At 29.2% G+C, this 72,089-nt stretch overlaps 4 protein-coding genes across 8 annotated transcripts; 3 read left to right on the plus strand and 1 right to left on the minus strand.

Annotated features, from left to right (window-relative positions):
* The first annotated feature begins 9,360 nt into the window (after positions 1-9,360).
* On the plus strand, positions 9,361-14,856 carry LOC110647554 (synaptotagmin-3). Of its 2 annotated transcripts, XM_021801447.2 has the most exons (12): positions 9,361-10,073; positions 11,442-11,540; positions 11,694-11,744; positions 11,824-11,947; positions 12,292-12,410; positions 12,516-12,617; positions 12,727-12,801; positions 12,923-12,999; positions 13,319-13,568; positions 13,766-14,119; positions 14,266-14,394; positions 14,497-14,856. In XM_021801447.2, the coding sequence occupies exons 1-12, from the start codon at positions 9,963-9,965 to the stop codon at positions 14,623-14,625; spliced, it is 1,620 nt and encodes a 539-aa protein (XP_021657139.2). In that variant the 5' UTR covers positions 9,361-9,962; the 3' UTR covers positions 14,626-14,856. The 2 variants fall into 2 exon arrangements, with proteins under 2 accessions (XP_021657139.2, XP_021657143.1); XM_021801451.2 differs by lacking the exons at positions 9,361-10,073; positions 11,442-11,540; positions 11,694-11,744; positions 11,824-11,947 and having other exon boundaries at positions 12,727-12,812.
* Positions 14,857-31,834: 16,978 nt separating this feature from the next.
* On the plus strand, positions 31,835-38,050 carry LOC110647552 (E3 ubiquitin-protein ligase WAV3). Of its 3 annotated transcripts, XM_058151615.1 has the most exons (4): positions 32,414-32,549; positions 34,764-34,983; positions 35,107-37,043; positions 37,611-38,050. In XM_058151615.1, exons 3-4 carry the CDS (start codon positions 35,134-35,136, stop codon positions 37,651-37,653), a joined length of 1,953 nt encoding a protein of 650 aa, XP_058007598.1. In that variant the 5' UTR covers positions 32,414-32,549; positions 34,764-34,983; positions 35,107-35,133; the 3' UTR covers positions 37,654-38,050. The 3 variants fall into 3 exon arrangements, with proteins under 3 accessions (XP_058007597.1, XP_021657134.2, XP_058007598.1); XM_058151614.1 differs by lacking the exon at positions 34,764-34,983 and having other exon boundaries at positions 31,835-32,549; XM_021801442.2 differs by lacking the exon at positions 34,764-34,983 and having other exon boundaries at positions 31,835-32,549; positions 37,638-38,050.
* Positions 38,051-39,784: 1,734 nt separating this feature from the next.
* LOC110647544 (BTB/POZ domain-containing protein At5g03250) lies at positions 39,785-44,607 on the minus strand. 2 transcript variants are annotated; one of them, XM_021801438.2, is made up of 4 exons: positions 44,155-44,607; positions 42,761-42,830; positions 40,732-41,949; positions 39,785-40,348 (listed from the first exon to the last, which is right to left on the minus strand). In XM_021801438.2, exons 1-4 carry the CDS (start codon positions 44,211-44,213, stop codon positions 39,812-39,814), a joined length of 1,884 nt encoding a protein of 627 aa, XP_021657130.2. In that variant the 5' UTR covers positions 44,214-44,607; the 3' UTR covers positions 39,785-39,811. The 2 variants fall into 2 exon arrangements, with proteins under 2 accessions (XP_021657130.2, XP_058007599.1); XM_058151616.1 differs by lacking the exon at positions 44,155-44,607 and having other exon boundaries at positions 40,732-41,932.
* Positions 44,608-45,957: 1,350 nt separating this feature from the next.
* On the plus strand, positions 45,958-54,865 carry LOC110647553 (dolichyl-diphosphooligosaccharide--protein glycosyltransferase subunit 1B). Its single transcript, XM_021801445.2, has 8 exons — positions 45,958-46,162; positions 46,752-46,796; positions 50,615-51,246; positions 52,188-52,335; positions 52,723-52,902; positions 53,021-53,089; positions 53,401-53,490; positions 54,508-54,865. Exons 1-8 carry the CDS (start codon positions 46,049-46,051, stop codon positions 54,652-54,654), a joined length of 1,425 nt encoding a protein of 474 aa, XP_021657137.2. The 5' UTR covers positions 45,958-46,048; the 3' UTR covers positions 54,655-54,865.
* Positions 54,866-72,089: the final 17,224 nt, after the last annotated feature.

Here is a 72,089-nt window from a genome sequence, read left to right on the forward strand (position 1 = left end):
CTACTAGTTATATATGGAGGTAGGTGTTGATCAAGATGGAATCTATTTCTCTAAGTAAATAGAGATAAAATCCTATGTTCATTTAATTGTTCTTGATGTTTCAAGTTCCTGGCCAGGACAGATAGATTTAATCAGAAAAGAGTTTCTGATGAGAAAATCTTTTTAATCAAGAACTGGAATTAAAAGAGAACATAATATTAATAGCAAATGGAGTTTGACATAAACCATGACTCCAGCTTTAGTTGGGATTTTGTAACAGAGAGATTCTAGTGCATAGTAACATATGATTATAGGTTCATTTAAGGTAAACCTTATTACTAATTGGGTGTCCATGGCATGCTATGCTAGGTGTTAACCATGGTCTATGAGGTGCATAAAATGATTTAGAGAAATCATTTATGGTAAGAAAGAGTTCTGATGATATTAAGAGTTGATATCATGTCTCATTGCCAATTAGTGATGAGCCTAGTAAGTCACACACATACACAAGTAGTCACCTAATTAAATATGATTTAATTAATTAATTAATTAAAGAGTTTAATTGATTAATTAAATAGGTTTGGTTTGCAATTAGATTGCAAAGTCCCTAGCATGACTTGAAACTAAATCTAGATTATTGGATGTATAGTATAAGTTAAATTTATATTTAAAGTGTTTAAATATGAATTTAATTAATGAGAAATTAATTAATAGAGATTAATTAATTAATTTATATTTGATATAAATTAATTAGAAGAAGAGAAATAATTATTTTGGATTAAGAACTCAAAATTAAGACACAGGGGTATTTTGGTTATTTCGCAGTGTGACACGTGGCACCATGAGATGGTGACGCATGGCATTACACATAAGCTTGCCAAATGTCTTTTAATCATGTAAGATGATTAAAATTAAGATTAAATATAGGTTTGATACTTGGCATAATGTGATTGGGTCACTTAAACCTAGAGCTAATTAAAGGGTGATATGTGGCAAGGGTTTAATGTGTTAACCTAGCTATATAAGTGTTGTTATGAGAAAATAAAATATAACCAGCAGCCACACTCCTTTGTCATGCCATTTTGAAGCACTCCCTCTCTTCCTCTTCATCTCTCATCAATTCAAAGAGATTAGCCATCAATCTCTTGAATTAAAAATACTAGAAATTGTTTCTAGTGTCCTGTTTACATCTCTAATCTCTTAAAAGGCAGAACTTGAATTTCTAATTAATAGAAAAAGCTTTAGAAGCTGTTCAAGGGCTGCCATAGGTGTTCTTAGTGTGGACAAGCTAGAGGGACAACATTTGGTATCTTGAAGACAAATCTCAAAGGCGCAAATACGCTGCAGTGCATCAAGAGGTTGGTGTAATCATTCTTGATTTAATCTAGGGTTCTAAAATTAATCTGATTAATTTTAAAATCTTAAATGGAAAATACAGATCCAAAAACATATTAAAAGAGTTTTAATATATTGTTTATCATTGAAATCAAATAGTTAAAAATAAATCTTGCATGATACATGTGACCCTAGGTGAAAATTTTTGAATTCAATGGTATAAACTTGTGTTTTTCACGCTTCCATTCCTTCAGTTCAGGCCATTCCTGGACCGTTTTGTCATTGTATTCATAGATGATATTTTGGTATACTCTCGAACCGAGGAAGAACATGTGTGGCATTTGAGAATGGTGTTGCAGACTTTGAGGGAGTACCAGCTGTATGCTAAATTTTCAAAATGTGAATTTTGGCTAGAAAGCATCTCATTCTTGGGACACGTGGTTTCTAGTGAAGGAATTCAAGTAGATCCCAAAAAAATTGAAGCTGTAACTTATTAGCTTAGGCCTATAACAGTCACTGAGGTGCAAAGTTTTCTGGGCCTAGCTGGTTACTATAAGCGTTTTGTGCAAGATTTTTCCAGGATAGCAGCTCCCCTAACTAAGTTAACTCAGAAGAATATTCCATTCATTTGGACAGATGACTGTGAGGAGAGTTTCCAGAAGCTTAAGGAGTGTCTAACCACCACTCCAGTGTTGACACTACCGATGAGTGGTAAAGGATATACCATGTATTGTGACGCCTCCAGAGTTGGCTTAGGGTGTGTTTTGATGCAGAATGGAAAAGTAGTGGCTTATGCTTCCAGGCAGCTAAAGAGGCATGAGCAGAACTACCCCACCCATGACTTGGAAATGGCGGCTGTAGTCTTTGAACTAAAAATCTGGAGACACTACCTGTATAGTGAAGTGTGCGAGATATACACCGACCATAAGAGTTTGAAGTACATCTTCCAACAGAGGGATTTAAACTTGAGACAGAGGAGATGGATGGAGCTTCTGAAGGACTATGATTGCACCATCCAGTACCACCCTGGGAAGGCCAATGTAGTAGCAGATGCTTTGAGCAGAAAATCTTCTGGCAGTTTGGCGCATATTTTAGCAGAGAAAAGACCGTTGATTCAGGAAGTATAGGAGTTGATAGATCAAGGTTTAATCCTAGATCTTTCAGATGAGGGGGTATTGTTGGCTCGAAAACTTGTGTTGGCTCATCTTCATTAAGGTTTAACTCTGCCAGACTTGTGAGACAGAGTTAGAGTTTCCCAGCACAGATACCAACAATTGATGAAGATCATAGAAAGAGTACATCAAGGTGAAGGTGGTGAGTTTGGATTTGCCAATGATGGTGCCCTTTTGCAAGGTTCTAGGATATGTGTGCCCGATGTGGACAATCTCAGAAATGAAATCATGCGAGAGGCACACTATACACTGTACAATGTCCACCTAGGCTCCACTAAGATATACCATGATGTGAAAGATAATTATTGGTGGAATGGCATGAAGAGAGATATAGCAGACTTTGTGTCCAAGTGCTTGACTTGTCAGAAGGTGAAGTGTGAATACTAGAGACCGTCAGGGAAGCTACAAGAGCTCCCTATCCCAGAATGGAAGTGGGAAATGATTACTATGGATTTTGTGACTGGGTTGCCTTGTACCACGCGAGGATATGATTCGATATAGGTAATTGTAGACCGCATAACTAAATCAGCTCATTTCTTACTTGTAAAGACTACATATTCTGTTGCACAGTACACCCAGCTCTACATTCGAGAAATAGTCAGATTACATAGAGTTCCTGCTTCCATAATATCTGACAGAGGACCCCAGTTCACTTCTCAGTTTTGGAGGAAGTTACAGGAGGCACTTGGCACACAGTTGAACTTTAGTACTACTTTTCACCCTCAGACAGATGGACAATCCGAAAGGACAATCCAAACACTGGAAGACATGCTTCGCATGAGTGTTTTGGATTTTGGAGGTCAATGGGATGATCAGCTAGCTTTGGTAGAGTTTGCCTACAACAACAGTTACCATTCCAGCATAGGGATGACACCCTATGAGTCACTATATGGAAGAAAGTGTTGGTCTCCTCTGTGTTGGACGGAGATGGGAGAAGCGAAGGTGCATGATGTAGACCTAGTGCAGTACACTTCAGAGATAGTTCCTTTAATTAGGGAACGATTGAAAACTTTCGAAGAGGCGTAAGAGTTATGCAGACCCCAGACGGAGGGATGTAGAGTTTGCAGTAGGCGACTATGTATTCCTGAAGGTTTCTCCAATGAAGGGAGTCATGAGATTTGAAAAAAAGGGCAAGTTGGCACCTCGGTATATTGGACCTTTTGAGATTACTGATAGAGTTGGAGCAGTTGCCTACCGGTTGGAGTTACCACCCAACCTTTCTGACGTTCATCCTGTGTTTCACATCTCCATGCTCAGGAAATACATTCCTAATCCTTCTCATATGCTACAGCCGGATGTAATAGAGCTAGAAAAAAACCTGACGTTTGAGGAGCAACCTGTAGCCATAGTGGACTACCAAGTGAGGCAGCTAAGATCAAAATAAATCCCTATAGTTAAGGTTTTGTGAAGGAGCCAATCAGTGGAAGAGTGCACTTGGGAGTCAGAACGGGACATGCATAGCAAGTACCCTTATTTGTTCAATGTGTAATCCTGTACTTTATTCTGACTTGTGTAAAATTCAAGGATGAATTTTCTGTAAGGGGGGAAGAATGTAACACCCCTAATTTTTTTAAAATTTATTATTTTTGGGTAATTATTGATATTTTATTTTATTTGAATTTTAGGAAATTATTTGAAATTTTTCGGATTTTAGAAATCGAGTTCGATTTTTTCGAAAATAAAAACTTTGATGATTTTTAAGAATTAATTTAAAGACCACGTGGCAAAACTAAAAATATATTTGGAGTCTATGAATTTTTCTGAGTTTTCTAGAATTTTTTCGAAATTTTTGGGCCTCGTTTTCGATCCGAAGGCAGAGTAAAAATTCAAAATTTTGTATCCTGAATCGAACCGAACGAATAGAATCGGACCGGATCGGACCGATCGAATCGGACCGGCTCCTTCTTCCTTTTCTTCTCCTCGCGCGTGTCCCGACCTCTCTCTCTCTCTCTCTCTCTCTCTCTCCCGTTTTCTCTTTCCTCCCTCCTCCCCTGGCCACGCCACCGCCTCTCCAGCCACCCCAGCTCGCACCTATGCACGCGCGACGCTTCGTCTTCCCGGTCAAAATCCGGTCGATCCGGCCACCGATTGGGTCGGGTCTTATATCAAACAACATCTACTCGTCGAGAGCTTTTCATAGACACCAAGAACACCGAAATCCATTGAGCGGTTTGTCCAATTTTTGTTCGGAAAGTTTTAGCCTATTTTGCCTTTTGGGCTAGATTTCTCGCAAACCGTAAACCCCGCAAGAAAACCGAGAGTACCAGAGCGCTCCACTCGTCGAGAGCTTTGCGGAGATATAAATTTCAAATTTTTCCGACATCGTTTTTCGGTGGGTCCCACAGAACTTCGTAGTATTTTTCCGAGCATTAAATGAGCTTAGAAAATTTCATAAAATTTATGTACTAACCCCCGTGTTGTGGGCTTCGTGTAGGTATCTTCAATTCGCGAAAATTCGACAGTTGTCCAGGTTTGTGAACTTCTGGCCAAACAGACTGGCTACCAAAAAAGTCTCCGAATTGGATCGAGATTTTGGCTACCCCACCATTTTCAAACATCCCGAGCGCGTACCCGAAGTCGGAATCGGCATAGGTAAACCTGAACCTTACTTTTTCATAATTTTCTAGTGCTTAAATGGGATTAAAAATCCATAAAATATTCGTGGTAGCTCAGAAAATTATGATTCATTTTGCAATAGCCTAATAATATTGCTAAGGACCGCGGGGCAAAGTTTTAGAATTTTTAGAGCTTATTTGGGCAGTTTTTGTAAAAATGATCAATTATAAGGACTAAACTATAAATTTACATATTGTGATTGATGACTGTTTGGATGGGCCCAGGAGGGGCTGTGTGATATGATTGAGTTGTGGGTGTATGGTTGGTGAATATAGAAGTGCATTTTGAGCCCTTTTGTAGGTTGGGTAGGTCCTAGGTATAGGGGAGACTCTGCAGGATTTTCGAAACGACTTAGGATGTATTTGATCTTTTCTTAGTTTGTATTGAGTCAAATTTATAAAATGATTGTAATAAAATTTTCAGGTGAGCCGGGACAGCCTTCTTCCTCCGCCCAGCCACCACAGTGACCGCTGTCAAGTCTGTGAGTAAAATATTAATTTTAATTGTAATTTCACTATTATTATATGTTCAAGCATGCCCATGTATCACGTATATGTATATATCTATGTAGTTTAACTCTAGGCACGTTTTATCTTGCATTCACAACTGTTAAAGTGCCATGTATGTTGTTGTGGTAATTTGGAGCAGTGTGCGTGCATCGACGTGCGTGTGATGTGGTGTTGGCTATGGACAGGACGGGTAGACACGGCTTGAGATCTTCGCTGAGATCCCGATTTGGTTTATTAAGCGAAAGTAAGACTTGAGTTCTTCGCTGGCACAGGTTGGATTTAAGAGAGCTGTATAGGGGATCAGCTCCCATATATTATGATTGATATTACTGGGCGTGTGAGTGCTCCAAATTACCTTTTTGCTGTTATGATGTGAAAATATTGCTGATGTTGCATTTCACTCTACAGGGTGCATTAGTTTTAGATAGTTATAGAGATTATGGTTAAAATTGATATTTTACTCTCTGAGTTGAACGCTCACTCCTGTTCAATATTTTTCCAGGCCACAGGAGGATATTTTTGAGGTTAACCTGCTTTTCTCCCTCGCAGGTCATTTATTAATGTTTGTATAAACCTGTTATCTCTAGAATTTCCACATGTGTTAGAAATAATTATTTGATTTGGGTCTGTAGTATAAATTGTTATTTTAGACCTGTAAACTTATTATTTTATGTATGTTGAAGGACTAGATGAGAGAGTTGAGCTCCCATTTATTTTATGACATTTGAGTATGTGGAGGGTGAGCTGAGCTCCCTAATTGATTATATATTGTGTTTACAGGTCCGGTGAGTCAAAAACTCCCCGTTGAAAGGTCCATTTTATGGCCAGACTCTGTCCTGTTGAATTCTTGAAATTGGGCCCAAATGGGCCTTAGAGTTGGGTTAAGGAATAGTTAGACTTACTACGGGCCTCGGGGGTTTTAGGCTGGCCCAGCCCATAGGTGGGGTCGTGACACTCAATTACAATCAATTATTAAAAATAAAAAAATTCAATTGTCCTACTATATGATATAGGGTAAATTACTATAAGATCCTTGTAGTTTATCAAAAAAGAACTATTTAGTCCCTATACATTTAAAACCCAATTAAAACATCTTGAAATATTTTGAAAAATCAAACTTTTTAGTCATTCTATTATATTTCTATTAAAGAGAACATTAGTCAACTTATTTTAATATTGGCGCATAGACTAAATAATATTGATAGTTAAAATTAAATAGTATTAATATTTTAAGTATTAAATAGTACTATTTTAAGTACTAAATAGTATTAATAGTTAAAATTAAAGGGACTAAGCATTATAAATATTTAAGATTAAAATAAATTGATTAATCGTATTCTTTGATAGAATGACTAAAGAGCTTGTTTTATAAAAAATAAAAGACATTTTAATTGAGTTTTTAAAAAATAAAGATTAAATAATTAATTTTAACAATATGTAAGAACTTTATTATAATTTATTTATAATATAATGATAAAATATTTAATTTAACTCATTTATTAAAATAATTTGATTTAACTTATTTTTAATTTTTTTTATTAAATTTAATTAAAAGATTCAATTTAAGTTTATTGGTTAAATAAATGAGCACAATTAAGTTTTAAAATTGAAAGTAGATTTTTATTGTGGGTAGGGACAAGAAGAAAGATGAAATCAGAAAAAGCCAAAGGTTGCTTCTGCACCAGATATACCTAGGATATTGCTAACACCGAGGCCAGCTTTTAGGTTGAGCAGATCGCAGTTGACACTTGGCCACATGGGTTTGCAGTTGGCCAACCTCTTTTTATCTTTTTTTTTTTCACTTGCCTTTTAAACAATTTATTAATTGAACAACATAGAATGCGTATATAGAGTATGTCCTATCATTAAATTATTTGTATGCATGAGTATATCTTGGAAAAAAAAAATTTTCATGTTTGTGTGTCATAAAAGTTGGAGGATTAAAAATATTTAAAAAAAATTATTTTACATAATATTAAAAAATTAATTAAAAAAATTATTTTATTATTTTAATATTTTTATAATTAATATTTATTAAATTTATTTTTAAATATTTTTTAATTAATATATTTTAAAAAATATTTTTCTTTAACAGTAGTTTTAATAGTAATTTTAAATAGGCCCTCTCTCAAAAATCTGATAATATTCTATATTTTTATTTTAATATATTAGGTATGTCAAAAAATTTTTTTTTATTTTGTAACTCTTAAATATAAATAAATTTAATTAAGTTTGTGTGAATATGCATAAATAAAATTCACTTTTCTCTTTAATTTTTCTTTTCCCTTCTCACTTTTATTCTTTTATTTCTCTATGTAGTCATCTTCACCTTTATTGATATATATTTTGTTATATTTTTATAAGAATTTGGCTATTGATTTTGAATTATTATTGATATTTTTGTTGAATAAATATAATTTTTAAAAAATTATAACAATATTGAGATATTGAAACAATTAAGAAATTGTGTAAAAAGAATCCTACATCATAGAAATTTATTTTATTTTATAAAATTATATCATAAATTTAGTATATTAATAATTATTTTATTGATTGAATGACTTTAAAAAAAAATCACTAATATTGTTACATCCATTTAAAAGAAAGAAAAGAGAAAAATGATAAAAAAATAATTAAAATGATATTAATATTTTTATTTTATCAATATGAGTGTAACAAAAAGAACTAAAAATTTATTAATTTAAAAAATAAAATTAATTATAATGATTAAATCATAAGTAACAAAGAGTGACACTAAAATTTTTAAATAAAATTTAAATATTAATTTATGTATTTAGATATTAAAAAATAAATTTAATAACTAAACTCCAACTAGGTTTGCTTGGCATTTACTTCTTTTCAAAAGCAAAGCAATGGACTGAAAAAGCCTATTAACGCCAATCTTAAGAAAAACAATGTGTCTTCACATTGTAATTCAATATAAAATATGAATTAATTAAAAAATGATTTAAATAATAATTTTTTTATAAATTAATGTTTTATGGAGTACTTGCTTACTTATAAAAGTTTCAAATCAAATCACATAAAAAATGTCGTTTATTATATGAAAAATAATTTATATATAAATAATTTAAAAAAATATATTTTTTATTATTTAATTATAATATGAAATTAATATTATACATTTAAATATTTTCTATTAAAATTCAGAAAATAATTTATCCATCAAAAGAAAAAGTTATTTCTTTTAAAATTATTTAATTTTCACGATGAAGAAAATATTTTCTTATAATTCTAATTTTAAGAAATTTAATTTATTATATTTAGTTCAGTTTCTAAGACAAAATTAATGAAAACAAATTAATCTGATTAATTTATTTTCCAATTAATTATTATTAAATCTAAAATTGTTAAAGTTAAAATAACAATAAAAAATCAAGATAAAGCCTAAATCTATAAATCAAATTAAATCAAATTAAATTATAAATTTAATTTTTTATTTAATTAATTTAATTTTATATGCTACGCTATAAATTTTAATTTATTTAAATTTAAAATTTTTCAAACTAAATCCAACCAAACCCACCGATATTCAATTTATGTTTTGAAGAAAACTTCTAGAATATATTTTTCCAATAAAAACCCTATCTTGCCCTTTAAGATTTCTTTCTTAATTTTCTTACAATAATAACTCTCAGACCTATTCTAAAAAGAAAAATAATCTAAGTCAAAGTTAGACAATAAAGAAGTATTATAAATTATCATTATCAGAGAGATATGGTTTGAGTTGGATTTAGCTGTGAATTATTTAAATTTAATTTAGAAAATATTTTATTTAATTAGTTTGAATTATAAATCAAGCCAAATTTGAGTATTATGATATAAATATTTAATTTTCATATAATTCAACAAATAATTTATGAATTTAAACTTAAACTATTAAAATTTTTAATCGAGAGAGGAAAGAATCTTGCAGGTGAATTATATATATACTAATTTGTTAATATTAAATTCTTAATTATCTAAAAAAAATTCAAATTCTTATGCATGTGCCACGTAGCTTGGAAAATTGAACAAATTGAAGTTTATTATTTTTCATAGATTGTGGCTTTAGAAAAGTATTTCTATTAGTTTCCTTTTGATTTTGGTTTTCAAATAAATGGAGCCTGTCTGATTAAGGACTACTTACGTGGTTTCTGTTTTGGCGGTTTCTTGGGGTGGTCTTCTTCTCCTTCTCTGCTCTTTGTTGTCTATTCGATACGTTTCCCAGTAAAAAGATTTGATTTTCTTGCCTTTTCTTCTATTTTTTAACCTCCATTGAAAACTTTTCCATTTGTAAAGATTTTCCCTTTTAAATACATGCTATGCTTTTGATTTTCTTGGCTCGGAAATGGGATTCTTGAGCACTTTCTTGGGAGTTATTGGTTTTGGATTTGGACTTCCTATTGGACTTCTAGTTGGGTTCTTCCTCTTTGTTTATTCTCAGCCTGAGGATGTTAAGGTAATCAATATCTCAACTTAAACTTTTTCTTTGATTATTCTTCTCATTGTTTTCTCATTGTTGCATCATCTTTCTGTCTTCTGATTTTCTCTTCTGTACTTTCTCCGGAATCCAGTTATCTGGTTTTCTTTGATGATTTGATATTGCCAAAAAGAGTAGAGATTGGGTTTTACTGGATTTGTTAATCTGATTGGAGGATTAACTGAAATGCTTTGTAATTAATTAATGGTCTTCATTAAAATTTTCCCTTCCCTTTCTGAATTTAATTGCAATGCACTGTTGCGGTTGGCGGTATATTTTATTATTATTATTGTTGTTGTTGTTGTTGTTGATTATTTTGTGGTTACTGATTATGATGTTTGGTTTGTAATATTTGGTGGTTCAACTTGTTGATTCAATGTTTAAGGTGAAGGTGACTGTTTACTTACATTGTGAGTCTGCTTTAATGAACTTAATCATTAAGATTAGCTTTTGTTTTCGTATTTGATTTATGTTGGTCTTTCCTTGCCCCCTTTTCGTGTTTTCTGTGATTTTTCAGACCATCTTAGAGCTTTAGCATGTTTTTAGTGTTTTTTTTTTCCTTCTCAAAAAGATCAAGGAGCAATAAAATTATCTTTTTGATTTTTAACAAGGGGGAGCCCCTCAATCCTCCTAAAATCTTCTTTTAATATATATACATATATATATATGAAAAGTTTTATTTTATTTTAGTTATTGGCCCTTCAAAATAATTTGTATTGTTTATGTGATGTAAAATATTAGAATTCTTTATTTCTGATCATGTATTTAATAAATTTTTATAATATTGGTATTATGGGATTTTTTGAATATGTAATATTAACCCCTCAAAATATATAAACAACGAGTTTAATTAATTATTTTTTGAATTAATTTTATATATAACATGAGTCACTATTGAATAGATGGCTTTCATTTTTATGGTGCAGAAAGAGTTATTTGATTTAGTGACCATTTGATGGAGAATTTTATCTCTTTGAATGGGGAAATATAGTGTCGTTGTCACAGATAATGTGTTAGAAGTGTCATTTTTAGAGTTTCAGAAAGTGTTCCTCTTCATGATAGAAATGGAACAATTGAACACTATGAAAATCAAGCTTCACTAATTCTAAAATTCTCTGCATGATAATACGGATTAGTTCATTGGCAAGTGATGCCAAAGGCACTCTTTGATGATGTTTTTGTTTCTTCATTTGAAGGAAACCCAACACTTCTATTATTTACTTTAATTGTGTGCATATTTAAAAATAAGCAGGTTGAAGTTACAATGAGGACTGTCTGTTGAAATTATCTATATTTTCTGCTTGGCTTTTTGGATTTTGATTTTTGAATGTGGACTATATAATATAGGATCCGGCGGTTAGACCACTTCATGAATTGGACTCAAGCACCTTGCAAGATATTCTGCCTGATATTCCTTTCTGGGTGAAATGCCCCGATTATGAACGAGTAAGCATAATATATTTGGATTGTATATTGTCACTATTAAAATATCTTTAGGTTAGTTATTTTTGTTACTATCAGTTTTCTTTTGTGCTTACTGTTGTCGCTTTACTGTATAAAATTATTCATTCTGATGATTATGTTTTTCTGAATTTGCAGGTGGACTGGTTAAACAAGTTTCTCTTGGATATGTGGCCTTACCTTGATAAGGTAATTTGATCCCTGGAATAGTGTTGATCTTGCTGATGCATTTTTAAATATTGTATTCATTAATCATGATCATGTACAGGCAATTTGTGCTACAATAAAAAGCACCGCAAAACCAATATTTGCAGAGTACATTGGGAAGTATAAGATAGAGGAAATTGAATTTGAGAATTTAACTCTTGGAACTCTTCCTCCTACCATTCATGGTAAGTGCTTTGTGGTTTGGTAATGTTGATCACTGAATAATTTGAATAAGTGAAAGGCTTTATGTTTTATTATTTCTTGGGTTTGCAGTTATTCGAAAAAAAAATCCCTTTCTTTTTCAATTGAAAGTTTTCTTATGTGCCAGTTGAAGCAGTCATTCTAGTTCATTGACACATGTATAACCACCATTAACCGAAGAACCCAAGTGTTGCATATAAATTTTTGTTATCAAGTATATTGCCTTCAATTTCCAAAATCATAGCAGGCATTGATCCTTATACTGTTTCTATAGTGTTCTTCCTTTTAGTTATTTTATATAATGTGGCCTCATGTGGAAATTTTTCAGGTGTCAAAGTCTATGAGACTAATGAGAGGGATTTAGTCATGGAACCAGCAATTAGGTGGGCTGGCAATCCCAATATAATTTTGGTGCTGAAGTTAATGTCTTTACAAGTCAAAGTACAGGTCAGAAGAGTCTAAAAGGCAAAATCTTTCGATGAAAGAATAGTCTTGTTAGTTCCTACTAAGAAGAAGAATATCCTCCAAAAGATTGACAATGCTTTTCTGCAGCTAGTTGATTTGCAAATATTTGTGGCACCACGGGTAGCATTGAAACCTCTAGTGCCTACATTTCCATGCTTTGCAAACATTGTAGTGTCGTTGATGGAGAGGGTGAGCAGTATCTTGTTTTCTATTGTCAATTAAAGGTTTTCTTTTGATCGTTTAATTAAAAGCAAATGGCTAAAAGTTTCGTGTATGGTGACTTTTCACTTATTTACAGCCACATGTAGATTTTGGACTAAAAATTCTTGGAGGGGATGTAATGTCCATACCTGGCCTTTACCGATTTGTTCAGGTGCTGCACTGGTAATACTTATATATGGTTAGGATCCGGCTATGTTTTCATTTTCTGAAAATCTATATACTAATTATCTTCCATTAAGTTTTAAATTATTAACTATTCTTGACACTTGCAGGAGATGATCAAAAAACAAGTAGCAAGCCTTTATCTGTGGCCTCAATCTCTTGAAATACCTGTCCTTGATGCATCAATGTAAGCATATATTAGATGATGAATAATGATAGGATTTATCATTTTTCTTTTACTCACACCTCTCATCAAATGAGAAACCATTTTATGCACTTGGGATTAGTAACAAGATTTATTTTTTGTATCTCATGGCAAATGAAATGAGTCCATTTGTCAAGGTACTGTTGGCGGAAATGGATATCATGATGCTACAAAGCCATTTTCAAGAAAATTCTCACCACAACACTTCTATAATCCAAGTTTTCAATGAACATTAGTTCATTTATATAGAAAGATTATGATGCAATTTCATTGTTTGATATTGTTTTATTTTTCCTTTTAGAGCGGCTCAAAAGAAGCCTGTGGGGATACTGCATGTGAAGGTCGTGCGGGCAATGAAACTCTTAAAGGCTGATTTCTTGGGAACATCTGATCCATATGTCAAACTCAGCCTAACAGGAGAGAAGCTGCCAGCAAAGAAAACCACAATCAAGAAGAATAATTTAAATCCTGAGTGGAATGAGAACTTCAAGCTTATTGTCAAGGATCCTCAATCTCAAGTTCTTGAACTGCAAGTGTTTGATTGGGATAAGGTTTCGCTTAGAAGTCTTAATTTTAATTGCTTTTTTTTTTTCACATTTTTCAGCATCTAAATAAGTTTTATGGGCTGTTCATCAATCATTACTTGATATTTGGATTTTTCAATAACAAATAAAATAATATTCTTGTTATTGTCACTTCTGCATTTAGATTGCAGTGAGAGTTTAAACTTCTTAATTTTGTTTTGCAGGTTGGTGGACATGACAGATTAGGAATGCAGGTAGTTCCCCTAAAAGTCCTGACACCACATGATCCAAAAGAATTTACTCTTGATTTGCTTAAACACACAAATATTGCTGATCCTCAAGACAAGAAGCGAAGAGGGCAAATTGTCGTGGAGCTGACTTTTGTGCCTTTCAAAGAAGATAGTGCAAAATGTAATGAACCTTCGGATGGTGGAAGTGAAAAGTCTTCTGAAGATGAGAAATTGAGTGGAGCAGGTTTACTTTCGGTTATCGTTCAAGGAGCTGAGGATGTTGAAGGAGAGCATCACAATAATCCATATGCAGTAGTGCTTTTCATGGGAGAAAAGAAGAAAACAAAGGTGAAAAAACTTTTTTTTTTTAATCTAAATGCACTTTAAATGGAACATCTTACAAAATTTATTGGCATATATACATAATACCACTTCGATCTTTTGGCTCTGTTCTTCAGTTATAAACCAGTTATTATTATTATTATTATTTTCAGATGATCAGCAAAACTCGCGACCCGCGATGGAATGAGGAATTCCAATTTACACTTGATCAGGCCCCTTTACATGAGAAGATCCGTATTGATGTTATGAGCAAGCGGACACGCTTTAGTTTCCGATCAAAGGTACTGCAAACAGGTTCATATTTTTCTGCAAACATGATCTATTTTTCATCTGATATACATTATAGTTTGCACCATATTTTGATCATCCTTTACGCAATGCAGGAATCATTGGGGCATGTGGAAGTTAATCTTGATGACGTAGTGCATAATGGACGTATCAATGAGAAATACCATCTCATCGATTCAAAGAACGGAGTAATACATGTGGAGATACGGTGGGATACAGTTTGAGAAATGGAATGAATGTAAAATAATGGAGTGATGCATGCTTTTTTTGAGAATATACAATAGCTACAGAATTTACTACAGAACCAGGAAAAGAGAGAATCAAAACAACACTGCATCTATTTTTTTTTTTCTTTCTTTCTTTTAAATGTTTTAGTTGATGCTGAAATTATACTGAATGTTACTCAAACACTACTTTTCTCTTTTTAATGAAAATAATAATCTTTTGTGGATCAACACTGTACTAGTTGACAGTAACTTGGATCCAATACAATGAGGAAACTTCTGCAAGCCGGGGCAGCTCTAAAGCCGGGGCATCTTCTTAAGGCTAATTTTTTTTTTAATGGATGCATAATGGACTGAATAATAATTGATGGGATACATAACAAGAGGTAGCTCTCTCTCTTTTCTACCTTAAAGATTGAATAATCTTAAAACAGGTAAATGAGAAGAGTCAAACTTGAGTATTTGGGTTCAAACATTCGACTGGATGTTATTTATATGTAGTTTTTTGTAAAATCTAGATTGAATTGGAGCTGTTGAACAGCTGGGTTGAACTTTGAGGATAAGCTGAGCAGATCAAAAAGAAAAATCCATGAGCAAGTCTAGCTAGTCTATATAATAAAAGGTCATACAGGAAGTTCATTGTCTTAACAAGAATTTTCAGTTGTTCTTCATTGGATTGGGTGATAAGTCATTTAAGCTTCTTAGTTCTTAGTTTATGCTGCTCTTTGTGGAGTATATCTGACCATAGTTAAGGTTCTGAATTCATATTATATGCAAATATGATTACCGTTGAATTAATAGTTTATTGTGGAATATCTAATTCATAATGTCACGAAATCAGAAATTTAAATCATAATAATGTTCTCTTTTAAAGTTTTCATACGTGAGTGGATGCCTAAGGGTAATTTGAATTAGAAGTGGGTGTGAGTATGGGTTGATTCGGTTCGACTAGAAAAATACAAAAATTGAATAAAATGAAATTTATAGCAGATCAAATAAATCTAATTGAATTAAAGGGAAATTGAATTGAATTAAAGTACTTCAGTGCCATTCGATTCAATTCGATTTTTAGTTTTGGCTTCATCTCGAGCTTTTTCTTTTTCTTATTTTGAATTTATTTTAGACATGATTTATTTAGTTTAATTCAACACTATTAATTTTTTCTTAAGAAAATCGAACTAAATTAAATAGATTAAATTTTTTAAAATTAAAAATTAAATCGAACTGATTTATCAAAAAATTAAATTAAAATTTTTAATTACTCACCCTCCATGGAAGGGAATGTTCAAAATTTAAATGATTTCATGGACCATGACTGCAATAAGAAATGGATATATACCCTACATTACATATGCTATCTTGTTTGATATTTTTAAAAGAAGAAAAGAAAACCCACCATATTGAGATAACATAAAAAGTGATTAGATATGATCAAAGTCAAAATTTATTAAGATGATGATGATCCTCACTTTTAAGTTGTCTAATAATGTCATTTCTTGAAAGCTTTAAGTTTCTACCAATTGATAAGTCTCAAAATGACAACCCCACTAATTAAAATTAGAAGAAAAATACAAAACTCAAGAAACCCTAATGGGAGGAATCATATTTGCAAAAAATTTCACTCATAAAAATTTTATCAAAAAAAATTTTTTAACTCTCCAAACTTTTAAAACGTCTTATAATATACTTAACTCTTATAAATATTCTATAATATATATCAACTCTCATAAAATGAAATTAAGATACCTTTCGATATGTTAACATGGTAGTCTGCTGACAGGATTCGAAGAATATCTTAATTCCCTTTATAAGAGTTGAAGGTATCATAAAATATTTATAGAAGTTTAGGTATGTCATGAAACATTTTAGAAATTTAGAATAAGATGAGATTTTTTTTAAAAATTTAGATATGAGATAGTGTATTCCACCTACAGGGCATGAGCACCCATAGATATAATGTTAAGACCATACGGACCCATAGATTGCTTGAATTAGGTTTGACTTGCTGATGATCAACAGTTCAAATATCATGTGACATCATGATTAATTAAGGAAAGCCACCTGATATTGTGGATTTGTGCATGGCTGTATAGCAGTCTATCTTTTCTTTTTTTTTATTATTATCACTATTATTATTGTATTATCTTTTGAAGGCATATGATGAAGAAATGGACTCGTAAGAATGCTCTCACTATTTTATTATCTTGATTATATATATCTTATATAATATTATTGTCCATCAAAATAAATCTCTCTTCATTATTAATAAAAATAAAATTTTATTATTTAATTCATCTATTTTAATAAAATTAATTATGTAATTCTTTTATATTTATACTAATTATATTTATAAAAACAAAAGTCCAAGAATTTATGGTTCAAGATTATCTATCAAGGAAGAGAATACAAATCAGTGTGTGTGTGTGTGTGAGGAGAAAACCTAGTTGATATGACATTATGGTAAAGATTTGAGGGTTCCAAAATATGTGAAGATTCTTTAATCTTTGGTAATTGGTATTATATTGACTTAATTTATATCAAAACATAAGATAAAGACAGATTAAGCAATAGGATACTGTGATTGATGATCACAACCTAAGTGGGAGGCAACATGAGAAGGGATGGGAGCAAGAGGTACCCTTTATATAATTAATAAAAATAAATTAAAAAAAAAAGTTTCAGCTTTCTATAGCTAGTTGACTTGCCCCAGAAAAGTCTGGCAAATTTAGAGGCAGCAAAGGGAATCCAATCCCTCTTCTCTCTCTATCCCAAAGGGTTTTTAAGAGGATTATTTGATAATGGAACTCCACTAGTAGTCATTGTTAGGAGCCCTAGCTACTCTCTCTAGTCTCTAAAACAAGCTTGTGTGGTCTCAAAAGGAGGCGTGAAATGAAAAGTAGTCACTGTCTGGGTTCCTTGTTGGTGTTGTTTTGTGGGGAAGAGGAATAACTTTTTAACACGGTAAAAAGATTGAGCATTTTTCCTTTTAAAAGGTTGTCTTTTTGAGCCTAGTAAAGTTGAGTAAGTGGGTAAAGGAAAATGCACTTCACATATAAAAGAAAGAAAATTCTTGTATATGCTCGAGTTAGCATTCAAAATATAATTACATGATATTTATGTATTTAATAAGTGATTTTTATCATATATTTTATATTTTGAATTCATAATAAATTAAATTTAAATAAAAAAATTTAAAAATTTTATCTTTTAAATTTATAATAGATCATATCAAAATAAATACATAAATAAAAAGTTAACTATATATGTTGCCTCTTGCGCTTCCATGTTTTTAACCTAACCTTTATTTTTCTTTGATGGGTTGTTGCTCTTGTAGGGTTTATGCATATATGCTTTTAGTTAGTGCACTCTCAACTATCATTGCTTTTTTTTTTCCTTTTCTTTTCTTTATGAATCAATACAAATTATGTTTAAAATTTAATAAAAAAAAAATTCTTCCTCCACTTATCATAAATAAGATTATACAATATATTTTTTTACGTGCATACAGATTCAAAGACAGGACACACTTTAATTATAATGTATTATATATATATATATATATATTAAAAAATTAATTCTCCATTGATGGATATGCCTATACTATTCCAACAATGAAGGAATATTATTATTGACTTGTATTAGTGGTGGTGACCTTAATTAGAATGGTTTTTATTTTGTAATAATGGTCAATTTACAAAACACATTCTAGAATCCTTCCCCAACCCCATTGTCACTACTTTCCATCATAGGCGATGACATTGGAATGACTTGTCTTCTTTCTAACATAGTAGAATATGAAAAATCTTCTACAATAATATTCTTTTTACACTAGAAATTCTTAAATAATAGAAAATATTAAAAGTTGAATTTTTAATCTTTTATATTATTAATAATTTTATTTTTATTATATTTTATTTTTTCTTTTTCTCCACAAAATGAATGTTCTACTAATTTATGGATCTTTGTTAAAAACAAAGTGAATATGGAATATCTTAAAAAAAAAATCTTTTTCTTTTCAATTTTTATAGAAATTAATATTTTGGGCTATTTCTTAAATTTGAATTATATCACCAAATAATTTTTTTATATTATATTTAAATTCAATTTTAGATTTAAAAAAAAAAACCATTAGAATCTTAGTCCAAAATTGATGTAATCCTAACTTTGAAAAAACCTCCCAATTTCAATAAGTTGTGTTTAGTCAGTTTACAAAATCAATGGAGGCTTTTTTTTTAAAATTAATTTTTTTATTAGTATTTGGAAATGTAACTGAAAGCAATTAATTTTGGTCAATGTTGTTGAAAGAACATGTGTACACACATGGTTAATTTTTTAAATTAATTTTTTTTATTAGTATTTATTCATCTAAATAAATGCATTCGGATAGAAATTTCCAATCTCAGAATTTGCATTTGATTTTACTTGGAATATATTGTCTTACATTATTAGAAAAGTATTTAAATTATTTAAATTATAATAAAATATTTATTAATATAATTAAGTTCATTCAACAATAATTTTTAAAATAGCGTTTAATATTTTGATTCTAATAAAAATATTACTTTTCTTATTTATATTGTTCAGTAGTATAATATTTATATTTGTGTTCAGAAGTTGAGCGAGTGGTTTATGAAAAGTTACATGTTCTAACTTTTGAAGGTTAAGTGAATATTTTAACTAGAGTCAATAAGATAATATCATTATTTCTATATTTAATAATCAATCCAATAATTATTTTTACTAAATACTTTTACCGTATATCACTATATAAATAATTAATCATTCACATCTAATAGTTAGTAAAACAACTAATTATCAAATAGTTAATTGTAACACCCTCACTTGAGCTAGTCCGTGCATTCGACTGTTTCAGTGATCGGTGTCGGTTCGGACAGCTAGAATGTCTGGAACAATCTTTAGACTAGAGTGAGGAGTCATAAATAACTCAAATAATGGTAAGAAAAATCTATGAAAAATTTTATAAATAAAATACAATGAAGTTAAATGAGCCGGTGCCCCAGTGATGGGTGACCTAACGGGAAGTTGCGGTGAAGACAGCTAGTAACCCAAAACCCGAGGGGAACCCTGTGAAATAATTTCTGAAATGCCAGAGAAGAGTTACAGCGCCCTAAGTAGTATTAGAATACTAAGAAAATGTTAGGAGAATTTTTAAGATCGGTACAGATAGTTTTAGCTCCTTAAGCCAAACGGAGGGCATTTTGGTCATTTCATTTTCAGAAATGATTTTTGATCAACTTGTCCAATTGAGTAAATAAATTATATGACATAAAATGTAAATAAATATTGCTAAAAATTTATTTGAAAATAAGTAAAAAAGGAAAAAAGAGAAAATGAAGAATATTGAAATTTTGACATCACTATGATGTCATTAACATGCCTCCACCAATCATAACACAACAAGCATACTTAAAGTCATTAAAAAGAGATAAAATGGGATAAAATGAAAACTAAAATTCTGCACTTCATCCCCTCCAACCAGCCGATCCTCCCCTCTCTCTCTTCACACCATTTTCATTCAAACTTCTCATTAGAAAACCTCTTGAAAAATCACCATAAATTCCAAAGCTTGCTTCATTAAAACTTATCCTCACTCCTTAGATTACCTCTAGACAGAAATTTGAAGGGGAAATTAAGAAGATTTGGCAAGTTTGGGATAGCTCAAGTTGAGGTTAGTGCCTATTTCTTCTCTTTTTCTTTAGATTTTGTGCTAGTAACATTATTTATGCTAGGAAATTGAGAAAATTAAACAAATATGTGCATGTTTGGGCCTCTACAAATTTCGGCAGCTTTATGGGGGGAAGTAGTTCTGATTATTTTGATGGATTAAAATGGATTAGAGGTGGTGTTTGAAGTGTATATGTAGAGTGATAATGAATTAGTATGTTTAATTGATGTATGTGCATAAATGGACATTTGAGAATTAGGGTTTGAGGCATGAAGTTAGGATTTTGCTCATGTGTTAGTGAATGAAATTCCTAATGGTCAATTAGTGACCATTTGGCTGTGTTTGATGAGGAATTGAAGTGAATTATGGCTTTGGATTTGAGGTTGGGTATGCTGCCTCATAGGACCTGCAGGGCTGGATATGAGTCCAGCAAGTTTGGGTAGCTGTAACTTGAGAGGTATAGATTTAATTGGTGCAAGACCAATTAGACATAAAACTAGACACATAATGGCACAACTTTGATGAAGAAACCTTGCCCAGAAAATAAACTTAGAATACCCTAAAAATTGATCAAATCCAGGTAACTAGCCTGCTGGTCTTGGAAATTGATCAAATGAACAATGTTTGTTTGTTCATTTGGTCATAACTAAGTACAGAAATGTCCAAATGACCTAAATTTTTTATCAATAGAAAGCTTAGACAATTTCTTTCATGAAGAACACCAACTCAGATTTTGAACTTAACCCATCTGAATTGCTAGCCAAAGTCAGAGTACCAAAACTGTCAGAACCAATTCTGCCCAGAAATTTTGGGTAGAAAGCAATCCAGTCAGCCCTAAAGAAATTAGCATAATTTGAGCTAGAAAACTCCAAATGGAGTGATTCAAAAAAGGAATTAAAGAAGACACATAAATGAACAACTTTGATGAAGACAAGTTAGCTAAATTATCACTGTAGCTTAAACCAATAGAACAGTAAACATAGGACACAAAAACTAAATTTTTAAAAATACTTTTAGGAGGCTTTGAATTGCAATTGGCAATCAATGCCAACAAACTTAGAAACCAAAATGTGTATAATCATATATCAAATATTTGTATACATATTATGTATCAAAAAGTTAACAATTTGAGTGAATAGTAATGTATGAATAGTAACTCTAAAAATATAAGGAATAATAAAAGAAATTAAAGAAGCCATTATAATTGATAATATATATAATGTGATTAGTGAATTGTGATTTTTGAATTTGAGTGACCCTAAAACATAGAAGAATGTTTTAAGTACAATAGTGCATGAGAATCATTGATGAAAATTGTGATCATATGAATGATCAAATAAATGTATGAATTATGATGAATACATAATTTATGTAGAATGGTAATTTAGAAATTTATGCTTCTGCTAGTAATAAAAATTAAAATGTTATAAATTATAATTGGAACATATAATGAAATAATGATACTTATGAACCCTTAATGGTACTAATGTGCCCATGTATTGCCTAGACACGTGTGTCAGATTGGATAGATTGGCATGCCGTATTGTTTTAGCAGTACTGCGTAAGGTTTTATGCCCATATTTATGGTTTTATGTCCACACTCATGACTTTTATGCCTGATTACTTGTTATCATGACTTCTAGCCATACTGATTTGTTATCATGGCTTTTTAGCCATACTGACTGCATACATGATTGACGTACTGAGCTTACACGTTCCATGGTATGATGACCCAAGACACTGTGGTGTCTAGTGCCAACGACCCGCTTATCCAGTTTAGTCAGCTTGTCATAGGTTACTTGGACAGTGAAATTTATTAAGAATAATGTGAATTAAATGAATCAATAAAAAAGAAACTATAATTAGTTTTAAAATTTTATTTACTATGCAATATTCAAAATACCCAGAAATAAATTAGTGAAATGATAAAAAGATTTGCAAAAAAAGTAGAACGTAAATAAATATTACTAACGCGTTTCTCATAATAAATTAAGACTAAATTTAATATTGTTAAATAATTAAATATTGTATATATTATTACTGTAAAGTTTATACACTAAACATTTTCAAAGAAGGACAAATTAGGATAACCGATAATTAATATTAGTAATCTCACACGAAATTAAATTAATTCTTGAGCATCCAAATATTGCTTCGATTTTATCTTTATTGTGTATTATTTTTTTTGTTATATTATCGCACCATTCAGCAGCAATGCTTAGCGCAATGGATTTGTTTCTCGCGCAGGTACTGAAGCTAAAACTCAGTGGACATTAGACTAGGATTTTTGGAGTCTAGATCTACAAAAATGTCTGAAGTATTTAAAGGTGTCACCTCCTCAACGATGCATGTAGATAGGGCTCACATTAGTCATATTATGTATTTTGTGTATTGTAATTATTTCATATGTTGTAATACAATCGAGGAAATTATATTTAATATGTATGGAATGTAAATTAATGAATATGTATGAAAATGAATGGATTTGTACAAATAAGTATGTGAATTGCAAGAATTGAATGTGAGATGAATATGATGAGTATGAATGATATTTTCATTGTAAAACATTATTGAAAATTTCAAGTAGATAAATAGTGAAATATGCCAACTAGTAATAAAAACAGAGAAAACTTCGTTGGTTTATCCTTAGAAAAATAATTGATATTAAAATATAAAGAGAACAAATTATTAAAAGAATAAAGTAATATAAGATAGGGTGCTTCGGCATCGAGTGTGATATATCTTGCTTGACTACACTGTAAACAGATAAGGGGTGTCACATTAATATTGTCGAACAAGGTCTAAATTAACTTTTATCTCATATAATTAACAAGGAGAAAAATTAAAAACGAGTTTTAGTAAATTATATAAATAGTATGTGTTTATAGATATAAGGGTAATATTAGAAAAATAATTAATACTTCTTAATATTTTCAAAATAACGGATAATTATGAAAAAACAAAATGAAAGAAGGGTACATCTAATATAAGCTCAAACTCATATGAGAATGAATTTAACAATCATTAGATTAGATATTTGTATTGAGATATGCACAGAGCTAATTAAATTATACATAGAGGTGCACAAATTTAAATGTAAAAATTTAATATAAGGGTTGATAAACTTATCATCGAACTCTTTATAGATACCCCCATAAAAGGAAACTATCAAATTTTAATAAATATATCCATCTAAAGTCATTGAATAATCTACTCTAATAATAATAAAAAAATAATCACTCAATACCAATAAGTTTGGTCTACTAGTCCTACAATTGCCTGTACAATTATGAGATATTAAGTTTAATCTACATTATATACCCTTTAAAAATATGCAAAAGCCCATTAAATTATGCTGCTCTATCTTAAAAATATGAGAGTAATTGAATTTTAATTTAGTGATAATCATCATTAAAACTATAAAATTTCAAGTGAAGCTGAGACAAATAGTTATAAACGCAAGTCTCATAAGGGCTTAGTCAAGTCAATATTTATATAGGATCGTATTTAGAAACAAAATTAATCAAATAAACAGAATAATTATAAATAATAAGAGGGAAATTTAATGATAGATTCACACATGCGAAGGACTTTGGATTTATCAAACTCTTTTTAAGTTTTGTAACATTCAAAATTATGGGGCTACCTTTGAACATTCTCAAGTACTGGTTTCTTGACTCTTGAAATGCCAAAGTTGACCCTAACAACCAACTTGACGCTAAATAATATTATAACTATTAGAATAATACCGGGCGAATAATGGATAATCGAGTAAAAAGTAACATGCTATTTAAATAATTATGAAATACTAAGACACTTGAATAAGAAGTTGTTCGCTCAATCACACTCATGATACTCATATTACTTTATAAGGATCAAAATCAAAAAATATCCATATAATCAGAGTCCTATATACATGAGATTAAAATTTAATCAATAAATAAATTTTTAATTATACTCAATTATAAATTTATAATTTCAATAAAAATCTACAACGAAACTTATATAAAGGTCATCATATATATATATATTAATTAAGTTTTATCTACATTATTTTTAATTATTTAATTAAATATCAAATAAGTAGTTAACTTAGTTAACTAATTCATCTGGTGCTCTCTTTTCTTGTAGATTCAATACTCTAACACAACACCCGTGCTCTCTTTTCTTGTAGATTCAATACTCTAACACAACACCCATAACCCCCAAGAAGAAGATAATGGCATCATAACGACAGCTAACTAGTTAATTAAAATGAATAACTCTATCAATTAATTCCACTTAGCGGAAAATAATCATGAGTTAAACACACATCATTTAATTAGAAAGGTCAGCGCTAGTAATATTTTTCTCCTTATAGGAACGGTCAAAACAACCCTGTTAACATAGGACGAAGGGTGATGATGTGCACATGTGACATACTTATCATCTCATGTGCTAATAAAATAAAATAATTGAATAAACAAATTAACATCATTAGAGAACTCCCACCATTTTGACTCAAATCATTCTACATTATGGAAGCCCCACTGCATTAACAACTCAGCCATCCAATCAATTTATCATACAGAATTTTTAAATATTGAATTTAAAAATTTTATTTTTATTATATGTATTTTTTATAAAAAAAAAAGTACCCACAGTTTAGACTATGCTTGTTTAAAAAAATAAAAAATATAATAAATTATTTTTAAAAAATATTTTTTTATTACTTAATTATAATATTAAATTAATAATATATATTTATATTATATATATATAATATAAATAAGATTATTAATTCGGAAAACAAATTAATTTTTTCTTTGATAAAAGAAATATTTTCATTAACTATTTTTGAGTGTTCTAAATAATAAAAAATTTGAAAAATATATTTCCTACAAAATAAATGAAGCCTTAGTTTTTTACATTTGATTTCATTTACTATTTAGTCATTTCGTCTATTTTTATCAATTTAATTATTAGTCAATGAACTAAAAGATTATTAATGATGAACAAAATTATTAATAATGATAAAATTTATAGATGAAAATATTTATAATGGTAAAACTCAAGAATGAAAGTGTGTATCATTGATTGTAAAAGTTAAAAAAAAAATAGAGAAAAAAAATGAAAATGTAAGATGGAATCAAAATTTAGGTAAGATAAATACTCTTTTAATCTATATGTTATAGCAAAATTAGTAACATATTTTTCAAAATATGTTACTAATTTTGCTATAACATATAGATTAAAAGAGTATTTATCTTAATTTATAAACTCTAAAAATAGGTTGACTAGTTTATTTATAATAATTTTTAAATTTATAAGTTAAGTTTATAAGTTAAAAAAAATAAGTTAAGGAATTTAGTTTTTTATTTTTGTGCTTATGAACTCTATTCTTATTAGTTAATTTAACCAAGTATTTTATATATTATCCTCGTTTAATTTTTAAAAGTTCATCATAAATCTCATTTAATATAATTTTTAATTATTTTAATAATAAATATACTTATAAATTATTTTTTACTTAAACATAATAATTGTTTATCAGTCATCCACTTATAAATATTTTAATTAAACTCGTAATTATTTAAAATTTTAAATCGTTATAAGTTTAAATTAGCCTGTAAACTAAGTCCAACACTCTTCAAATAATAAATTTTTCTTTTTTTATATTTGGCAAAAAAATCCACTGCAATTAGGGGTGATTATCTTGAATTGGAATTGAGGATTTGGGTTCAAAATTTAGGAGATGAGAATCAAATTATAGGATATTTGATTTTTAATTTTAATTAAATTTAATGATTGAAATTTAATAATCTCACTTAAAAAAAAATTTTGGTTTAATTTGAATCGAATTCAACCAAAATAGGGGTCATGTAACACCCCAAAATTTTAAAATTTTATTATTTTATGAGTATTATTGATATTTTAATTTTATTTAAATTTTAAGAAATTATTTGAGATTTTTCGGATTTTAAAAATCGGGTTCGATTTTTCGAAAATATAAATTTTGATGATTTTTAAAAATTAATTTAAAGACCACGTGGCAAAAGTAAACATATATTTGGAGTCTACGAATTTTTCTGAGTTTTTTGAAATTTTTTCAGAATTTTTGAACCTCGTTTTCGGTCCCGAGGCAGAGTAAAAATTCAAAATTTTATATTCCGAATCAAACCGGCCCAATCGAACCGGACCGGATCGGACCGGTCGAATCAGACCGGCTCCCTCTTCTTCTTCTTTTTCTCCCCCGCGCGTCTCCTCCTCCTTCTCTCTTTCTCCCGTTTTCTCTCTCCTCATGCCCCACCTCCCCGCCACTCCAGCTCACCGCCCCCACCCCTTCCCACGGCCCCAAACAAATGGAAACTTCGCCCCTCCCTTGCCCACGCGATGGTTCGTCTTCCCGGCCAAAATCCGACCGATCCAGCCACCAATTGGACCGGGTCTTGTGTCTAAACTCATCTACTCGTCGAGAGCTTTCCATAGACACCAAGAACACCGAAATCCATCGAGCAGTTTGTCCAATTTTTGCCCGGGAAGTTTTAGCTCATTTTGATTTTCGGGTTAGATTTCTCACAAACCGTGAACCCCACGAGAAAACCGAGAGTATCAGAGCGCTCCACTCGTCGAGAGCTTCACGGGGATATAAATTTCAAAATTTTCCGACACCGTTTTTCGGTGGGTCCCACGAAACTTCGCAGTGTTTTTTCCGAGCATTAAATGAGCTTAGAAAATTTCAAAAAATTTATGTACTAACCCCTGTGTTGTGGGCTTCATGTAGGTATCCTCAATTCGCGGAAATTCGATAGTTGTCCGGGTCTGTGAATTTCCGGCCAGACAGACCCGTTACCGGAAAAGTTTTCGAATTGGACCGAGGTTTTGGCTACCCCCCCATTGTCAAACATCCCGAGCGTATTCCCGAAGTTGGAATTGACAAAGGTAAACCCGAACCTTACTTTTTCATAATTTTCTAGTGCTTAAATAGGATAAAAAATTCATAAAATATTCGTGGTAGCTCAGAAAATTATGATTCTTTTTGTAATAGCCTAGTAATATTGATAAGGACCGCGGGACAAAGTTTTAGAATTTTTAAAGCTTGTTTGGGCAGTTTTTTCAAAATTGATTAATTATAAGGACTAAATTGAAATTTTACATATTGTGATGGATGACTGATTTGATGGGCCCAGGAGGGGCTGTGTGATGTGATTGAGTTGTGGATATATGAGTTGCGAATATAGAAGTGTGTTTTGAGCCCTTTTGCAGGTTGGGTAGGTCCTAGGTATAGGGGAGACTCTGCCGGATTTTCGGCACGACTTATGATGTATTTGGTCTTTTCATGATTTGTATTGAGTCATTTGTATTAAATAATTGTAATATAATTGTCAGGTGAGCCTTCTTCCTCCGCCCATGTCAAGTCTGTGAGTAAAATATTAATTTTAATTGTAATTTCGATATTATTATATGCTTAAGTATGCCAATGCATCACTTATATGCATATATCTATGTAGATAAATCCTAGGCACGATTTATGTTGCATTCATAACTGTGAAAGTGCCATGTATGTTGTTGTGGTAATTTGGAGCAGTGTGCGTGCGTTGGCGTGCGTGTGATGTGGTGTGGACTATGGATAGGACGGGTAGTCACGGCTTGAGTTCTTCGCTGGGACCCGATCCTTTGGGGGTAGTCACGGCTTGAGTTCTTCAGACCCGATTTGGTTTATTGCGAAAGTCGAGTTCTTCGGCACGAGTTGGATTTAAGAGAGTCAGATAGGGATCAACTCCCATATATTATGATTGATACTATTGGGTGTGTGAGTGCTCCAAATTACCTTTTTGCTGTTATGATGTGAATTTATTGCATTTCACTCCACAGGTGCATTAGTTTTAGATAGTTATAGAGATTATGGTTAAAATTGATATTTTACTCTCACGCTCACTTCAATATTTTTGAGGATTTTATTATGGTTAACCTGCTTTTCTCCTTCGCAGGTTGTCTATCAATATTTGTGTAATTTTATTTACTCCTAGAATTTCCGCATGTGCTAGAAATATTTATTTAAATTGGGTCTGTAATGTGAATTCTTATTTTGGACCTATAAAATTATTATCACATGCATGTTTGATGGACTGGATGAGGAAGCTGAGCTCTCATTTATTTTTATTATGATATGAGTATGTGGAGGGTGAGCTGAACTCCCCAATTGATTATTATTATGTTTACAGGTCCGGTGAGTCAATAACTCCCCGTTGAAAGGTCCATTTTATGGCCGGACTCTGTCCGATTGTTTTCTTGAAATTGGGCCCAAATGGACCCTTAGAGTTGGGTTAATGAATAGTTAGGCTTACTACGGGCCTCGGGGGCTTTAGACTGGCCCAGGTTCTAGTGCCGGTCCGGCCCATAGGTTGGGTCGTGACAAATTCAATTGGTTTGAGTTAAAATTAATAATTTTGATTTAAAATTTAGGAGATTAAAATTAAATTATAGGATATTTCTTGATTTATATTTTGATTTAAATTAAATTTAATTGAATGTAATAATTATAATTTAATAATTTAAAAAAAAATTCTTTTTGATTTAAAATTGAATTTCATCAAATTAATTGATTTTGATTTAATTAATTTTAAAATTTATTTATAGTAAAATTTTTAGATCATCCGTTAAGAGAGATGATCGGTAAGGCTTGAGTTCTCAACTTAATAAAAATGCTAAATAAATTTTATAAACCGAATTAACTCTATTTAATAAATTATAAATATTATTTATTGGTTCCTTCTACACATTGACCAAAGTGAGCTTTCAATAATAATTTGTGAAAAAAAAAAAGTAAATTTAATATAATATGAATAATTGAAATATCATGTTAGAGAGTTTAACACGATCCAATCATTTTCACATATAATATAATAATTAATTATTTTATCCATGCATTAAATAAATTATTTATTATTTTATTTTAATAATATAATATTTATTATTTTAGTTTATATTTTTAAAATTATATTATAGAATTTTATTAATGATAATTTCTTAACGATTATCTTAAATGCAATTTAAATTTATATTAAAATTTTGAATAATTATATGCTTATTAAAATTAAATTAAATTTTTATTTTTTAATTTATTATCATTATTATTATTTATTTTCCTTTAAATAGTCGTTAATAAAAATGTAAGAATATTATCTTTGCATCATAATTGCAATTAAAAAGAGATGGTGTATGATTAAAAAAAATATACATGATATCAAATATAATAATAAGTATATATGCTCAAGGCATTGTCATAAATATTATGCTAAAATTTAAGAAATAATAATAATAAATTATAAAAAGTCATAATCATTTCTCTTTGATAAAAAAAATTCATTTTTCAGCCCGTGATCTTATTATTTTCTTTAATTTTCCTTTATTTCTTGTAATTGAAATTATTATTTAATTATTAGGATAAATTATCACAAAGCATTATATATTAAAAAAATTATCTAATATCAATAATAAAATTTATAATTAAAAAATGATAAATTAAATTGAAATTGCAATTAGCTTTTATCTAATAAAATTAATTTTATTTTTATAATGAAATCTCAATTATTTTTTAAATTTTAAATATATTGATCCTTTTCATCTTATACTTAACTCGATCCTAATCCCCATGTTTGTTCAAACATGTTCCTCATGCTCATTCAAGCACGTTAAACCTATTTTTCATGCTAGCTTAAGCATATTGTTTTTCAACCTCATACTTGCCTTAAGCATGTTATTCCCAATTTCCATACTCATTTAAGCATATTATTCCTTATTTCAATGCTTGCTTTAAGCATGTTACTCTTAATCTCAATTACTCTTAATCTCAATGCTCACTTAACTATGTTATCCATTATCTTTATGCTTGGTTTAAGCATGATATGAAAAATCTCTATGCTCACTTTTGAGCATGTTATGCCTAATCTATATGCTTACTTTGAGCATGTTATCCATAATCTTCATACTTACTTTAGCATGTTATTCCTAATTTTCATGCTTGCTTTACGTATGCTATTCCTAATTTCTATGCTCACTTTGACTATATTATTCCTAATCTTCGTGCTCGTTTTAAGCATATTATCCATATTCTTTGTGCTTGTGTTAAACATGTTATTTCCAATATTCAAGCTTGTTTTAAGCATATTATCCATAATCTCTATACTTGCTTCAAGCATATTATCCATAATCTCCATGCTCTCTTTAAGGCAACGTTTAGTGTTTTGACCAGAGTCAAAACACTAATATCTTATTTATACTGTTTGGTTACATAGTATTTGTACTAGTTTTTAGAGATTGAGAGAGCGGTTCATGAAAAGTTATTCCTCTTAGCTTTTAGAGGTTGATGGAGCATTTTAACTAAAGTCAATAAGATTTTATCACTATTTTTATATTTAACAGTCAATCTAACAATTATTTTTAATAAATACTTTTACTTTAATAGCTATATAAACAGCTAACCACTAACAGTTAATATCTAGCAGCTAACGGCTAGTAAAACAGTTGATGGCCACTAAAACAAATAATAACTATTAGAACAACTAATATTGCCGAACAGACCTGTTATATACGCTAGTAATTAAAAGAAAATAAGTAAAACTAAAATTTTAAATATTTTATATGTTTCAAATAAAATTATTATTTTTTAATTAGTCTAAGTGGAAATTAATGGTGAATACTATTGTCAAATTTTAGTTAATAATTTTTAAGTTTTTAACATTATTATAAAAAAATTAAGTTAAACATTATTTAATACTAATAATTAGATTTATAATAAAAAATAAATTAAAATGAAACTAATTCGATTAGCCTTATTTAATATAGTTTTTTTTATATATATAAACAAACATTTTCACTTTAAAATTTAGAAAGTATATGAAAAAAATATTACGTGGTTTCATTTTTTTATTAATAAATGACTAAAATTAGATTTTGTTAATAAGTTAATTGAGATTGAAATTAATCTAAAATCGATGATTTCGATTCAAAATTTAAAGAAATCGAAATTACATGGTCTTGTGACTTCGATTTCAATTTCAACTTAATAATCTAATTTTGGTTCTCTTACGAATTGATTTGAATATAATCAAATCAAATCAAATGGCTATAAAGTAATAAATCTTAGACCCAATAATAAATGGCTAAAATTATATGATATTTGAAAAATTAAATTTAATATAAATCTAAAAATAATATAATTTCAGCTTAAAACACAGGTGGTTTGTAAATTTTAATAAAATGATAAATAAAAATATTTATTTTAAAAAGCATATGAAAAGCAGGAACGAATTTTTTTTTATTTCATAATTTTAAATTCAATTTTAATATTATAATGCTTTTAATTAGTGAAGAAAATAATTTGTATTTTTATATTTTAAAAATAAATTATTAATTAAAATCAATTAATTAATGATAAATACAAAGAAGGATCAAAATAGTAAAAGAGAAATAGAATGGTGAATTATTGCATAAAGCAACCAAAACGTGCTTTTATTTCCTTCTCTTCTTACTACTGATTAAGCCAACAACGCCACCAAAGGTCAAAATCCTCTCTCAACTCTCTCAAGAATCCACCTTTCCCTCTCGTTCTCTCTCTCCAATGGCGGTCAAGAACACCATTGTCAAGACTATGTCTGCTCTCTACTCTCAACCCATCCGTCCGTTGCGACTCAGTCCCTTCCTTTGACATCTTTTCAGCCTTTCAAACCCACATTTCTCTATGAAATATGCCCTCAAAACAATTCCCTCTTGAAAAAGTAGAGCAAAATTAGACCTCTCCCCCTCTTGGTTTTCGTGTTCCATTGCACTTTTGTTAAAAACCCATTATCTCTCCCATTCCAAGAAAGAAGAAACCAGAAAACAAGAAAATAAAGAAAGCTGCTTGGCTCAAAGCATTTTGAGATCTGTTTTTTCTTCATTCTTGCTTTTGGTTTCTTGAGTTGTTAAATTGTACTTCTTGGATTCTTGTTACGTTTCTTGAATCTTTGGAAAGATTTCACTTTGAAGTCGAAGTTCAAGTAAAATGGGAAGCAAATGGAGAAAACCAAAGTTAGCTTTGCGTCTAAATCTTTGTACGTATGTACCAAGAACTCTAGAGGATTCACCGCCACCCTCAAGTGAGAGACTATCTGATGCTGCTTTGCTTTCACCTACGAATTGGGACTCAAGGCCAATGACACCTACACCATCTTCACATGGTTTAAGGTTGTCCAAGAGTGGAAGCAAATCATCAAAGGTCTGTTTAATTTTTTTTTTTCCCTTGTTTGAACCTTTTTTGGTTGCAAATACTTTTATTTTAGTAATTTGCTTCTGGTTTTTCATGGATTGTATTAGTTCCGAGTTGAGATTGAGATAAAGGAAGGGAGACGGATTTTTGGGTGTTGTTCTTTATGTTCGACCTTGTGTTTCATGGGTACTGGTATTTCTGAAAGTTGATATGCTTGATTGTTTTGATATTGGGATTTATATTGGTTCAATTTTCTAAGTTTTGTATGTCACTGTTGGATGAGTTTGGTGGTTTTGAATCTTGCTTCGTTCTTCTGCCGCTAGATTTCTTTTTCTTCTTCATTTTTAAATATTTTTTTGTGGGAGGTGGGTCGGATGAAGTTCTGGAATTTTTATTCTTCGGCTTCAAAGAATATAAGAAGTGGACTCAGCTCAATTAAGTTAAATATTTTATGATTCATTACTGATTATGTTATTACTAGAGCTTTTATGTAATTATGCGTGATGGGCATTCTAGTTTCCTGTTGGCTGTTGGGTCTTTAAATATTTTATTGCCAAGTTGTTGTATTTCTATCATTTGAGTGAAGGTTTTCCTTTTCTTGGTTATTGCATAATGAAATGTCTTCTTTCCTAGATTTTGATTTACTTTTCCTATTCCTACATCGTTTTCAGCTATTAAAAGGGGCTTAGGAAATTTAGAAGCATTTATCTTCTTTGTATTTTTCTCAAACATGGACAGTTGAAAGAGGATAGATTTGATAGGAAGTTAAATGATCTTGTAGCAATATCGGTTCTTGTTGATTTCAGTTTACAGATTTTAAAATTATTATATAGAATTCTTTCTGATCTGAATTTTTGCCGCCTTAATTTTGCTTGAATGTCATCTTTAGGCAAAGGGAGAAAAAATAGAAATGAGGAACTGTAGAATTGAATGGTAAATCTATGTACTTTAGGCTAATATTTTATTAGCAGTTTTGGCTGTTTCTAAGCAGTACTTGAAATTATTGAGGTGGTTGGCTGAGGTCATGTTGCTTCTCACTCTTTGACCTTGTGGGGTTAGTAAATATGTCATTTTCTGAACCATTTTCAATTGTCTTAACAGTAAAAGAAAACTACAGGTTTCATCTTTCCTTTTCCCCTTTCCCTTGGAAGGAAGAAAAGCAGCTTGTGTGGTGGCTTGAGCTGTTTGGTTGTTTGATTGCAAGCTTTCTAGGTGTGAATTTCATCAAAGAAGTAAAAGAAAAGAAAAGAAAAGAAAAGAAAGGAAACATCATAAAGCAACATATGATTTTCCCTTCTTTGATATATAGGTCTTATTTGCATTGAGAGGCCTGGTTCATCTGTATCATAAAATAATTGTTTGATAACCTTTCAAAAGTCACTCTCTTATTTTTAACTCCATATTATCTTGAGTGCGGTGTGCCCATATGTTGGATACCTAATATTGACTTCTTTCACTACTATTACTGATCCCTTTCTCTGTTCTGGCGGCCTGGCCCAGAGCCTCAAAACTATTCATGTATACAGCTTATTCTGTTGTGATTATTGCTGTCTGACCAGGGTAAAATAATTCTAAGAGACAGAGTTTATTGTCATCTTCTTGAGAGAGTGAGAGAGAGAGAGAGAGAGAGGTGAGGGGGTTGAGGTGGTGTAGAAGAAATGCATGCTAATATTGTAACAACTTAAAAAGTGGCTACAAAATTATTCTATGCTGCCTTTGCTGGCTCAGGACTCAATTGGTATGCTGCTTTGTTGTGATGCTCTGTAAATTATGATGGATGCTGTAGAAATATGATAATCTGATTAAAATTGGTGGTGGTTTGAGGGGTAAGTAAGCCCATACCATAATATGCTTTGTTTTCTAGATTATGATAGGAGAACTAGTTATTTCAAATTAGGCTCACTTATGCAGCCACTCACCAATTTAAACACAAATTCTAGGAGATTAATCTAAAACTAACTAGTCAATCAAAGGTTCTTCGCATTAATCATGGGATTTTAAATGTTGCTGTTTTGTCAATTGTTTATTCATTTTGCTATGCATTCAGAATCTTTTGATTAGGCTTGGAAATTTATCATTACATGCATGAGGATTAAGTACTTTACTAATTTGGTTTTTCCTGAGATATGGTAATTTCATACTAGCTCGATATTGTCATCGGCTTTTCGTAAAATACTGTTAGTTGAGCCCTGTCAGTTATTAAGTACTGAATTTGATTCGTAGGTAGTAGGTTTGTAGAAAACAGTCCTGCCAGCCTGGAAAAAAAAGTTTTAGGAGTTCGTATCTGATTTTCTCTTTAGTATTGTATGTCAATGGATTCTTTTACAAGATGAATGTTTCCTATGAGATTTTTGGTGTACCATGCATGGGATTCGCATGCTCATGATTGGATGTGTTTATATATTCTTCTTATCCACGATGCAACTGATCCTGAATATATATTGTGAGTTTATTTTCTTTTTATATTTTATGCCATAGTTACTCCTTTTTGTCTTGTTTTTTATTTTGCAATTTCAGCATGCCATATTTACTCCTTTTTGTCTCGTTTTTTATTTTGCAATTTCAGCAAACCTGCTCGATATGCCTGACCAAGATGAAACAAGGAGGTGGACATGCTATTTTCACTGCTGAGTGCTCACATTCCTTCCATTTCCATTGCATTGCTTCAAATGTAAAACATGGTAACCAAATTTGTCCAGTTTGCCGAGCAAAATGGAAAGAAATCCCCTTGCAGGCTCCCAGTTTGGACCCTTTGCCCGGAAGAGGATCCATCAATGCAGTAGGTTGGCCTCGAAATGATGCTTTGATGACTGTGGTTCGTCGGTTACCTCCTCCTCGTCGAGATTTGAATCGAAGGCACATTGTTCCATTACTTCAATCTCCTGAACCTAGTGTATTTGACGATGATGAATCCTTAGATCTCCAACCTGTGTTCACTGATAGAAGTACTGGAAATAAAAATGCTGCAGATTACACTTTTGCTAGAACTATAGAGATCAAGACAATCCCAGAAGTGTCGGCTGCATCACGATCCAAGTTGTATGATAACTTCACTGTCTTGGTCAATCTTAAAGCTGCTGCTACAATTATAAGACAAGATCCCAGAAGAAACCAGGCTAGCTTGCCTCAACTCTCTCAAACTCCTCGTGCCCCAGTCGACCTAGTCACAGTGCTTGACATCAGTGGTAGCATGGCAGGTACAAAGCTAGCATTGCTAAAACGAGCCATGGGGTTTGTAATACAGAACCTTGGCTCCAATGACAGGCTTTCAGTTATTGCCTTCTCTTCCACTGCCACCCGCCTCTTTCCCCTCCGTCGAATGTCTGATACAGGCCGGAAGCTGGCACTTCAAGCAGTCAATTCTTTGGTTGCAAATGGTGGAACTAACATTGCTGAAGGCCTGAGAAAGGGAGCAAAAGTAATGGAAGACAGAAGGGAAAAGAATCCTGTGGCAAGTGTAATACTGCTATCAGATGGGCAGGATACTTACACTGTCAGTGGTTCTGGTAGTAACCAACCTTGTCCAAATTATCAGTTGCTTCTCCCTTTGCCTATTCGTGGTGGTGACACAGCAGGGTTCCAGATTCCAGTGCATGCTTTTGGCTTTGGTGCAGATCATGATGCTTCATCAATGCATTCAATTTCAGAAATTTCAGGAGGCACCTTCTCTTTCATTGAGACTGAAGCTGTGATCCAGGACGCATTTGCACAATGCATTGGGGGACTTTTAAGTGTTGTGGTGCAGGAGCTGCAGGTGGGAGTGGAGTGTGTGCACCCAAGTATCCACCTTGGCTCACTGAAAGCAGGAAGTTATCCAAGTCGTGTGATGGCTGATGCTCGCATAGGATTTATTGATGTTGGAGATCTGTATGCTGATGAAGAGAGGGATTTTCTGGTTTCAGTCAATGTCCCAGCTGAGTCTTCCGGGAATCAAACACCACTCATGAAGGTGAGATGTGTTTACAAGGATCCTCTAACTAAAGAAATGGCAACATTAGAAACTGAAGAAGTTAGGCTTGAGAGACCTGAAATATCTGGAGAAGCAGCCGTCTCAATCGAAGTGGACAGGCAACACAACAGACTTCAAGCAGCTGAGGCAATGTCACAGGCAAGAACTGCAGCTGAGCAGGGAGATCTGGCTGGTGCAGTTTCTATCCTTGAAAATTGCCAAAGGGTTTTGTCAGAAACTATATCAGCTAAATCCCATGATCGATTATGCATTGCATTAGATGCGGAGCTCAAGGAGATGCAAGAGAGGATGGCAAGTAGGCATGTATATGAAGCATCTGGAAGAGCTTATATTCTTTCAGGTCTGAGCTCACACTCATGGCAAAGAGCAACAGCAAGAGGAGACTCAACTGATGGTTCAAGTCTCGTTCGGGCTTATCAAACCCCATCAATGACAGAGATGCTGAGTCGATCTCAGGCTATGTTACTTGGTAGTCCATCAGCTCAGAGGCTTGTCCAACCGTTGTGGCCATTTGAATCACAGCCAGATCCAAGGTGACTTGCTAAGATCTGGGCATCATATCTAGTTTTTTTTTTTTTTTTTTTTTTTTAAGTACTTCCCCCCCATTTTGTTTTCAAATATTATTTGGGGTAAACAGGAGAGATAAGAAGAGGGTATTTTTGAAAGTGATTTTGCTTCTGACATCATGTGTAAATGAATAAAATCTGGGGAAAGGGTGAAGGAGTACATCTGGAGATTAAAAAAGGAACACTAGGTAGATTCAAGACTTTTGTTCCATTAGTTTGTGTTGCTGGGGTTGATGTACATAGGGAGAAATGGTATTTTTCTCTGGGAGAATTGGGTATAAGTTTGTAATTGTGGAGATGGTTGGGGTGAAGTTTTTGCCTAATATGGTTTACGTGCTCGCAATTCTTTTGCAGAATTATGCTATTTTTTGCCAAGTTTAATCAAGAGTTGCTTCTCTCTCTCTCTCTCTCTCTCTCTCTCTCTCTCTCTCAAGCGTGCACACACAGACACACGTTCTTGTGCACATAATGTGCAGGTGTTTTGCTTGTAGTATGTGCATAACATTTGATGTTTTGGCTCTCCATTTGACCAAGAAAATGGGTTGTATACCTCCACATCAGGCATGAAAGTGGGTGAAGAGGAGAAAAAGAAAAAGAAGAATGCTTTGGACTGTTTCTCTAGTTGAAATGGGGAGTGAATGAAGTTGTATGCGTCGTTATTGCATTACTTGGTAGTATCACTCTTACGGGCTGATTAGAGATGGATTAAAACAAGAAGTGTTGCCATTAGTAATGGCAACGGGACAAGTAGGGGGCAGCACCCCATTGGAGTTTGAGGTAGGGGCAGAGACTTCCTTGTTGGGATCTTTCTCTTTTTTCTTTTAATTTTTATTTTTAAATGCGACTCCTGTTCCTTCAAGCTAGATTTTATTCTGCAGTGTTTCACAGTACCACTGAAGTGTTAAACTGCTAAAGACCGCAGACTTCACTGTTAAAGTTTTGTTTTGAATACAACTATAAGCAATTACTGTCTATATCAAGCTAGATTCAATTCGGTTTAGTTTGGATCTTAGTTTCTGCATCTAAATTATTAATACCTACGAAGTTACTAATGTTTAGAGGTTGAGTAAGTGGATCATAAAATGCTACTCTCTTTTAATTTTTAAAAAAGTGTTTAATATTTTGACTAAGATCAAAATGATAATATCACTATTTTTTATGTTTAACAGTTAATTTAGAAGCTATTTTTAACTAACACTTTTGCTGGTAAAATAGTTAACGATTATTAGAATGGCTAGAATTGCCCAATATGGGCTAGAAAAAATTTATATTATATTTTGATTGAACTCTTTATAAAATTAAGAATGAAATAACTCATGTAATTTAAAGCTAAAACCACATAATTTTAATGAAAAATGTATTGTTTTGACAAGTCTAAATTTTGATTCATCATAATAAAATTATTTAAAAATAAATTTAAATTTTGTATAGTAAATGTTCTTTGTAAAATTTTGCGAATTAAGATTGAGATTTTATAAAATTAAAAATAAGATGGCTACAACTCAAGGTATGAATTCTATTTAGTGAATTCAATTACATTCACTCCTAAATATTCTCATATGTTCTTGATAAAAAAAAAAAATATTCTCATATGTACCAGCACATTAAGATATTAACTCAATTCAACTAAGTTTTTATTTCAAAAATTTGATATCGGCTATATGAATTTGTTTTCTCCACTCTAAACGATTTTGGGTTAAATCCCCAAAAATTTATAATGCTTCACATTAAGACATTAATTATATTAAAATTTAATTTTACTCAATTTGTAATTATTAGGATTTGTATATATATCTTAATAAATATATTATTATTATTATTATTATTTTATATATTTTTTAATTATATAATTTTTAACTGGAAGGTAATGATAATTTAGTTATATAATTAATGATTAAAAGATAATTAATGCATTTATGATAAAAATTATTAAAAAAAATAAAAATAATAATATTAACATATAAATAACAATACTAATGTAAAAAAATATATTATATATAACCCTTAATAAATTTATTATATTATTTTGCTTAAAAAAGTATATTATACTATTTTTTTTATCTATTCTTTAATTTTATTATATTTAACTAAAAAATACAAATGTAATTAGGGTTAGAAAGTATATTGTATGACTAAAAGGTGTTTTAATGCATGCATTTATAATTAAAAAGTACGATTATTATATATATATATATATATATATATATATATATAATCTTAATTGTATACAAATATTTTTAATTTTATTGAAGCTATATAATATATTTAAAAATATATAAAAAACAATATGTATAGAATCATGATTTTTTGGTATGAATTTAATTTGATTTTAGTTATGAAGAACTGAATTGAACCAAAACAGTAAAATAAGTTTAATTGTGTTTTAGTTCCTACTGTAACAATCCATTTCAGTTAAATTTAGTACTTTTTTTTATCAGTTCAAGACCCCATAAAGCGTGCATACCCTTTACAGACAAAATTTTGGAGAAATGAATAGAATTTATAATATTCAATACAAACACAACAAAACCAGCAAAGAACAGATATTGTTAGGAGGAAAAATTAAGTCAACATAATCCAAGGAAAAATATGAGTTTCCAAAATCTAATGCCTAAATGTAACTACAAGTAACATCCAACAAGGCAACAACTAGTTAGATTTCACCAGTCAGAAATAAAAGAAAGGAATGAAAAAGACTTCTTCTCCCCTTTTTTTTTATTTTTTTTTTTTAATGTTCAGTCTCCTAACTCACCGCTGTGATTTTTCTTTCCATTCAAGAGTGGTGCAGAGGATGTTGGTGATCCTCTGGAATTTTTGGGTTTTGATGCTTTAGCTTCATTGGGTTTTAATTTTGATTTGCTAAAACCAAACCTTCTGAAAAAGATGTTCCAACTTCCCTTTGTCTTCACTATATTCTCAATCTCCTCTTTCATGTTCAGGCACTCTTTCTCAAGCTCTGAAACTCGCTCCTTCATTTCATCAACTGCTATAATACGGTCTTGTGTAGCAACAGCTTGACTGTGCACATCGTTTCTGGTGAAGGCAAGATTTCCACTTGGATTTTGTGAACTTTCAAGGTTGTCAGAAACAAAGAACCAACCAGCAATGGAGGTTCGGAGTCGTAGTTGTTCAAAGAACAAAACTTGGACAATAACTCGAAGTGGTAGCCTCTCATTTTGGGCTGCATGTGTGCTTGCTTCCAATGAGAGCTTCTGGCAGTTCATAAGCCTGCAAAGTTGTTCCCTTTCTGAATCTGTTAGCCATGGATGAGCCTGAAGCAAAAGGAACATATTAGTGTATAAAGAAATCATGGAAGCATGAACAGATCCAAGGCATGAACAAGTAGCTTTCAAGAAAAAGAAATTCCATTGTTTGCTTGAGCTTTACTGGGTAATTTAGTAGATTCCTGTACATTGGCATCCGACTTGCCTACCATGGTTATGCCTTAAATAGATTCTTGAATAATTATCATAAAAGAAGAAGAAGAAGAAGAAGAAGAAGAAGAAGAGCACAGGAACCAAAAGAATGTAATTTTTCATGCAATAATGCTCCAGTTCAAAGAGGAAGCATTCTTCAAATGACAATATCATCAAAATCAAGATAATTTGTCTAAAATGCTACCAATAAAGAAACATTAGCAAATTTTCACTTTTACCTTGAGGTATATATCTATTGCACGGTATATTCCATCATCTAATGGCCTGGCATAATCAGGAATAACAGCAGCAAGTGATCGAAACTTTGTCAACTTCAAGTTAACATCAGGTGCAACCTCTGCCAAATAATTATCAATTAGATTTGCCACCATTGTTGTTGGGGTTAGTGAATGGGAACCTGCCATCAATTGTCCCTCTTCTGCTATATAATTTGATGAAGGATCATCACGATCCACCAGCAAGAAATGATCAAGAATCCTCTGAACACAGTCAATATCATATAGAGTTTCAATTGAGTACCCAATGTTTGGTATCATTATATCTTCAAGAGCTGCTTGATCCAACTGAGACCCAATCCTTTTCTCTAAGTTCTCTCGACATGATGGACTGGCATGCAAAATCATGGCTGTTCGCAGAAGCCTAAGAAGGAACTTGCTGGGTGTGACACCCTTTTGATCAGGTAATAATTCCACCAATTCTTCAAGGAGATTCCTTTGATCAGCATCAGCTGCAGTTGAAATAGTTGATCCAGGAGTAGCATGGTTACCACTCTCGATGCTTGATTGCCTACCCAACAAAGGAAGATGTCTCCTTGCATAATACATTAATGATCCAACAACCTTCTCCAGTTTCATGCCATTTGAACCAACTGCCAGAAGCAGCCTTTTGAACAAAGGTAAGCTAAGGAATGAGACATCATCATACCACCAATCCTCACCCACAGGTTGTGGCTTAGCAGAAGTACGTATCCCATTCCAAAATACAGTACCTTCTGGGCTCTTTACATTTTCGCACCCTGACATGGGCCAACTGAATAAACTTGGATCTGCACAAGCTTTCATTGCCAGGGAATTGATGCATCTTGAAACAATATGAATCTCTTCTGCATGTGAGAAAACCTCTTCACAGGTTTCAAGAGCTTTAAGTGAGTCCCTCCAGTTGCCAAAGATTTCATTGAGAAAAATTTCTGTTTGTGTGATGAGATTTCCCTCTCCATGGTCTTCACTCATTTGAAGATACTCGGCAGCACATCTAAGACTGACTATATTCAGAGCAGAGAGTTCTATTTTTACTCCATAGCAGAATTTGGCTACAAGCAAGAAGGTTTTAGCTCCACCAGGTATATCATCAAGTCGCAGAAGACACCTTTTCCCATCCTCACCACAACATTGTCCAATTAGATCTTCTAGCACTATACTTCTGGAAAGCAATGGAAACTGGAGGAGATGCAAGGAAAAATAAAAGGGAATCTCAATGGGAGAATCAAATAGTGGAAAATAAAATGTTAAGAGCAATGAATGTATAGAAACACAATGTGCACTTAATACATGTACATAAATTGTTGACCTAGTTCTGTTTGGTTTCTAATCCTCCTAGAGTGCAAGGTAAATATGGCAAGGCTAAGACATAAGATTATTACAAATTTGCAGAAACAAGAGAGCAATTGATTGTTTCTAGCAAACCATCTAATTTTATTAAATTCATCATCCCAGTTCTTTTCTTTAAAAAAAAAAAAAGAACAAAAGTTTGAGTCAAAGGTCATATAGTTAAACGTCTATTCGATGTACCATACCTTTAAAATGAGAGTGAAATTAGTTAATTCAACACCTAGAAGTGATCCTTTCAAATTTCAGAACACATCTACTTAAAAGAAGAAAATGAACGATGGGAAGAATTTTTAATCATCCATCAACACATTTAACAAACTGACGATGAGGTTCCCACTAACAATTGAAATAACTAGACAGGTTCATGTAAACAATAGTAGTGTTGCTCTTACACTTTAAATGCAATTTTTTTTAAAATGGTTGAACAATGAATAAAACAACAAACTTATAACAAGAATTTGCCCAGTTTCCTAGGCTGGATACAAGACAAAGTCAGGGTGTTGGACATGTATTAAAACCCTCAACGTGAGACTTGATGCAACCATCAAAAACCTTTTCAATATGGTGTCTACAGAATGCAGACAACACTTTTTGGTGTCAATAACAAAAGAAAAGTGACATTTGGTTGTATCTTACACACCTTGTGGAGATGAAATGACATTTCTCCAACTTCCACAATGACATCACTCGGAAGCCCATTTGAGCAAAGCCTGCAAAAAATGCATATTTTGGCTTCATTTAGAATGCAGTTGAGATCTTAGCTTAAAAGTTGAACACATTATTCATAAGAAGGTATATCGGTTCTCACTTAATAGGAGTACAGAACAAAAGAATCATGAGGAATTTAGCATTCACAAATTACACACAACTTGAAATTGTTTAGAATAGGAAAACCTATTTGTAAGGCAGCAGCAAGTAGAAGTCATTCAGTTGAAATCCAAACAGAAGCTAGAATTAACTCAACAACTTTATATACATGCATATAGATATTCATATGAGAATGTACATGCATACACATATTTTCTCCTATTGTATCAAAAGCCGGTACAACTACAGTGTCCTTGTCAACTACATTTATTTCTTTCCTCATGATATTGGCTTTATTGTTCAGGTTGGAGACAGTTCCAAGTCCATAAAAAATAAGTTGGAATTATCTTTTTGTCCTTCCTGCAATTGTAGTCAGTTTGCAGCGAATTCTCCATACCCCTCATTTCCTAACTGCTTATTTGAAATTCATCTCTATAGCTAAAGTGCGTGACAGCATACAAAGACTATGATTTTAACCGCAAACAAATAATTAAGAAGCACCTCAATAATATTAGGAAGGCAATCAAATTCTTAAAAATCTAAATAATAAATCAATAATTAGGATTTCAATGTGAACTTCATTCGACATTCTGAAAGCTTGGTGAGCTGAACTGTGAGTAGGCTTCCTGTTTAATCTTTGAGAAAGTGTGTATGCAAATTCATAAAAAAAAAAAAAAAAGTCTCCAATTACACGTTTAATCCCCTGCTTCTCCTATCCCTCCCTTGAACCGATAATTTAAAAGAAGAAGAATAGAGCGGCGATGTGTCAACGTCTATGCCTAGTGCCGTTGAATCCAATTACCCACTTTCAAGTTTCAGCTCAGAATCAGTCTGAAGTAACCCACACATTGAATTTTCAGCCCAAAACATATAAAAGAAGGGGATGAAAAGGACTAGCACGTCTGATCTTAGTGATCATATTAATGACACAAACAAACACTATCCAAAGCTAGTGATCACTACAGAAATCATATCTTTGTTCGCACACAACACAAACACATTCCTCACGCATCTTTGGCCATGGACACACAAGCCATAAGTGACAGTCTCAGAAAAGCAATTCCACCCAGTAAAATGTTAAAGAAGAAACACAAATCAAACTAAAAAAAAAAACCTTAAATGATTTCCAACTTATCAAAAACCCAAATTCTAAATCCAAATCTACAATCAGTATTGATGCAAAAACACGGGAAAAAAATACATATACAATAAGAGAAAATGACAAACCAAGTATGGCCATCGAGGTGAAACACTTCAGATTTTGATCCAAGCTTCATGCAGGCCATGTATTTGCTTAAACTACACGCTTCTTGATCATTAAAGACTTCCACAAAAGTAACAGAAAAAAAAAGTGAATGAATAGGAAAAGCAATGGCAATGGTGATTAGTGGTAATGATGAAGAAAGAGAAAAAATTTTTCTTTCTGTTGAATGCAAATTTTGCAGGCTTTAGGATAAACAGAAAAGATGAGAAAAAAGAAATTGAAAAAAAAAAAAAAAAGTTCCGAGTCCACAGGGGAAAATCTAGGAGCAGAAGCGGTCGCGGCTGTTACTTGTTACGAGCAAAAGGCAGCGTTTGTACTCACTTATTTTTTACGTTACCAAGCTAAGCCTGTAGAGTTGTGTGAAAATTTAGCTAAATTTAGACTACGTTGATTTCATGAAATTTTCTGTATTTTCTTGTGTTTGAGCCTTAAAAAAAATAGTAAATGAAAAATTTTAGTTAAAGGAAAAGTGACTTGTTTTTAGGAATGAAGTCATTTTTTATTTTTTTAATTTTAATAATTTTAGTAAAATATAAGAATATTTATACATAAATTGCATAAATACATATAATTGTTTAACATTACAATTAAACAATAAAATATATTTTCATGATAAATATTTTTTTTAAAAAAAATATTTTTCATATGTAAATTATTTTTTACAAACTAAATGAAAATTTTATTAAAAATATAAATGTTTGGATGTTATTTATTTTGTATGTGAATTTTTACTATATATATTCGGTTTATTTGGAAATTAAAAATTTATGAGAATTCAGTTGAGTGATTCATTCTATCTTAATTCTTATGTTTGGAAACATAATACTTAGAAAAAAATTGAATTAGATTATTATATAATCATACCACTTTTGGTTAAATTTTTATCTTTTTAAATAGATTATTTTTTAAGTTAAAAAAAATAGAATTTTTTATTTATTCAATTTATTTAAAAATTAGAAATTTATAAGAATTAATTCAATTAATTTTTTATTTTTATTTTTATTTTTTAAAAAATAATAAGATAATAGAAATTAGATGAAAAGTTAATATAATTTTATAAGAATTATGTTTTGATAAAAAAAATTATTAAATTGAATTCTTATAAATTTTTAATTTATAAGTAAAAAATAATAATAATTTGAACTTAACAAATATATTTTAAAAGAAATGTACAAAAAATATACAAATTAGGTTAACAATTATAGGTTAAAATTTAGAGAAATTTACAATTTGGTCCTTAGACTTTATCATATATTATATTTTAATTCTTATATCTTAAAAATTTAATTATTTAATTTTTAAATTTTACATTATAATAGATTTTAATACGAATTCTAAGAAATAGGCTATTTAGTTCCTTTAATTTTAACATATAAAATAATTTAATACTTATAATTTTAATATTTATAATAATTTCATTTATTGATAAAAAAATTAAGTTATTTTATATATTAAAATTATAAGAGTTAAAGTGTGTGATATAATATAAAATTTAAAGATTAAATAATTAATTTTTAAAAATTTATAAATTAAAATATAATATAATATAATATTTATTAAAATATAATATATGATAAAATTTAAAAATTACATTATATATATATATATTTTAATTTATAAGAGTAATATTTAATCATTAATTTTTTTAATTTTGCATCAAACAAATACTGAGTGTACATTTGTGTCGATGTTTGTTAGGCTGTTTCTAGTTTTGTTGCAGAGGCCCATAGCAATAAAGATAGGCCCAATAGAGCATGCAAAATGACTGATACCACACTCCAGTCTTTGGTAACGGAGGACTTGAGTCTCTACAGTCTGCTTGTCAGGGGTTGAACTGTGCAACAGCACCACACAGCCATGGAGGCTCTGCTCGGAGCTCGACTAACCCTTGCTCTCTCCATTTTCGCATTTCTCTCACTTCTCACCACGTCCTTCTCTCAACAGATCCAAATCCTCAACGCCGAGCGTAGAGTAAGATCATATCCATCGCGTCTATCCATATATGCTTCTCAAGTTCCGCTTTGTATGTGTTCCAATCGTGTGATTTTAGGAAATTATAATTAAAATTCTTTGATCTGTAGAAACTTTTTCGATTATTTTTTACTCGATTTATCAGTTCCACTGCTTGTATGGGAAGCTTTTGTTTTTATCAAGTTTTAATGAATGATCGAATTTTGGGAAAAGAAAAATGAAGAGGCTTAGGGTTTACTGTAATTGGCTTCTGCTTGTTTTTCTGTTTGAAATGTTGAAGCTTTGCCATTTGTCGTTTCTTATTTCTACAGTATGTTTATTGAATTTTGTAATTTAGGTGTATGGTCTGCTGTTTGGGGCTAGTACTTGCATTTTGATTCACCATTGTGATTACATCTGATGATTTAGCTTTGAATTCATGATTGCTTTAGATATTTAAGTTTTTTTTTTTTTGAGAAAATGTGGGAAATTTATTCTTTTACGTTTTGGAGTTTTGTGCATCTAACTCTATACAACTCTTTGGTTCGGCATTTACAGATTTTGTTACTTGAACTGATTTTTTCCATTTGTTTGTTGATGATGGATGCAGATTGACCTGACTTCACATATTGTTAAGGTCTTCTTGACTTTGAAGGTATATAATCTTTGACATTGCTATTAACATTTTAGTCTTGCAGTTTGTTTATTTTTATCAGTTTAATGGCTCTTTAAGAAACGGTAATGATGTTTTACTCCAATTTTTAGGATGGTGGACTAAGAAACTGTACTCAGCTAGTGAAACATGCAACGGACACCATTGGTCTTTTAAATTCACATTTAGTGCTTATCTTTGGTAGATTATTATGTTTGGAATCCTTTCAATTGGTGAAGTCATATGTTTTAAGTTGTAATTTGCATAGTTGTCTGGCATGGACCGGCCTGATTGGTTCAATGGAAAACACAGGGAACCGGTCAGTGGCGGAGCCAAAAATTTAGCTTAGGAGGGCCCAATTAAAATATATAATTTGTTAATAAATCACTTGCTTAGGTGTTGATTGGAGAGATTAATTAACTAAAGATGATAATTCTGTATAGTTAATTGATAGAATCGTTTCATAACTATAAAATAAAAACATTTAAGAAATATAATGACAAAAATAAATGCTTTAATTTTTTTTAAAAAAAAATTGATTTGCTAAAAATTAAATAGAATTGCGATTAGTTCAAAAATATAATAAATAATTAATATCATGAATTGTTAAACCTAAAATATATTGATGATTTAATATTAAAAAATTTATCCAATTTATCTTAAATCTATATTCTTTTAAATTATGAAAAGCAAATTCAATTAAAATTATAGATTAAATAAAATAAATGAGATGGTTTAACTTTTAATATTATGGAAGATTTTTTTTTTTTCCTAACTTGAGTATGAAGGCATTTCCGCAAGAAAAAAAATTCCAAAATAGTAATGAGATTGCAAGAAGAAAACTACTAATGTTTTAAATTAATAAAAAAATGATGAGAGAATTATGTTAGACTTTCCTTTAATGATATTGTCCAATAATTTAAATTTTAAAAAATAGAAATTGGTGATTGTGAATTTCTTAGATGAGAAAAATGATAAAATAAAATTGATGAAGTATACAGGGTCAAGAAACAATAACGATTTGGATTTTTTTTTTTAGTAAAACGGTTTGAATTTCACTATTAGTATCATTCTTTTAATAAATAATTTGAGATTTTTTTAATAAAATTATTATTAAACCCCTTAAAGCTTTTAAAACCTTTAAAGTTTCGTACTCATCAAAATTTAATAAGAGAGTAGAAAATTTTTTTTTTTGGAAAATTACCATTAGATCCTTGAAAATTTTCGAAATTTCACGGGAGCCTAATGCCCCTCTTGGCCACAATGTGGCTCTGTCAGTGGTACCAGTCGGATTTATTCATCAAACTCATTTTTTGAAAAATTCATTAAACCTTCTAAATCGTTCGGATAACCAATGAACCAATCGATCCGAACTAGTTTGGGCAAGTTTTTAGGAGAGCGATGTTGTAGTTAAAGGGTGTTTGGCCTAACTTATAAATGGTCAAATCGGCTTATAAGCTCTAATTTTAAATTTACTTGTTTGTTTGGAAGACTTTGATTGCTTATGTGCCAAAAATAAATGATGTAGAACTAAGAAGTTTAGGATCAAGAGAAATGCATTCTCAAGAAGAAATATAGTAGAGAAACTAATTCTCAAGTGGATGGAGAAAACACTGTATTTAATTGTCAATAATTTCATAATATCTAGCTTATGAATAACATAAAATTTAGCCCTATTTATAGAGCATACAACCCTAGTCAATTTAGAATTAGAAATCCTGTTTCAACTTTAATTAGGAATGTTAAATTAAATAAACTTCCTAAATAATAATAATAATAATAATAATAATAATAATAATAATAGAATTTGTAAATACTAGAAATAATAAACTTCCTAATTTTACATTGAATATAATTCCTAATTATTCTAATTTTATTCTTATTCCAATACTGAATTAATAAAATAAGTTGGGGGGAGGAGCTTTTTATTTTGATACTTATAAGCACTATTCTTATAAGTTAGTTTAACTAAGTATTTTACTATGTTACCTTCATTTTAATTTTTCTTCCATTCATATTTCTCTCATTGTTGGAATAAAAATATTTCTTCTTATCATCTTCAAGATTTTCTTCCTCCTTTCATAATCAATGATTTTATAAAATATTTTATTCTTGTAAATTTTTAATTAAATATTTGTTTATTTAATTCTAATAGTAAATTCTTTTTAAAAAAATTATAATATTAAATTATGTATTTTTTTTAAATATGTCAGCTACTTATTAGCCATTTATTAGTACTTTAATCAAATACGTAATTTCTTAAAATTTTAGATGTTTATAAGCTCAAATTAGCCATAATTGTGAAAGGTGTGTCTGAGGCACAAGGCACACTGGGGCTTGCAAAGGTGTGTGACCTCATTGAGGTGCACCAAGGTGCTAAGCACACCCTGTGAGGTCAACTCCTTTGTAGACAATGACATAGTTACCGAATACATTGTACTCTCAAGTCATGGTGCGGGTACGCGGTACACGAATTAATGAAATATAGGGTATGTAATAGGTAGGCTTAATTGTGTATTAGGTTAGATGGTAATGGGCATGGGCTGGTGGTTTTTAATAGGCTTATGGTTTAAATGGGTTGATATTACTAGTTTAAAAAGGCTTGTTTATTAGTGTTTTTTGTGTATTTTTAATTTTATGTTTAAGAAATGAAATATTAAATGTAAATTATATTTATATTGAATACATAATTATTCATAATAAATTTATAAAGTTCATTTTAAATAATTTTAAGTTATGCTTAGTAAGGTATTATTAAATTAAATATATAGTAAATATTAAAATTATAATGCAATAGAAAATTAAAATGATCATTTTAATATTATATTTGAATAAAAATAAAATTAATAGAATTCGTTTTAATGATAATTTTCACTCATATATGTAATTTAATTGTGGTGCTATGAAATAAAAATAAATATTAATTGCATATAAAAACATTATATTATGCCTTGGTGTGCTGTGAGCCTTTAATAACTATGAAATTAGCTTATACTTATAAGTTAATTTTTCATAAGTTAGGTTAAACACTTTCTTAATCTAGCTACGATGTAACCCTCTTTAAAAAAAAAAAAAAAAAAAAAAAAAAAAAAAACTAATTCAAGCGACAAGATTCAAATCGAGGGCTCATGGTGGACTCTAAAGCTTACTGATATATATATATATATATATATATATATATATATATATATATATATAATCCCAATTAAAAAATTTAAATTATTTATAAAATATATCAAACTTATTTTAATTTTTAGTGATATAATCAAAATAATTAAACTACTGTTATAGAATATTCCTCTAATAAAGCCTACTAAAATGCATGCATTACACGCACACACAATTTAATTTATTTTGAATAATTGTTTAAATTTAATTATTTAACTTATTATGTTAATTTATCTTATAACGTGAAATATATATCAATTTTATCTAATTTTGTTGTGCTATAATATTATTTTTTTAAAAGAAAATTATATATTGAAATTTAAAAATTTATTTTAATAATTTGCTTATAAAATATATCAAGTTACTAATTTTGATATTTATAAAATATTATTACTTGCATAGCACATATTTAATTTTTATTGAGTAGTACACTGGATGAATAGTATACCTTTTGAACTCTAGTTGAACCTTAAATTGTTGATCTTCTGTTCACTGGTTCGAAGTCTGGACCGGGTTTGAGACCTTTGGAATTTGAATTATGCATGATCTTAATATTTTTCACTGAGAAATATGCATTTCAGATAACTTTTTATTTTGTACTATTCTATTTATTTTATTTTTTTAATTTTTACATGAATATGGATCTCTTTCAGGTTGAGAATACTGGAACGGCTCCTGCCAATGAAGTCCTTCTTGCTTTCCCACCTACTCAAGTTGACCATCTAGCAGTTGTCAAAGCAAAAGCAGCTACAGGAAGGCGGAAGAAGCGAACATATATTACTCTTGATGTAAAGCCAACAGAGCTACCTGATGCACCAAATGGAGCTAAATATTTTATCATATCTTTGCTCAATCCATTAAATTCAGGTGAAACTGCAACCCTGGAAGTGCTCTATATGTTAACACATTCTTTAGAACCTTTTCCAGCTGAGATAAGCCAATCAGAACCTCAGTTGGTATATTACCATGATAGTGCTATAATATTGTCACCATACCTTATTAAGCAACAAACAACTTTTATCAAGACACCAACTTCAAAAGTGGAATCGTTTACAAGAGTGGAACCCACTAACCGTGTCAGTACAGAACTAAAGTATGGGCCATATGAAGATCGCACTCCATATTCATTTTCTCCAATAATTGTTCATTTTGAGAATAACAATCCATTTGCTGTTGTTGAGGAGCTTGTACGTGAAGTGGAAATATCTCACTGGGGCAATCTTCAGATAACAGAACACTACAAGTTGGTTCATGCTGGTGCTCGACACAAAGGCGTGTTTTCAAGGTAGGATTTTCTCTTGCTTTCTGGTTTTATTTGTATTTCTTCTAATTTTTCTTTTTTAATTTGTATCCTTTAGTATTCGAACATTGTATGCCTAAGTTTTCCCTGTAAACTATTTTTATACCTCCGTTGTCACTTAACTTGGAACTTAGAGTTAGACTGGAATATTTACGGCTTAACATGTTACACAAGTAATAATGACTTAGTTGAACTAAAGCTTAATACCAAATTAGTTGAGTGTTCAATATATTTATCTTTTTCCATATTCCCTTTTTTGTTTTGGGCCAAACTTTGTTGTATTAAATTATTTGTTATCCTTTCACCTGCGTAATCTTTTTTGTTTACTCCACATCTTGTTTGCTACTGTTGCTAGATTTATTAGCGCATACATTGGTCTAAATTTAATCTGACCAAGTGATTTTTAATGAATCTTTCAACTCTATCTTTAATGGCTGCCACGGTGCCACCTTCACTGATTTACGTATACGGGCATTTTTTTTTCCTTAAATTCTCAGCATATATTTTCACATCAATAATATCTTGAGGTAGTGAATCTTTGCTAATGATTTTCTTAACTTGTCGATCCAGACTCTAGCTTCACACAAAACCTCTGGCATATCTCAGAGGAACATTGTCAATTTTGTGAAACTATATGACTGATCTTGTTAATGTATTGACTATTGAGTACTTACTGCCTTTTATCATATCTGTTAAGGAAGTTTGATGGACAATGCTCATATGAGAAATCCATCTGTGTGTGCGTGTGTGCTTCAATGTGTATTTAAGTTTCTTTCTTAAATGTAGCTAATGGTAGTATACCCATTTAATGGGCAAACAAACGTCTAACTATATGTACATAAAATTTTGTGCGTCTTAAGTACATATTTCTTTATCTGTAACCATATTCATTCAATTTTCATCTGCTGAAACTTCCTTTTTGGCAGGGTTGAGTATCAATCTAGGCCATCTCATAGTGGCATATCTTCATTCAAACACCTTCTAGCAAGGCTACCACCTAGGGTGCATTCTGTCTATTATCGAGATGAAATAGGGAACATTTCATCATCTCATTTACGTACAGATTATCGAAAGGTATTTTGATTCTCTTCATCCCTCTCCCATTTCCCATTTGGCATTGCCTAGGGTGCATTTTGTCAATTACCAAACAGGTAACATTTAATCATCACATTTATCTTCATATAATCAAGGGGTATTATGATTCTCTTTATCTCCTCCCCTTTCGTTACCTTATGTCAGTCTTGGTTTGCCATAGTTTCCTCTCTCTCTTCTGTCACCAATGCAAGTTTGGAATTAAAATTTGCCTGCATTTTTTAATTGTTTGTTCACATCTTAATGGGACTATGTTGTATTTTAATTGGAGAGTAATAGAATTATTGCAAATGGGGAGATACAGTATTTGCTATTTATGAGATATAGTTTTGATCTTCAAATTTGTTGAATCAACACTTTTATAAACAGTCAGAACTTGAAATAGAACCACGATATCCTTTATTTGGAGGTTGGAAAGCTACTTTTGTTATTGGGTATGGGCTACCATTGCAAGATTTCCTTTTTGAGTCTTCAGATGGCAAGCGTTACCTCAACTTCAGCTTTGGCTGTCCTCTTGCAGAGACCGTTGTGGACAAGTTGACCATCAAAGTGGGTTTATTTCTATCCCTCAACATTCATAGTGCTATTATCTATGTTTGTGAAGTGCCAATGAATTGGTAAATTTTGCCAAAGTAAACTTTCTAATACAGTTGCTGTTCTACTTCAGGTTGTGCTGCCAGAGGGATCCAAAGACCCTTCCATTGTGGTTCCTTTTCCAGTAGAGCAACACTTGGAGGTAAATTGTCCTTAAAAACAAATTATATTCTCCTAAAACAATGTACTTGATACTAATTCTTGCATGTCTATAAACTTGCAACTTAGGCTTCTAGTCTGGTAAGCACATGGTTATAGGCTACATAGTTCATTTCTATACAAGCAGTAACAAGAAAACTACAATGATTGTGACTTTGGGTATTTGAACATTACATATTGTTATTTTTAAGGCAGCATGTGAGGTAAAGCCAGAGTTGCTAATTGTATGCATTTATAGCCTTGCACTTTTGTGCGCTCTGTGAACTGATGTCTTGTAAATTGGGATATGTGCAGACCAAATATTCATACCTTGATGTGGTTGGGAGAACAGTGCTGGTTCTGGAAAAGAAAAATGTAGTTCCTGAGCACAACTCTCCCTTCCAGGTAGATTTGCAATCCCTTGTACATGTGTTTTGTTCTCTGTTATCATCATCATATCTAAGTTTATTTATCTTTGTTTCAAATTTTGCTTGATAATTGATAAATTGTTGGTTTGTGAGGATTTCAGTTAGCCATCTAAACAGCGATCAAAATGTTTTCTTTGGGCAACAAGATTTAGGTTGCAGACTTTCATGGAACCTATATTTCATTTATAATGCCTAATTTAATGCATGAAAAATAAAAATTGCTGACAGTGTTGTGTTGCCACATGCTATCAGCAGAGAGTTGGGAACTCCAATATGTGCTGTGTTGTAGTAGTTACATGATATCATACCAAAATGTGATCAAGCATGTTGGATTAGAGTTTATAAGATGCGCACAAATATGCCACTTGGTAATTTAATTTTGTTGCTTTTAGTGTTCCTTTCTTTTTTGGTTTGGGATTGGGGAGGCATTAGGATTTACAAGCTGCACACAAATATGCCACGACCATTTTATTTTGTGGCTGTGAGTGTTCTTTTTCTTTTTTTGGTTGGGGGAGTTGGTTGTGGGGGAGGCTCAACAGGGCCTTGTGCTACACAATAGAAGGATACCTTTCCCCCTTTACTAACCCTGAACGCCACCCTTTCTAAATCCACCAATATTTGATGGATGGCAAGACTGAAATTCTAGATCCCTTGCCCTCTGCAACATTAAAAGGTATGGTGAGATAGTCTGATTGGCATATAGTGATTTATTCATTTAAAATTATAGTGAAGGCCCCAGGAGACATGATATAGTTATTGGTGAATATGTTTATTTGGTGGGGCTAAATTTTGACATTGCTCATGCTTGGCAAAAGAAAATTAGCAAAATGTTTGATTTCAAAGATTTTTTCCATAATGATAGATCAATGTTCCCATTATAATTTTTTTCATAGAAAAGTATCCTACCCACATTCTCTTATTTAATATTTAATAATGATTGCTACCTTCTTTTGCATCTGCTTATACTAATGAAAATCTGTTTTGAATTTTGCAGGTGTATTATACTTTCAACCAAATGTTTGTGCTGGCAGAACCATTGATGTTGGTATCTGCATTTTTCTTCTTTTTCGTGGCTTGTGTAGCTTACTTACACATCGATCTTTCCATACACAAACCCTCCCAACATTTTGCCAAGTTTTGATTTATCAGCAATGGGTTAGATTTATGAGTTGATGACACTGATATAGTTTCTGTAATATGGAGCTCGGAATTGTAGCTCTAGCTCCAGGGACTGACGATTTTTCAAATAGTTTTAATATTTGGAGATGTACTCTAGTGAAAAATAGTTGGCAATCAAGATTGTGTATTTTCTCCATTCATTTGGGAGCATTGAACTAGTAATGTTGTCTGCAGTGTGTGAATTAGTTGTTATTTTATTTTAATAATATAATTTAATATTATTTTTTATTTTAAAAATTTAGTAAAATTTAGTTAATTGTTAAAATTTTTTATTATGTTAAATGTAATTTTAAATTTGTATTAAATTTTGAATAATTATATGCTATTAATTTAAATAATAATTTTTATTTTTTTATGTTAATAAAACTATAACAAAATATTCTCTAAATTATATTTTTAATATTAATTTAGAAACAGTTAATTTTAAAGTTAATTAATAAATTATGTTTATTTAATTAATTATATTAAATATAATTTGAAATTTTAAATAATTATATACCTACCAAATTAAATTAAATTTTCAGTTTTTAGATAATTATTAATTAGTTTCCTCCACATTTTTTATAAGAATGTAATATGATATTTTATATTTTAACAATTTACACAATTTTGAATTTAACAAATAATATAAAAATATTTACCATTTAATTTTTAAAAATTGAAATAAGTTGATTATTATATTATTTTCAAGTTATATTAATTTAATTCTTTAAAATGACTTATAACGATTTTTTAAGAAGTTAAATGGCTTATTCTTATAAGCCATTTTTAAAGGCTTAACTCATGTTAGATATAGGAACCCCGAATGTTATTTTTGACTTAAATTGCATGCCCCTTTTTTTTTTTTTATCATAGACATTAGTTTTTATTTTTTTATGGAAAACGCATTTAGCTATTAATAATAAAAAATTAATTTTTAATTTCCATATTTAAAAATATTCATCTTTTATAATTAAAAAAAATTATAAAATATATTTAAAATTTTATTTTACTTTTAAAGTTTTGGTATTATTATTTATTTATTTATTTATAATAATATAATTATTTTTTTATTATTGTAAATAAATAATTTTAAATAATTATTTAATTTTGTTTTAAAAAAATTAATAATATAATTATAATTATAGAAAAAACCATTTTTTTTCATTTAGAAAACAATCGCAAAACATGACTCGTTAAACAAAATGCTATGCAAAACAATTTAAAATTATTTTTTAAATTTTAATTAATTTTTAAAAAATATAAAATTAATTTTATTAAAATATAAAAATTAAATAATAATTTTTCAAAGTAAATATAAATTTTATTTTAAAATTTTATTTTTAAGCGAAAATTCTCCCTCTAGAATCACTTGCATGCGCTGAAATAAAAGAGTTTTTAAAACTCTTTCAAATTTGCCATAAAATAGATTTCAACTTGCATATCTATTTGGTAATTTAATTTCAAATCTAATGGCTTTGCTTAAACAAATCATTTCTAAGAAAAAATTAAATTTAATTCTAAGTAATCATATTATTTTTATGTAATTTTTATTTCTTTTAAAATATTCTAAATAACCATTTTTTTTTTAATTTTTTAAGTTTGATATCACATAAACAAGTTTTGTTAATCAATTGACAAAAAAACTAACTATGTTTTATGGTTAATACAAATTTAAAAGTTAATTTGAGTAATTGAAAAAGAAAATTAAAAATTAAAATTTTTTTTCTTTTTCCAAATCAAATCCTTCACCACTAGGATGTTTACCTAGGCATGATAAAATTATTATTTGATTTTTTAGTGAATAAATTTTGATTTATAATAGTTAATTAATTTTTAAATTAATTATATAAGATATTAAATAATGTAATCATAAATTTATAATAATTTATAGTTAGAAAATAAAAATAAAGTAAAAACATTAATTAATTAATTAAAAATATTTTTATCTAATAAAATATAAAATATATATGTATATAACATTTTAATTTTTCTAATTCATTTAATCATCAATTTTTTAAAATTAAACTAATAATTTATTTAGTTTAACCATTGAATACAGTTGATAGCTAATTGTCGACGGTTGATAACTAATATTAATTGTAACTTATATCCTAAACATGTGATAAAACTATGTCTAATTATTATTGTTGATATATAAAATAACTAATAGACATATATATATATATATATTGAAAATATAATTTTTAAAAATTATAATTATTTTTTATGTATATATATTTTTTAGTTTATAAAAATAAATATCATATTTAGTTTAATTATTATTTGTAATATTTTTATATTTATTTGTTACTTCTTATAATTGTACATACTTATTGATATACAAATATTAATTCAGAGACTTAAAAATTTTATAATTAATAATTTTTTTTAAAATTAATATAATCTAAATAAAAAAATAAAATAAAATAGCTAATTATAAAAAATCTTTTATTTTAAAGTTAATACAAACTACAACTAAGTTGTAGTTTTAATAGGTTTAGCAAGCATGTTAATTTAATTATTTAAATGTTTATCAGTTGCATCTCATAACTAAACTAAACATCCCTAATAAGTAAGGTTATTTTTGATAGGGCGTAATTAAAATTGTAATATAATTACAATTACATTATATATTTGATTACGCTATTTTGTAACATGAAAAAAATTGATGTAATGGAATGAAAATTATGTAACATAACTAATTATATTTAAAGTAACGTGACGGTCATTACATACAAAAATGAATATAATCATAACTACTTGCATTATTTTTTTTATTTTTTTTATTTATTGTCAATACTATCGTTACCACTACTCGACCACCACTGTTTTACCACCACTACTTGTACTCTATCACAACTACCACCATCACAACTACCACCACCATCACCACTACTATCACCATTGCCATCCTCTTATCACCATTGCTATTACCATCACTTAACTACACTACCACCACCACTAGCTTACCTTGTCACCACTACCATCATCTATCGTTGTTGCCATCACCACCACCACCACCACCAGGTCACTATCACTACTCAACTATCAATCACTAAAACCATTATCACTTATTATTAATATTATAAAAAAATTAAATATTAAAATAAAAATTTTCATTACATTCTATTATTTATATTTTTATTTTATAACTAAATAGAGGAATATAATTATAATTATATTATATTTATTTTAATTTTAATTACATTATATAATTAATTATATTACATTACGCTTTACTAAATATAACATAAGTTCTTATATTAGAGAAAAAAAAATCTATTCATTTTGTTGGGATTTCATGATTTTGTTTCTCACCCCTAATTTCAAAGATGATATTTTTTAGCTATTAAAAGAGCTAACTATTATTTTTTTTAATTTAAAATATTCTTTTTGAGTTCTGTTTTAATTTTAAATATAGTTCTGTTTTAATTTTAAATATAGTTATTTGTTTGATAAACTATTTGTTGTAGGTGCTTTAGAAACATTTATAGGAAGAAAAAAAAGATGTGAAAGTTCAGCATTTAATATCATATATTATATAATATAGACATTGAATCCATTGCTATTCTCACTTAATTGAGATTTCTTTTTCTTTTGGCATTGTTAAGGTTTTTTTTTTATTAAATAAAAGAGGGGAGGAGAATTTGAATTTATATTTTGATTTTTCTTAAATTAGCAACTATACATAAAAGATTTTTAAAATAATAAGAAAATAATAGATTTAAAAAAAATATATTTTGCAAGACTTGAAATTTGGATTGTTAATTGGCATGGTTAAGCTGATTAGATTATTTAAAATTAAATAATTACAAGTGAATGGAGCCCAACATTAATTCAGCCCCACCCAAACCTAGTGAAAAATGTAGTCTACTAAAATTTAAGCATTGCCATACATATATCTATAACAGTAAAGAAAATAATAAAAAGTTAACTAAGAGATGGAGATTTGTCTAAATTTTATATATAGTATAAATATATTATTTTAAGCCAATGTGAGATAATAGACATTAATATTTAGAGTATAAAATTTATAGATAAATATATTTATGGGTAACTCGACATTGAAACAGGATAGACTCTAATACCATGCAAAGAAAAATGAAATAAAACTTACTCCACTATGAAAATTAACTTAAAGTAATAGATTTGCTTAAATTTTATATTTAGTATAAATATCTTATTTCAAATTAATGTGAAATAACAATTTAAATGTCAGATTTTTCAAATTTTTTTTTATTATTTTTAACAACAGCTCGTTTAAATTAAGATTTAAATTCAAAACTTTCATAATTTTAAAAATAATTTAAATATTACTAAATTAAAAATTATTGACTATTATTTTAATCAATCTCATTTTTATTTAATTATTTTTTTAATTAAAAATATCTTTATATTAGACTAGTATAATGTCAATACTATGTATGAATAATTTATAATATTTATTTTTTAATTTAATTTTTAATTACATTATAAATAGAATAAATTATTAATATTAAATTAATTTTTAATTAAAATTTCTTTCTTATTTAATTTAATTTGAAAAAAATTTTATATGTTATAATAATAAATTTTTAATTAATTTATGTGTAATTAATTAAAAAATATATATATATATATATATAATAGTTTATATGATTACTTTGATTAAAATGTAATAAAATTGTTTTATTTAAAAAATAATTTAAATTTATGAAATTTTTATATTTTATCTTGTAATTTATGTATCTAAATTACAGAAAATATATATAAATATAATTTTTTATTATTAATATAATAAAAAATATATTAAATTATTAATAATGAATTGATTTATTTAATTTTAATAATAATAAAAATATATAACATTATTATTAATTAAAAATAACATTTTATTATATTATTTTTTAAAAATATTATATCTTTAAATTTTTATAAAGTGTAAATTTTTTTAATAATCTAATATATTTTTTATAAAATAATTTTTTTCAGAAAAATGAATATCATTTTATATAAATTTATGATATAAATTAAATATATTTCATAAAAATTAAAATTTTAAAATATTATTATTTTTTATTAATACATACTATTTTTTAAAAGACAGATTTTATAATTTTAATATTGTAAATTTATTTTTTTTTAATCATCGTTACTTGTAGTTAAATTTTCTATGTAATCATATTTATATTGTATTTTGAAATTCTATTTCTATATAAAAATATAGTTAAGATATAATTTATGCATAAAAATTTAGATATTTAATTAAAATTTAAAAATATTTTTATTGAAAATTAATTATAATAAAATATGAATAATTAAAATATTAGTTATAATTGTATTTGGTATATAATTATAATGAAATAAAATATTAAAAAGTTTAAGAAATATTAAATAAAAATTTATAAAAAAAATTAGTAATTAAATAAATATTAATTAAATATATTTAAATAAATAAATTTTAAGAATAATAATTAATAATTTTTGAAAGAAGTAATGAAAAAACAGAGTAAATAAAAAAAGATTTAAAACACTTAGGTGAAATGAAAATACTTGAAGAGAGTAGAATGGTTTATATATATCAAATATTTCATATGGCATACTATATATAGACAAAAAAATAAAAATTATTTAAATAAAATTTAATTTTATAATTAAATATTATTTTAATTAAAAAATATAACAAAAATATTTAAATTTAATTTTTATAACAATAAAATATTTCTCGTTTATTTGGTCATTTCAATTGAATAACCACAAGTTAATAATAATAATAATAATAATAATAATAATAATAATAATAATAATAGTAGGAAAGTGAAATAAAAATATTAAATTATTAACATAAAAATTAATGTATACTAATTATAAATAAGTTAAATCTTTATATTTTATTTTTATAATTTTTATGTAGACTTTACTTTTTATTTTTTAAATTTTTTAACAAATATTTTATAATAAAAAATATAATAATATAATAAAATATTTATTAAAGATATAAAATAATTTAAGGATGATTAAATTATATAATAATTGATTATGAAATCATAAATTAATACTCAATTTTCTTTAAATTTATGATCATCACTAACTTATTATTATTATTATTATTATTATTATTATTATTATTATTATTATTTGTGATATGTGATAAATAATATTTTATATAAATAAATTTATAAAAATAATAATATAAATAATTTTAAATATTATATTTAATAATAAAAGTTTTAATTTTTAAAAATCAAGTTTTAAAAAAATTAATAATTTAAATTATAAATATTAAGATAAAATTATAAATAATATTAATAGTTAAAACATAAATAAAAAAATTATTATTATTATATAAATGAGAGTTATTAAACATGTAGTAAATTTTAAAAAAATGCAATATGATAATTTTTTTAAAATATTATTTTACTTTATATATATATATATATTTTTTTTTTTTCTTTTTTTTTTTGTATGCAACAACTGTTTTATTGTCCCCGTCGTCGGCGTGATATAACGCTAATATTAAAATTCTCTGTCACATCATTTCTGGTTAATTACATAGAACTAACGGTAATAATATGAGGAAAAACACGTGGCAGTGCTCCACAACCTTACACCTGCACTATTTTATGTAAACAAAATACATAGAATGAAAAGTCAATAAAAAATTCAATACAAGTACAAATTTAATTATTAAATTTTAAAAATTAAAAATTACTTAATAATTATAATCGGCTTACATGTACATACTTTCTTTTTATTAGTTTTTCAATTCATATAAAATATTTTCTATGAATTACTATTGTATTATATAATTACTTATATTGTCATAAAAAATTTCATAAATATGAATTTGTAAAATAAAAAATTATTAGATAAATTAATTGACCATTGCTACGATGTCTAAGTCACCGTTGAGAAATAAAAAATGAGAGTGAAAAATTGAGAAAATAAAGATTAATTCTCGTGTACCTATCAATTCTCGCATACATAGACATTAGTTATACTTTTATTGGATTGTTAGTAGAGCCTTTATTGGTTTAGGAGTGTTCTTTAGATTAGAAATCTAACCCATCAATCAAGTATCTTGAAATTGTGTCGAGATTTTCCATTCATAACTATATGTCTGAACACCCACTTTGGCTAAATGTTCGAATGTCCATTTTGATTATTAGGCGATGAGTGGATCACCCATTAGGATGAACATTATTTTGGACGAGTAGTATCAATTACTTTTTTTAATAAGGAAAAATTTACAATGTACCAAAAGTATTTAAATTTATTATTTTCTCATTTATATAAAATAAGTCTTTCATGAAAGTAGACTCCACTATTATCTATTAAAATTAAATCAGTTGGCAAGAATGTGATTTTCCCTTTTAACTATTAAGGTTTGATTTCATTAAAAAATATTTTAAAATTATTTATTTTAAATACAGAGAGCAATATAAGAAAATAATGTAATCTTAAAACTACTTAAAAAAGTAATTTAATCACAATATGTAAAAATTGATCCAAATATATTATTATTATTATTATTATTATTATTATTATTATTATTATTATTATGTAAAAATAATACGTTATTTGTAGATTTCATGTTTTTATCTTTGCATTCCTCTTCTTTGAAATTTTGTATAATTTATATAATTTTTTTTAAGAGGGTATGGGTGGTATGATTTCGCAATTCGAAAGCATCTTCATTTATTTTTGTGAACACATTTTTCAGAAATAAAACTCCAAACATATATATATATATATATATATATATATATATATATATATATATATATATATATATATATATATATAAAGCCAATGACAATACTAATGATTATCCTAAGTTCTAGTTCTCTCTAATGCTTGTAATTCGTCAGCTATATCTGTCTGTCAAAGAGGATCAGAATCAGCCGCACGATAGCTGTAAGATCCATAAAGAGAACTAATAGCCTTCGTTTAGAGGAAAAAATAATAATAATAATTCTCACAAAATCATATTATTTTTGTTATGATTCATTAAGCTTACCAAAATCAATCGTATTAGAAAGCTCAGAAAATAACTCAATAGAAGAAATCGTTTGTAAACATGCAAAATTAAGATAGAAAGAAAAGCATTTTGAATTCAAGTTCTTTTGAAAATAGGATCCCAACATCAGTAAACCTTATATTAAATATTCAAGAAAGCAACACGGTCTAGAAATTAGACTCAATCAAATACTTTAAGTAATTGAACATCAGGGAAACTACTAAAAAGATGTTCATAAGAGTCAAATTACCCATCATTAAAGAAGGTAATGATTTATATTATAAACCGTTATAACAGCGGCCTGCACCCCCGCCCGCCCCCACCTCAAAACATTTTTTTTAGGGGTTCTAGGGTAATACTATTGTAAGTCGAAGCCTTATTTTAAGGTAAAATACACTTTAGTTTTTTTTTTTAATATAAACTATCTGGTATTTGAAGCTCACTGACTTGATATTTGAATTGTGCCGGACAGGCCCACAAAAGGGGGCAAAGTACTTTCTTATAAGTTTTAAAAGTGCTACATACTTAGAGCTCGAACTCAAGACTATTGATTAATAGAAAATGAATCTCTAATATCTCATCTCATCCCTTAGGAATACACTTTAATTTATTGTACTTTCACATTTTTATACTTCAGAATTTAAAAGATTTTTTTTATTATAATTCAGGTATTTTATTATTGCGTCATTAATATTTAAAAAAGAAGTGACTAACAACATTAATGGTGCTAACGTGACATTAGTGATGCTAATGTGACATATTAACATCATATATATTGATATTAATGCCATATCAGCAAGACTAATGCCATTATTATTTTTTTTTCCAAAGTGCTATCGACACGAGTAGAATCCCATAATTGCAAAGATAATTTTTTTAGATCATGAAATGCAGACGTGTAAAAAATATAGAGAATTAAAATGTATTTTACCTTAAAATTTATCTCTTAAATTTAAAATATCATAATAAAATTATTTTTTTCGCACTATATATTAGTAATTGCATCAAGAAATGATGATATTACACTCCCCATCAATCTTTCTGTTGAAATTATTTAAGAAATTGTTCCAATTTGTAAAATTTGAATAGATACCACAATCGATGCATTTCTCAATAATCAAAGCTTCCACGAGGAAAAAAAAATTAATGTAAAGAGGATAAATCTGGCACTAAGAGAGAGATAAAAAAAGAAAAAAAATCATAAAAATTAAAAAAATAAAGAAATCAAATAAAAATATCATATTTTATTATTAAAAAAAGCAAAAAAAAAAAAAAAGAAAATAAGCTTATTATCAATAAAAATGTTTGGAGTAGCTGTAAAAAAAAAAATAAAAAGAGGAAGAGAAATTAGAGAGCATAGAATTTAATTGAGTTTTATTTTATGTATTTGAATTAAAATTTTTTATTTAAAAATTTAGTAGAAATTAAAAAATATTTTAATAAATTAAATAATAGATAAATCACCAATATATATAGAGAGAGGGGGAAAGTATTTTCAAGAGTATATAATATGCTATTTTCTTTTATATTATTATCATCATGTAACTAACATGTAATATTTTCTTCTATGGTATCACCAGTATTCTCTATTATTTATAATTTATATATAAATTATTTAATAGTTATTTTATTAATATTTCAATAAATAATCATTATTATAAAGTAAATTGTGATATATTAACATATAGTAATTACATATATTTATATATATATTATACAAAGATAGATTTTAATTATTTCTATTATGAAATATTTATTAAAAAATTTGAGAGATAACAGTAATAAAAATAAAATTTAAAATAATTAATAAAAATTCAAAACATTATATTATTTTTATATATTAAAGTTAAAAGAAAATATATAAATTAAAATTATTAATAACCATATGCATTGACATAGGTAATTACCATCCGAAATGTGCCATCCTCTATTATAGTATTATAACGTGACTGATACGCAATATTTTCTTTTATATATTAATACTTGAAATAAAATTACAATTAACTAAATTTTTATCATTAATAAAATTTTATAATATAATTATAAAAATATAAAATATAGAAAAATATGTATTGAATTATATTATTAAAATAAAATAATAAATATTTCACACAAAATGTAAACCAAATGACTAGTTAAATCACTAATCTGCCTGCAGTGCCACCCGTCAAAAGTAATTATTTATAATTTGATTCTAGAGTTTTATTTTATATTATATTTTAAATTTTAAAATTTAAAATATTAATTATTTAATTATTATATTTTATATTATATTATATTTTAATTATTAAATTTTAAAAAATAAATTATTTATTATCTTTAATGTTAATAAATATAATAATTTAATTTTTATAATTTTAATATTTATAATTTTTATATATTAAAATTTAAGAGATTAAAATTAATATAGTATAAAATTTGAAGGTGAAATAATTAATTTTTAAAAATTAAAATATAATATAATATAAAATTAAAAAATTAAATATTTAACTTTTTAAAATTTAAAAATTAAAATATAAACTGAAAACGAGTAGGATTGACGACCACACGGTTACGTCCACCGCCAGAAACATTCGAAAAAAATAATTAGAGGCCACAGCACTTTGTTTATTCGAATTAAAATTTTTTATTTAAAAATTCAGTAGACATTAAAAAAATATGTTAATAAATTAAATAATAGATAATTTATATATATATATATATAATAGAAAGGTAATTTCAAGAGAGAATGTTATCACCTTTTATATTATTATCAAGTAAATGACATATAATATTTTCTTTTATTATATCTCCAATCATTTTTATTATTTATAATTTATATATAAATTATTTAATAATTACTTTATTAATATTATAATAAATATCTATTATTATAAGGTAATTTGTGATAAATTAATGTATATTAATTACTTATATTTATATTTATATTATATAAATAAATTTTAATTATTTTTATTTTAAAATTTTTATTAAGAAATAAAAATAATAACAATAAAATTTTAAATAATTAATAAAAAATTTAAAATATTATATTATTTTTATTTATTAAAGTAAAAAATTATATAAATTAAAATTATTAAAAATTCAAATATAATATAATATAAAACTTAAAAATTAAATAATTTTTTAAAAAAATTTAAAAATTAAAATATAATATATGAAAAAACTGAAAGATCAAATCATAAATTTCCCTTTGCATAAACTTGCTGGCACAATCTGAAAACGAGTGTGAGTGACGACCACACGGTTGCGTCCACCGCCAGAAACATTCCAAAAATAAAAAAGTTGCCACAGCACTTTGTTGACAAGTGGTAGGATTCTGTGGATTCTCCCCCACAGTATTCAATGATTCCATTGCTTATTAGCTTAGGCTGATTACTGTACTTCACTCTCTGGGCCCCAACTCCCATCCGTTTCAGATCTCATTTGTTTTGTATGGCTGTGCATCCCCTGGCCCTACCTGACCCCGGAAGTCCCAGCTCGACAAGATCTATTTTAATCTTAACCGTTCAACTCCATTGATCGCGCCTGATAGATAATCTGGAACCAAAAAGGTAATAAAAATAATGAAAAAATTAAATAAACTCTTGTATTTTTTGTTAAAGGCAAATAAGTTTAGAAATTAAGTTTGACAAAATAAATTTTTATTTTTTTTTAATTAAATTTAAATAAATATTTAATAAAATGTTTTTAATAATAAAATATTAATTTTTATATTTTAAATATTAAAAATTATTTATTATTTTTATTTAAAATAAAATTAGAAAAAATTAAGAGCATAATAAATAAAAATTATTTAATATTAAAATTATTGTTTCAATATTTTATTATAAAAAAAGAAAAATAATATTTTATTGTTAAAGTCGCATTTATATATATAAAAAAAAACTTGTGTCGAAAATTTTTCAAAAAAAATTTTCTATGAAAATATTTTCTATTATGTGGTTACAATATTAAACTAATAGTATATATTTATTTTATTTATGTATAAGTGTTTTCATTGTAATGCCCTAAAAAAAATTTAAAATTTATTGATAATTACAAAATTTACTATTTTAATTGTTATTTCTTTCAAATATATTTTACGAAAGTATTTTAAAGTTTAACACTATTTCAAGTATTAAAGCAATAGTATTATTAAATGGGATTATTATTATTATTATTATTATTATTATTATTATTATTATTATTATTATTATTATATTGTTGTTGTAGTATTTTAGTTAAAAAAAAGATTTAAACTAATTAAAGTAATTAAATGTACCTAGTTCAAAGACCGAAAAGGTAATTAAAAGTACAAAAAAAAAACTACAAATTTGAAATAGGCCCAACTACCACACCACTACCACACCACCCACAAACCCCCCCCCCCCCCCCCCACATTCTCTCTCTTCTCCCACCTCCCTTCTTCCTTTCTTTGTCAGAGTTGAACCAGTGGTCGGCAAGCCTCTACGGCACCAGCAACAAGTGCTGGCAACTCCCAGACACCGATAGTCATGGTGGATGGCAGCTAGCATGACAAGAACAAGGAAAGAGAGAGGCGAAAGGGACATGCGACGCATCTACTTTGCCAACTGATTCTGGCCGTTTCTGATAACCATCTTGCCGATTTTTGGTGGCGACAACTTCCTTGCACAACGAGCTTCCATTTTCGACCAACAGCACCTAGAATCGATGCCAGAGGAAAGAGATTCGATGAAAGAGAGAGAAATGGGTGGTTGTAACTTTTTGGCCATTTTTCTGGCGATCCAACATTTGGATTGGAAAAGGCAATCATCGGACGGTCCAGATTGCTCAGTAAGATTTTTGAGCCCTGTTCAATTCTCGTAAATTAAAAATAATTATATGATAATTATTAACAATTTATTGGCTTCGTATAGGTGTGATAGATTGACGATAGTTCACCAGTACTCGGGACTGAGTTTTTGACCCAATCTGTGTAAAGAATGAGAGTTTGAAGAAAATTGAAAGTATATGTATTGATGTTTTTGTATTATACAAGTACAGCTTTATATATAGTTTGTACATGATAATGATAATGAAGAGTAACAAATGTGATAAGGACTATACATAACAGATAAGTGATAATACATGTAACATATAAGTGATTATCTTTGTCCTAGCACAACAACCCCCCCCCCCCCCCCTCAAGCTGATGATGGAAGGCAGAGTAGACTCAGCTTGTCACGATGTTGTTCAAACAATTTGCGCCTTAATGGCTTAGTCAATATGTCGACTATTTATTTTTTGGAATTGACAAAGTTGACTTGGACGGTACCATTTTGAACTTGCTCCCGAACAAAGTGGTAATCTAGCTCGATATGCTTAGTTCGAGCATGAAAGACCAGATTAGCGCTCAAGTATGTAGCCCCTATGTTATCACAACAGATTGTTGCAGGTTGAGTGAGAGGAATGCCAATTTCACGTAACAGTGATTTTATCCACATAACTTCTATTGTTGCATTGGCCATTGCTTTGTATTCACTCTTAGTTGATGATTGGGCTATAGTTGCTTATTTCTCTACATCCCATGAAATAAGATTGCAGAAGTCTTTTGATGGCTTTCCAATGGTCACTCGTAGGATGATGCATGAATTGACATAACCTGTTCACAAAAAATGCAATGTTGGGTCTAGTTAATGTCAAATATTGTAAGTAACCCATGACTAGTCTATATACTTTGCCATTGTTGAAAGCATCACTAGTACTTTTAGTTAAGGATGGGCCTGTGGCCATAGGAGTGTAATGAATCTATTTGTGTATGAGCCAGCAAATCTTTAATGTATTTTTGTTGCAAAAGAAACAAACCTATAGGTGTTTGTCTTGCTTCAATCCCCAAAAAATAATTAAGGGGTCCTAAATCCTGAACAGGAAAAGCATCTATCAATTTGGCCAGAAACCATTGTAGCTTCATATTATTTGAGCATGTAACCAATATATCATTAACATAATACCAAGAGAGTGATATTACCTTCACGGTAGATAAAGAGTGACATATCAGCTTTGGGGGACTAAATCCAAGGGAGCTAAGAATGAATTTAGCACACATCTAAGGACTTATTAAGCTTGCACACATAATCTGGATGAAAGGAGTCAATATAACAAATAGGCTACTCCACGTAAATCTCATGATCAAGAAATCCATGTAAGAAAGCATTTGATATATCTAGTTATTGAATTGGCCAATGGTGCATTATAGCTAATAAGAGTACAGTTTTGATGGTAGTCATCTTCACTACTGGGTTGAATGTCTTAGAATAATCCACACCACTTTTTGTGAGTATCCTTTGGCAATCAACCATGTTTTGTAGTGATCTGTTTGTCCATTAGCACCTCTTTTAATTTTGAAGATCCATTTATTGCTAATCACATTCTTGTTGTCAAGTTTTGGAACCAACGTCCATATGTTATTATGAAGAAGTGCAGATATCTCATCAGACATTGCATTTCTCCATTCAGTAAAAGGTTTAGCTTGGTTAAATGTTTTTGGTTCTGTTTGCAGATAATCAACTTGATGAGAGGCTACATGAGCTTATCATTTTTAAAGGGTCTTGGGGTGAAGAACCATGGCATGTGTATGGTTGGGAACTTCAAGTGGGTGAGGATTTGATGTATAATTAGGTAAGTCTATGAGAAGTTTAAGGCTTAGTGGAGTCTGAGTTGTTTAGATAGGTGATCGAGATATGATAGTAAAATGAGTGGCAATAGAATTATCATCAAATTTGGATGAAGTTAAGATGGGTGAGGAGACTTGAGCTAGTGGAGATTGTGTGGGACTAGGAGAAGCCAAAAATAAAGATGATGAATTAGGTAAATTAGATAAAGAAAAAGAATGATTTGGATTAGTATTACCTGAAGATACATCTGTAGGCACGAGAAATGGATAGTGTCCAACCAAGTCAAGCCACGGCATTGAAGTGTCTTGTGGAATAATGTCACTAACATGCAGATTTTTAAAAGGAAAAATTTTGTCCCGAAATTTTGTAGGCATGGCAAGAAAAATAAATCCCGAGTTAGGTTCTAAACACCTATAGGCTGCATGTTGTGGACTTTAACTCAAATATACACATATTTTTGTTCTGTAATCAAATTTGTGATGATTATATGACCAAAGTAAAGGATAAACAACACATCCAAAAGGTTTTAACTCCAAGTAATTTGCTTGCTTTTGAAAAAGTAAGAAAATTGGTAACTTATTTTGAACCACAAGTGAGGGTAAATTATTAATTAACATACCACTCATCTCAAAGGCAAAATTCCAGTATTTGAATGGCAATGGAGCATGAGCTAATAATGTAACGGCCAGGCTTCAATCACTAGAGGAATTGTCCGCTTTGGCCATAAGCCTCACGATTTTATCCCATAGGTGGAATGAAGAACTTCCCAGGAGATCACCCATCCTAGGATTTCTCTCAAGCGACCATACTTAACCCTAGAGTTCTTCCAACTCTCTAGGCCATTCCACTAAAAGGAGCCTCTAGTGATTAGTTTTTCCATTTTATATATCATTACCTTCTTCCCTCGTTTTGATGTGGGATTGGATTCGGCCACTCGGTGGCTCCCCTCCAAATGCTGAGAAGGCGGGTTCCCTCATGCTTTCGACTCGTCGCCCCCGACGGCACACACCTAGTAGAAGGAGTCCGGCTCTGATACCAATTATAACAGCCAATGTCACACCTTACCCCTCTGTAAGGCATAACATGATCCCGTAGAATACCTAATGAACTACCGAACTTCACCTACCGATAATTCATTAAGTACCCTACAAGGGATTTTAAAACAATTTTCTTACTTTTGATAAGTGGTGAGCATTTTCTAATAAGTACTTAAAACATTTAGTTAAAATTAAAACTAGTTAATATTTTTGGCCCATTTTATTTTTACGCAAATTTTATAAAAATTTTGACAGAGTTCCCTTTGTATTTTGAGAAAACAGTTCTTCAAATATCTGTAAAAAGCACTTCTAAAAATTTTCCTCAACAACTACTTCAATTTCATACTCAATCTCAATCAATTTCTCAACATATTTATCAACTTTCAAATTTCAAATCCACTATCCAATGATCATCAAAATACTAGCAATCCATTTCATTCAAATTAAATAAAATAGTTTCATTCATAATTCATTAGAAACAAAACAATTTAGATACATCATTACAAAATTTACATTAAGAGAATTTCAAACTACAATATATATTACAACTTTATACAAATTTTATACAAACTGCTCAAGACCCATTTTTACATGTCCATACATTTATGTGCAATATATATATCAAAAGAAATATTTACAGTTAGGGTATAAATTATACCCGAAGACTTTAAGCTGATAGCTCCTCACACCTCAGCAGCTCAGTCTGCTGCTCCTCTAGTCTCTGTATCTGCGACAGCAATAGAAGCTATCGCTGAGTACTAGGACTCAGTGGTGCACAACATACTAAAATAATCTTTATGCAAAACTTAAATCACATTTATTCAAAAATTTGGCTGAACATGAGAATTAAGTACAAATCATGCATTGTGAGATTTTAAATGCAAACCAAGTTCATTTCAAAGTATCAAAACACATTTCATAAAACCCACAGTTAGATCATGCCATTCAAAACAAACAGAATCTCAATAGCCAGAGGCTAAAGAGAAATCACATCACAAGGCTAGCTAGCTCAAATATATGGATATCCATTCACATCCTCTTCTACTGGTACATCTCAACACTTCTCCAGAGAAGGAATCAAAATTCGAAACTAATTACCCCCACTAGTCGTGCTAGTGAGGTGTTCAAATATATGGTCATGACACTGTGGTTTCAAAACTTATCTTAACAATTTGCTAAACATTGTCATTTCAATATACATAATAACTTTCAACAATTTAAATCAAAACATCATAAGAATGCCATAATCCAATATTTCACATTATTTAAAACAGTATGCAAAAGATGATTACAAAAAGTATACGTTGTGCACAAACCTCAAACGAGTCGCCTGTTGGCCTTGACTCGACTCCTCGGGTTCTGTCCCTGTATTCTTTTCCACTGAAACACACAATTTCACAGTGTTTCAGTACCATAACTTAGCATAAATCTAAAAATAAATTTAACTTCACTTTTACCTAGCTTTAACGTGCTAAATTCGACGTTCTTGAAATTTTGTGTTTCGGGTTACTATTCACTGTACTATTCAAGTCAAATTATTGACTTTCTAAGGCTTAATAGGTATGGGAATTCCAAATTTACCTACATACCACATTTTGGTCACCAAACTTGTTAGTTTTGGTCACTTTCTCAAAACTTAGGTCTTTTAGGCAAAATTGCCAAATTTTTAATTTTGGTGTCCCTAATTGTACTGTATCATTGGTCAGTTTACTGTTGAAATTTGACAAAAATTTCTTCATAGAAAATATTCCTTATTGTCTTA

This window comes from Hevea brasiliensis, chromosome 8 (genome assembly GCF_030052815.1).
Source record: "Hevea brasiliensis isolate MT/VB/25A 57/8 chromosome 8, ASM3005281v1, whole genome shotgun sequence".
In the NCBI taxonomy this organism is placed as follows: Eukaryota; Viridiplantae; Streptophyta; class Magnoliopsida; order Malpighiales; family Euphorbiaceae; genus Hevea; species Hevea brasiliensis.

Bases quoted from the DNA above. Each gene is read 5' to 3' on its own strand.
- LOC110647553 (XM_021801445.2), top strand. From the start codon at position 46,049: ATGGAGGCTCTGCTCGGAGCTCGACTAACCCTTGCTCTCTCCATTTTC. The intron at 46,797-50,614 runs GTATATAATCTT...GATCTCTTTCAG, and splicing joins AGGTCTTCTTGACTTTGAAG to GTTGAGAATACTGGAACGGC. The intron at 52,336-52,722 runs GTATTTTGATTC...TTTTATAAACAG, and splicing joins TACGTACAGATTATCGAAAG to TCAGAACTTGAAATAGAACC.
- LOC110647544 (XM_021801438.2), bottom strand. From the start codon at position 44,213: ATGGCCTGCATGAAGCTTGGATCAAAATCTGAAGTGTTTCACCTCGAT. The intron at 41,950-42,760 runs GTGTGTAAGATA...CATCTCCTCCAG, and splicing joins TGTCATTTCATCTCCACAAG to TTTCCATTGCTTTCCAGAAG. The intron at 40,349-40,731 runs GTAAAAGTGAAA...CTTTTGCTTCAG, and splicing joins CAATAGATATATACCTCAAG to GCTCATCCATGGCTAACAGA.
- LOC110647552 (XM_058151614.1), top strand. From the start codon at position 32,337: ATGGGAAGCAAATGGAGAAAACCAAAGTTAGCTTTGCGTCTAAATCTT. The intron at 32,550-35,106 runs GTCTGTTTAATT...TTGCAATTTCAG, and splicing joins GTGGAAGCAAATCATCAAAG to CAAACCTGCTCGATATGCCT. The intron at 37,044-37,610 runs GTGACTTGCTAA...CATTTGACCAAG, and splicing joins GAATCACAGCCAGATCCAAG to AAAATGGGTTGTATACCTCC.
- LOC110647554 (XM_021801447.2), top strand. From the start codon at position 9,963: ATGGGATTCTTGAGCACTTTCTTGGGAGTTATTGGTTTTGGATTTGGA. The intron at 10,074-11,441 runs GTAATCAATATC...TATATAATATAG, and splicing joins CTCAGCCTGAGGATGTTAAG to GATCCGGCGGTTAGACCACT. The intron at 11,745-11,823 runs GTAATTTGATCC...GATCATGTACAG, and splicing joins TGTGGCCTTACCTTGATAAG to GCAATTTGTGCTACAATAAA.